The 70,631-nt window shown below is 55.0% G+C and overlaps 1 protein-coding gene across 3 annotated transcripts; it reads right to left on the bottom strand.

Moving 5' to 3' along the window:
• Nucleotides 1-14,998: 14,998 nt before the first annotated feature.
• On the bottom strand, nt 14,999-61,859 carry MST1R (macrophage stimulating 1 receptor). 3 transcript variants are annotated; one of them, XM_084634281.1, is made up of 21 exons: nt 61,731-61,859; nt 56,838-58,168; nt 40,356-40,544; nt 39,683-39,808; nt 39,160-39,330; nt 32,931-33,109; nt 31,865-32,042; nt 31,053-31,198; nt 30,067-30,222; nt 28,696-28,789; nt 27,785-28,012; nt 26,975-27,121; nt 25,572-25,728; nt 25,032-25,124; nt 24,356-24,574; nt 21,247-21,327; nt 19,397-19,578; nt 18,160-18,269; nt 17,191-17,356; nt 15,878-16,014; nt 14,999-15,484 (listed from the first exon to the last, which is right to left on the bottom strand). In XM_084634281.1, exons 2-21 carry the CDS (start codon nt 58,056-58,058, stop codon nt 15,253-15,255), a joined length of 4,212 nt encoding a protein of 1,403 aa, XP_084490407.1. In that variant the 5' UTR covers nt 58,059-58,168; nt 61,731-61,859; the 3' UTR covers nt 14,999-15,252. The 3 variants fall into 3 exon arrangements, with proteins under 3 accessions (XP_084490407.1, XP_084490406.1, XP_084490408.1); XM_084634280.1 differs by having other exon boundaries at nt 61,639-61,827; XM_084634282.1 differs by lacking the exons at nt 26,975-27,121; nt 27,785-28,012 and having other exon boundaries at nt 61,639-61,827.
• Nucleotides 61,860-70,631: the final 8,772 nt, after the last annotated feature.

The following is a 70,631-nucleotide window of genomic DNA, read 5'->3' as shown; positions in this document are numbered from 1 at the left end:
TATGAGTCAACAGTGTGCCCTTGTTGCCAAGAAGGTTAACAGCATTTTGGCATTGCCAGCAGGTCGAGGGACGTGATCATTCCCCTCTATTCGGCATTGGTGAGGCCTCATCTGGAGTACCGTGCCCAGTTTTGTGCCCCACACTATAAGAAGGATGTCGAAAAATTGGAGAGAGTCCTGCAGAAGGGAACAAAAATTATTAGGAGGCTGGAGTACATGACTTATGAGGAGAGGCTGAGGGGACTGGTATTGTTTAGTCTGCAGAAGAGAAGAATGATGGGGGATTTGATAGCTGCTTTCAACTACCTGAAAGGGGTTTCCAAAGAGGATGGCTCTAGACTGTTCTCAGTAGTAGCAGATAACAGAACAAGGAGTAATTGTCTCAAGTTGCACTGTGGGAGATTTAGGTTGGATATTAGGAAAAACTTGTTCTCTAGGAGGGTGGTGAAGCAGTGGAACGGGTTACCTAGGGAGGTGGTGGAACCTCCTTCCTTAGTGGTTTTTAAGGTCAGGCTTGACAAAGCCCTGGCTGGGATGATTTAGTTGGGGATTGGTGCTGCTTTGAGCAGGGGGTTGGACTTGATGACCTCCTGAGGTTCCTTCCAACCCTGACATTCTATGATTCTAAGCCATAACTGATTGGTTGGGGAGCTGCCCCTCTGGGGCAGCTAAGAGGGCTATTCGTCACAGCTGAGAGCCACATGTGCACCTTCTCCCCCTTGTGATACATGTGCAGTTGCTTCTAGGAGGAAGTGCTGGACGGGGCAGCCTTCAGGCAGGGCCAGCTTGGGGGGCCGTCGCTGCTGGGTGCCAACTTCCAGGGGGCACGTGTCACTGCACTGCTTTCCTTTTTTTTCCCCCCTCTGCTGACTGGCCAGCAGGAGGGCTGGATTTGGTTTGCTTGGGTGGCTCTTTGCTCGGAGAAGGGTGGGGGCACTGAAAACATTCTTCCACCTGGGCATCGAAACAGCTAGGGCCACTACTGCCATTAGCCCCTCCATAAGCTTCAGGGCTTGTTACATTAATGAGGTCGTTTGTGCTTCCTGTCCTGAGTACATTGCATTAGGCCAATGCACTGGCGAAGGGAGCCGGTTACAACCCTGTCCCTAGCAGATAAAGTATTGTTCACAGGGCTGGAGGGTTTTAGCAGCCCAGAGATCATTAAATCCCAGCAATGCAGACTGGTCAGTGGTTCCCACACGCCATCTGACTGTAGAGCTCGCCCTGCACCCCCCTCCCCACTCAACCCTCAGGCCCTTGCGGTAATGACAAACAGGGATGAGGGGTGAAGCAACCAAGTAGGGGAGTTAGCATCTTCAGCCGCACCCTGCTGTGATGTTACTGATATAAGTTGTGACCGTATAGATCATTGTTGCAACCACTGTTATATATTTGCAGCAAATATTGTACAAAAGTTGTCGTGTGAGGTGTCTATGAAAAGGTTATGATTTGCTGGTTATGATTATGCTATCTGTATTCATGTATCATTTTTGTATTTAAAGTTATAAGTATTGGCTCTATCCTGTCTGTATTTCAAACTAGTGCTATGCTTCTCGGTGACACCCAAGACAATGTGGCGTCAGCTCTGCCTAGGCTGCTTGATGGCCCATTAAGGACCATCAGCTATACAACTGACCCATTGAGAGAAGGCAGATACACCTTGTGACTCAGCAAGGCATTCAGCCGTACCCTGCTCTAACCATGGAGGTGGGCAGGTTCCCAGCGAACCAACCCTGCAGCCTGAGCTTCCTGCCTGGCTGGTAGAGCAGCTAGTGAGAGTCCTGCCACTCAGCAGCACTGGGAGAGGAACCAGACCTGGATTCCCGAGCCCCAGGAATGGGCTCTGGATTCAGGCCCAGGGAGGGAAAGGACCGGCCTGGATTCTCAGGAGGTAGGTGCCAGGCTGCTGCCCGTGCCCTGCCCCCAAAGTGCCACGCCCAGCTGTGTTGTTCCAATCCCTCTCCCCACGCCAGCAGTGACCTTGGTGCCCCTCGCTGGAGTGAGCTCTTGTGTGCAGCCAGCTCTGCCAAGCACAGCTCACTTCAGAGCCCCCACTTAGCACTAGCGAGGAGCAGCACAGGATTGCAGGCCTCCCTTTTCACACAGGGCCTGTCTGACTCCTGTGCACCAGACAGAAGAGTCCCTGCATCACATTGTTTGTCCTTATTTCCTGTCGCAACACCAGTGCTCAGAATAAAACCCGTTAGCAGGACAAAGCAGGCTCCAGGCCCCTGCATGTCTCGCCTCGCAGCCATCCTCCAAGCAAACCATCAGCGCCTCCCTTCGCTTACAAGATGATTCCAGTAGCCTCAGCTTGCTGGAAGCACCATCCGCAGGGCTCCTGTAGCATGAACAAGTTTCGCAGCCTTAGCCTAACAGCGCATTCAGAAGCCTACCTATTCCTGTGTCTGTGCACCAGATGCTCACCCTCTAGCCCTGTCTCTCCCTCATAGAATCATAGACTATTAGGGTTGGAGGAGACCTCAGGAGGTCATCTAGTCCAACCCCCTGCTCAGAGCAGGACCAACCCCAACTAAATCATCCCAGCCAGGGCTTTGTCAAGCCGGGCCTTAAAAACCTCTAAGGAAGGAGATTCCACCACCTCCCTAAGTAACCCATTCCAGTGTTTCACCACCCTCAGTTTGCTCCTCCCCCCCCCCCCCCCCGCTTAGCACTTCCCACCAATGTTCAGCACCTCGGCAGGGAACTGCCCACTGCGGATCGACCCAAGCGGCTCAGTGAGCCCTTAGGAAATGGGTGCGGCAGGGAGCAGCCAATGCAGGAGAGACAAGCAGCAGCTCAGGGGCCTGAACTACAGGAGAGCTCCTTCTGCTGGTAGCAGTGGAATAGCTCTGAGCATCTGTGTAGGGTTGGCCAGTAGGTGGTGCCATCCAATACACAAGGCCAGTATGGTAGAGTGCAGCACACAGAGACTCTAGCTCCCAGAGTGCCCTGCCCAGCCAGGCTCTGCAGGGACAGCTGTGAGCATTGACTGCTCTGCTGCAATCTGTGCCCTTCTAATACCCAAGCAGCCCATCTGCTCCCTGCCCAGTCAGGGGCTGCCTTCCCTTGCCCCTGCAGACTCGCTCACCTGCCCCTCTTTCAATGGCACAATCCAGTATTGGGGAGCCCTGCCAGCTGCTCCTGATTCCCCACCCCACTGCACTGTCACACTGGGCCCTTCCACCCCAGCTCACCCCTGCCCATGCTGATCATACCCCAGCCCACGTAGTGCTCTGGGCGCCTGCTCCAGCCTTCAGCCACACAGTGTGCCCCCTTGTAACACCACCTGTCTGGACACTTTAGAGTTTATGTAGCCAGGACCCCCAGACAGACCCCTGACCTCCCCACTCCAGCCAGATCCCCCCCTCCCCAGCTGGGCCCCTGGCCTCCCCACTCAGGCCAGAGACCCCACTGGATGGGTCCCTGGCCTCCCCACTCCGGCCAGACCCCGCACTGGCCGGGCCTCTGGCCTCCCCACTCTGGCTAGACCCTCTGTGACGTTATTGACATAAACTGTGACCATATAGATCATTGTTGCAACCACTGTTATATAATTGCAGCAAATATTGTACAAAGGTGGTCGTGTGAGGTGTCCATGAAAAGGTTATGATTTGCTGATTATGATTATGCTATCTGTATGTATGTACCATTTTTGTAGTTGAAGTTATGAATATTGGCTATGTACTTGTATCTCAATGTGTTTTGATTCTAAGTAGCCTCAATAAAGCACTTGGTCAGCTTCTTGAGAAAGAACCATTCTCAGTAAGTGCCCAGTCAAGAAACACTTAACTGACAATGAACATTGGGAGATGCCAATCCACATCTAAGCTTTCCTGGGAACATATAAACAATGGAGTCAGCCTGTAAAGAACTGAGTCAGGCATGGACATGTGACTTGCCCATGTGACTCCAGGCTCCATCTTGCTGCTGTGATTTCCACAGTAAGAACGGAGGGGTGTCCTTCCGCATGGAGAGGATATAAAAGGCCCTGGAAACCCCTCCATTTGGTCTTCAATCCTGCTTCTTGCCTCTGGAGGAACTTTGATACAAACTGAAGCTCTGAACCAAAGACTGAATGACCAATCCCAGCAGTGGATGTGCTCCAGAGACTTGATTTGAACCTGCAGTTTATTCTATCACTGTTACAAGCCTGAACTAAGAACTTTGCCCTTACTGTATGTAATTGATTCCATTTAACCAGTTCTAGCTCTCATCTATATCTTTTTCCTTTTATGAATAAACCTTTAGATTTTAGATTCTAAAGGATTGGCAACAGTGTGATTTGTGGGTAAGATCTGATTTGTATATTGACCTGGGTCTGGGGCTTGGTCCTTTGGGATCGAGAGAACCTTTTTTCTTTTACTAGGGTATTGGTTTTCATTACCATTCGTCCCCATGAGTGGCACTGGTGGTGATACTGGGAAATTGGAGTGTCCAAGGGAATTGCTTGTGTGACTTATGGTTAGCCAGTGGGGTAAACCAAAGTCCTCTCTGTCTGGTTGGTTTGGTGTGCCTTAAAGGTGGAGAAACCCCAGCCTTGAGCTGTAACTGCCCTGCTATAAGCAATTTGTTTTGAATAGGTACTCTCAGTTGTGTCCCACCAAAGGCAGCATTGTTACAGTGGTGTAGTCGTGCTTGGATCCACAGATCCAGGTCAATTAAGCTATGGATCAAAACCCCACACTATCCAAATTTGAATTTTGGTATTGAGAGTTTGGTTGGTTAAAAAGCAGTTACAATGGGTGAGCAAAGAGCATATGAGGAGGGCCTTGACAAAAAAGCCCTGGAAGATTTGTGTTCAGAAAAGGCGATAAGCTTTAAAAAGAAAGCTACAAATCAAGAACTGAGAGATCTGTAAATGGCCAGTAATCAGAAGGCAGGAGCGCAGCCCTTACCTGATATGAATTTACTGTTGTCACCGACTCACAAGTCTTGCCCACTGTTGGCCCCATGCAGTCCCTGGGGGGAACCCCTTTCAGTGTGACAGACCTTCTCAGGGGTCCACTCTCTCTCAGGGGTTAAGCCCCTCCGCCTCCTGGAACCGTACCTCTCAGAGCCTTTAACATGCCTGTCTCTCGCGGTGGGCCCCCTCAGGGAGTCCACTCCCTCTGGACCCCCAGAGCCTCCACTCCCAGAGGGAATAATGCAACTCTGATCTCTAGACCAGAGCAACTCAGTCAGCATGAAAGAGGAGGGTTTATTGAGCATCTGAATGCAGCATTGGAAACTCTCAGAGCCCTCAGGCCTGGCCTCCCTCAGCACAGTATGTCTAAATCTCTCCTGCATCCAGGTGGGCTCTGCTTGCACTCTCTCTCTCCAGTTCTGAGCCCTCCGTGCTTTCCAGCTGGGTATCTGATATCACCTCCCCCAAGTCCCGCCTCTGTCCATGGGCCTCCTCTCCTCTCTTCTGTCCCCCTCTGGCTGGAACTGACTGGTCAGGTCACCAGGATCCTCTCTTCACAGCCCATTGTCCTTGCACTGGCCAGAACCAGCTGTGACTTCCAAGCTGGACCTCCTAGTCACCAGTTGCTGGGGTATTCATTCTCCAGGCCATTGGCTGGGGTCCCAAGTCCCATTGCCAGTCCTAACAACAACTCCCTCTCCCATCACCTCGTTAAACCAGTAACACCCATGGACACTGAGTCCCACCCCTTCTGCATGCAAACCATTGAAAAAAACAAGGAAAAACCAAGGAAACCCTCACTTCGTCATAACTGTAAGTATGCTTTTAGCCAGACTCCACCTTGAATGGAATGGTACTAAGCATGATGTAATGGTACATAGCTGGTGTAAGGAAGTTATTGCCTAAGGATCTTTTGATTGGAGAAGATATTAAAGCTTTGTTCAGTCCAGGTAACCAGTCACAGGAAAGGAATGATCTTAAACCTATTATGTCTATTATGGGCAATGATTTGCCCGGGGCGGGTTTCTCCAAATGTTTGAGGGAAAGAGCTGTTTGTCTGTGAATGAAGTTTCTAAATGTCTCTCTAATGTCTCAGAAGTGAATCTGGAATTAGATCAAGCACAGGAAAAGCTCACGAAAGCTTATGCTCAAATAAATTTGTTAGTCTCTAAGGTGTCACAAGTCCTCCTTTTCTTTTTGCGAATACAGACTAACAGGGCTGCTACTCTGAAACTTGATCAGGAAAATGTTTCTCAGGAGCAGATTAAAGTGGATGGTCAGGTTAAAGCCCTAACTGAGGAAGGAAAGGGTAGATTTTTTTGATGGGTGATGGATTATTGGCAACTACAGCTTGTAAAAGTGAATCTGAAAAAGGTAACACGGATTTGCTGGAAGTAGCTCAGTGTAGTGAGAAGAGCAGCAATTTGTGTGTTGGGAATAGCAATGTGCCTGGTAAAAAAGCTGCCCCACTATCCCAGTATTTGTCTGTAACCAGCCCTGTGTGGTGGGACAAGGGAGACAAAAGCAGGGAAAAAGAAAAGGAGTACTTGTGGCACCTTAGAGACTAACCAATTTATTTGAGCATAAGCTTTCGTGAGCTACAGCTCACTTCATCGGATGCATACTGTGGAAACTGCAGAAGATATTATATACACAGAGACCATGAAACAATACCTGCTCCCACCCCACTCTCCTGCTGGTAATAGCTTATCTAAAGTGATCACTCTCCTTACGATGTGTATGATAATCAAGGTGGGCCATTTCCAGCACAAATCCAGGTTTTCTCACCCTCTGCCCCCCCCCCCCACACACACACACACAAACTCACTCTCCTGCTGGTAATAGCCCATCCAAAGTGACCACTCTCCTTACAATGTGTATGATAATCAAGGTGGGCCATTTCCAGCATAAATCCAAGTTTAACCAGAACGTCAGGTGGGGGGGGAGGTAGGAAAAAACAAGGGGAAATAGGCTACTTTGCATAATGACTTAGCCACTCCCAGTCTCTATTTAAACCTAAATTAATAGTATCCAATTTGCAAATGAATTCCAATTCAGCAGTTTCTCGCTGGAGTCTGGATTTGAAGTTTTTTTGTTTTAAGATAGGGACCTTCATGTCTGTAATTGCGTGACCAGAGAGATTGAAGTGTTCTCCAACTGGTTTATGAATGTTATAATTCTTGACATCTGATTTGTGTCCATTTATTCTTTTACGTAGAGACTGTCCAGTTTGACCAATGTACATGGCAGAGGGGCATTGCTGGCACATGATGGCATATATCACATTGGTGGATGTGCAGGTGAACGAGCCTCTGATAGTGTGGCTGATGTGATTAGGCCCTGTGATGGTGTCCCCTGAATAGATATGTGGGCACAGTTGGCAACGGGCTTTGTTGCAAGGATAGGTTCCTGGGTTAGTGGTTCTGTTGTGTGGTATGTGTTTGCTGGTGAGTATTTGCTTCAGGTTGGGGGGCTGTCTGTAGGCAAGGACTGGCCTGTCTCCCAAGATTTGAGAGAGTGTTGGGTCATCCTTCAGGATAGGTTGTAGATCCTTAATAATGCGTTGGAGGGGTTTTAGTTGGGGGCTGAAGGTGACGGCTAGTGGCGTTCTGTTATTTTCTTTGTTAGGCCTGTCCTGTAGTAGGTGACTTCTGGGAACTCTTCTGGCTCTATCAATCTGTTTCTTCACTTCCGCAGGTGGGTATTGTAGTTGTAAGAATGCTTGACAGAGATCTTGTAGGTGTTTGTCTCTGTCTGAGGGGTTGGAGCAAATGCGGTTGTATCGCAGAGCTTGGCTGTAGACGATGGATCGTGTGGTGTGGTCAGGGTGAAAGCTGGAGGCATGTAGGTAGGAATAGCGGTCAGTAGGTTTCCGGTATAGGGTGGTGTTTATGTGACCATTGTTTATTAGCACTGTAGTGTCCAGGAAGTGGATCTCTTGTGTGGACTGGACCAGGCGGAGGTTGATGGTGGGATGGAAATTGTTGAAATCATGGTGGAATTTCTCAAGGGCTTCTTTTCCATGGATCCAGATGATGAAGATGTCATCAATATAGCGCAAGTAGAGTAAGGGCGTTAGGGGACAAGAGCTGAGGAAGCGTTGTTCTAAATCAGCCATAAAAATGTTGGCATACTGTGGGGCCATGCTGGTACCCATAGCAGTGCCGCTGATCTGAAGGTATACATTGTCCCCAAATGTAAAATAGTTATGGGTAAGGACAAAGTCACAAAGTTCAGCCACCAGGTTAGCCGTGATCTTATCGGGGATAGTGTTCTCGACAGCTTGTAATCCATCTTTGTGTGGAATGTTGGTGTAGAGGGCTTCTACATCCATAGTGGCCAGGATGGTGTTATCAGGAAGATCACCAATGGATTGTAGTTTCCTCAGGAAGTCAGTGGTGTCTCGAAGGTAGCTGGGAGTGCTGGTAGCGTAGGGCCTGAGGAGGGAGTCTACATAGCCAGACAATCCTGCTGTCAGGGTGCCAATGCCTGAGATGATGGGGCGCCCAGGATTTCCAGGTTTACGGATCTTGGATAGTAGATAGAATACCCCAGGTCGGGGTTCCAGGAGTGTGTCTGTGCGGATATGATCTTGTGCTTTTTCAGGAAGTTTCTTGAGCAAATGCTGTAGTTGCTTTTGGTAACTCAGTGGGATCATAGGGTAATGGCTTGTAGAAAGTGGTGTTGGAGAGCTGCCAAGCAGCCTCTTGTTCATATTCCGACCTATTCATGATGACAACAGCACCTCCTTTGTCAGCCTTTTTGATTATGATGACACTACAGTGCTAATAAACAACGGTCACATAAACACCATCCTATACCGGAAACCTACTGACCGCTATTCCTACCTACATGCCTCCAGCTTTCACCCTGACCACACCACACGATCCATCGTCTACAGCCAAGCTCTGCGATACAACCGCATTTGCTCCAACCCCTCAGACAGAGACAAACACCTACAAGATCTCTATCAAGCATTCTTACAACTACAATACCCACCTGCGGAAGTGAAGAAACAGATTGATAGAGCCAGAAGAGTTCCCAGAAGTCACCTACTACAGGACAGGCCTAACAAAGAAAATAACAGAACGCCACTAGCCGTCACCTTCAGCCCCCAACTAAAACCCCTCCAACGCATTATTAAGGATCTACAACCTATCCTGAAGGATGACCCAACACTCTCTCAAATCTTGGGAGACAGGCCAGTCCTTGCCTACAGACAGCCCCCCAACCTGAAGCAAATACTCACCAGCAAACACATACCACACAACAGAACCACTAACCCAGGAACCTATCCTTGCAACAAAGCCCGTTGCCAACTGTGCCCACATATCTATTCAGGGGACACCATCACAGGGCCTAATAACATCAGCCACACTATCAGAGGCTTGTTCACCTGCACATCCACTAATGTGATATATGCCATCATGTGCCAGCAATGCCCCTCTGCCCTGTACATTGGTCAAACTGGACAGTCTCTACGTAAAAGAATAAATGGACACAAATCAGATGTCAAGAATTATAACATTCATAAACCAGTCGGAGAACACTTCAATCTCTCTGGTCACGCGATTACAGACATGAAGGTCCCTATCTTAAAACAAAAAAACTTCAAATCCAGACTCCAGCGAGAAACTGCTGAATTGGAATTCATTTGCAAATTGGATACTATTAATTTAGGCTTAAATAGAGACTGGGAGTGGCTAAGTCATTATGCAAAGTAGCCTATTTCCCCTTGTTTTTTCCTACCCCACCCCCCACCTGACGTTCTGGTTAAACTTGGATTTATGCTGGAAATGGCCCACCTTGATTATCATACACATTGTAAGGAGAGTGGTCAGTTTGGATGAGCTATTACCAGCAGGAGAGTGAGTTTGTGTGTGTGGTTTCTGGAAAAAAAAAAAAAAAAAAAAGGGTGTGAGAGAACCTGGATTTGTGCTGGAAATGGCCCAACTTGATTATCATACACATTGTAAGGAGAGGTTTCAGAGTAACAGCCGTGTTAGTCTGTATTCGCAAAAAGAAAAGGAGTACTTGTGGCACCTTAGAGACTAACCAATTTATTTGAGCATGAGCTTTCGTGAGCTACAGCTCACTTCATCGGATGCAAGTGAGCTGTAGCTCACAAAAGCTCATGCTCAAATAAATTGGTTAGTCTCTAAGGTGCCACAAGTACTCCTTTTCTTATTGTAAGGAGAGTGATCACTTTAGATAAGCTATTACCAGCAGGAGAGTGGGGTGGGAGGAGGTATTGTTTCATGGTCTCTGTGTATATAACGTCTTCTGCAGTTTCCACAGTATGCATCCGATGAAGTGAGCTGTAGCTCACGAAAGCTTATGCTCAAATAAATTGGTCAGTCTCTAAGGTAACACAAGTACTCCTTTTCTTTTTGCGAATACAGACTAACACGGCTGTTACTCTGAAAGGCAGGGAAAGTTTGGATAATCTCATAAGGCTGCCTAGGCTGAGGGCTTTATCTAGTCAGCCGTTTGGGAAGGCGAGGATAGTGGAAAATGAGTGTCCTATACCTTACCTGTTACCTGTGTGGAGAACTGTGAAAGTAAAGGAAATGTACCTGTGTCTGTTAGGGGTAATGACTTGCCCATGGAGGGAGTTACCCCGGCCTCCAAGCAGTTGTCTGTGAACAGCCCTGTGTGCTGGGACAAGGAAAATGAGATCCCAAGCTGTGTGTCTGTAAAAGGGGAAGGTTTCTCCAGCTCTTCTTTGTCAGTAGAGCAGACAAAAGGTGTCTTTCAGCCTGTGATGGTTGAGGGTAGTGCAGTTGTCTCAGAGTTGGTTCTGGATTCAACTAAAGCCCAGGAAGGGAATGGTCCTACCTTTGTGTCTGCTAGAAAGAATGGTACTCTAACTAGGTTGCATCCAGTTAGTGTCCTAGCAAAATAGCATAAAGGTGATTTGATTGTGTTACTTACGGACGGTGTGGAAACTTGTAGCAAGGAAAAGATTCCTGAATGTGTGTGTGGCAAAGGGAAGAAGAATGCTTCTAACCTTTTATCTAGTGAGTCTATAAGTTTGCCTGAAAGGGGTTTGTGTAAGAATCCGCCTGATGGGCCAGAGGTGATTCTGGATGTAAGTGAATCTCAGAAGCTGGTAGTGGCTCAGCAGAGCAATGCTTCTGTGGAGCAAAGTAAAGGTACATGGGTGCTTAGAAAGATTCCTGAAGAGAAAAATTTTCAGGGTAGTCTTTGTAAGCAGTGTGCTGTAGCTAAAGGGCGTGGAAGTGATTTAATCAAGGAAGTTTCAGTTCCTGATAGCCAGAAATTTTCTGCTAGGAAGGAATTCATTGACTTTGCTTTGGAAAGATCCAGTGTGGATAGCTCTGAGAAGGCTTCAGATGAAATAAAAATTGTTAGGAAATTTGGACAGCCCTATAATCAAGTGGCTGTGCTTAACCAGTTTGTTGGAAAGACAATGCTGTTGGAACAGGAAGGTCTCCATGCTAATTCTTTAAGTGAGCAGTCTGTGCTTCAGGGTGTGAAGACAGATTTGGTTACTGGTGTTTCAGAGCAGAACCATTTTATGGCTGAATGCTCAAGGATGCAGGGGAAAGCAAGCAAACTCTCACCCTTAGGTACTTTGAATTGGTTTGGTATCGCTTTAAAACAGAATCCAGTCTTTAAGTTGCTGGGGGTCACAAGCAAGCAGGCAGAAGATCATCTGTGTAGATGTTCAAAGCACAGAGGGTCTGCAATTGGTAAACACACCTAGTCAGCATGCATCCGATGAAGTGAGCTGTAGCTCATGAAAGCTTATGCTCAAATAAATTTGTTAGTCTCTAAAGGTGCCACAAGTACTCCTTTTCTTCTAGCCAGCAAAGGAATTCCTGTAAGCAGGAAGTTTCAGTTTTCAATCTTCTAGAAAAAAGGTGTGGGGGGGAGAACCCAATCCTGCTGAAGGGGAAAATGAGTGTCCAGCCTTGAAATTGGTAGCAGCTGAGAATTTAAAAGCTAGTGTTTACGTTGATGCAAATTACCTGACTGACTGGGGGAAGAAAGATTTGCTGATAGCTATTAGGAAAGAGAGCACAGCCAATCAGCCAGTTAATTCTGTTAAGCAAGAAGGATCAAGGTTTGATCCTTCAGGACAAGGAAGGGGAAAAGAACTTGATTTTGCAGAGGGAAGACACAGGGTAACCCTAAAAGGCCCAAACCCCAATTTTTATTAAGCCAAAGGCGTGGCATGACAAAAATGGACACTTGCAATGAATTTGTTATTGCTAATGGTAATTTTTGTAACTAATGTGTTGCTATTACCAAGAACTGTAAAAATGTACAATGTGCCTAATCTTTGGAAAAAACCCTTGAACATGTTAAAAGGATTACACTTTATGTTAAAAGGCCTTGTTATACTGAAGTTTCACAGTTAATACCTGTAAACAGCACTGGAACTTTTCACAGGGGAAAAGACATTCCAGACCGGATATACTGTATGAAAAGGGAAACTAAGGCACACTACCATATTGCTTTCACAGCTAAAGATTCCTATACTATGAATAACGTTAATATCTACATTGTCAAGATTCCTATACTATGAATAACGTTAATATCTACATTGTCTTGATATTAAATGGGTTCCAAACATTTGCCAGAGCTTGTACGGATAAAGTAGCTATGTACTTTAGCTCTTGGCAAAATCATACAAAACATACAGGAACCATGCTGCAAGAGCAGATCCAATCCACTATTGTTCTAACCAAGTTTTGCCTTGAGTTTGTAAAGAGATTCAGTCATGTTATTGAACAGAACTTGAATAAACCATTTCTGTTATACATGAATCCTAGCTGCAGTAAGACAGAACCAAGGATGGGGAACTCTTGGGATGCAGTCAGTGATGTTTGCATCATCCCTTCCTGCATCAATTGTGCATTGGGGGTGTGACGTTATTAACATAAACTGTGACTGTACAGATCATTGTTGCAACCACTGTTGCTCTGCCCTGGGCACAAACCCCTGCAGGTGGGGGCCCTGCTGTCCACCCTTCCCATCTGCCCCAACAGTGCCCTCTGCAGGCCTGAGCCCTGGCCATGGTGGCGAGAGGGGCCACGGGCCAGAGCCCGAGCAGCAGGCAGAGGCAGCTCAAGATAAAGCTGCCTCCCTAGACAGCATGGCCATGGGCTGCCCCTGCACCGCTCAGATTTGGCCCAGCTGGGCAGATCTGCCACCCTAGGCACTGCATGGCATTCCCAGCGCTAGGGGCTGCTAGCTGTAGGGCTCAGCACTGGAGTGTTGGCTGGGGGCAGCCCCATCGTGCCAGCTCCGAGTCGCGACTGCAGGAGAGTCTGAGAAACAATGGACCGCGTGGCACTTGCCGCTTCGCCACAGGCTCCCCCCAAGCATGGCCTGGCTCTGAGGGTGGGGCACCACTTGTGCTGCAGTGGCTGCGAGTGGAGCTGGCACTCAGGGTGGGGGGACAGTGCCTGCCCCCTTCCCTGTGGCCCCAGCTGAGGGCTCCAGAATGTGAAGATCCGGTCCCTGGCACAGGATTGGGTTGGGCCCCGGGAGAGGGGGAGGAGAATCCAATCTCTGGCACAGCACCGGGTAGGAGCCCAGGGTGGGTGTGTGCATGTGTGTGACTGGTAGCATCCTTGGGCCCTGTCTGGCCAGCCCATCTCCTGCACTGAACAGCTGGCTGCCCCTTCAATCCTTCAGGTACTGCAGGCCAGTTCTCTCTCCCTCACACCCTGGCAGGCCAATGGGGGGGGCCCTCTGGGACAGGGCAGGGGGCCAGCACCCCCCGCACTGTGCCAGGGAGGAGGCTCGGTGCTGAGGAGCAACCCTGCTGGGACAGGGGCTGCAGGGCAGAGCATGTGGCCTCACTGTCCACCCCCCTGTGCCTGTGGGAATAACACCCCCCCACAGCCAGCGCGGTCTCACACTTCTGGAGATGGGGCCCCTCCCTCCTGCCCCACAGGCCAATGCAAACCCAGAGCAGGCTGGGGCTGCCCAAGGGGCTGGGTGCCAGCAGCAGGAGGGCGATGCGTCATTGCCACGACATCACGCTGTTGCCAGGTGTGCAGGTAGAGTCTGGGCCGGCCAATTCCCTCTCTAGGGCCTGAGCCCTGCCCCCTGTGAAGCAAGCCCTAGCCCAGCGCTGTGGAAAGGTGGGTCCCGTGTAGTGGCTGGTAAGGAGTTGAGCAAGGGGTTGTCCCTGCCTGGCACTCCCTAGGGATGTTACCCCTGCCAGCTTGCCCCTGGCTCCAGGAGGAGATCAGGGGCGAGGAACCTCAAGCTCTGGGATAGTTCCCCTGCCGCAGCCCCTCTCTGGGCACCATGGGGATACCGCTGGCATTTGAGGGACATGCCCTAGAAAGGGGAGGGTGTGTGTGGTCCAACAGTGTCCTGGCACCCAGCTTTGCTCAGCATTGTGTTGCCTCTGCCCTCACACTGCCACCTCGGTGCCATTGCCACGATCTCAGGGAAAGCCCCGGGGCCAGGCCAGGCTGGACAAACTGGCCATGGACACTGAATTCCCCTCTGCTCCGGAGAGTGCCCACCAAGGCAGGGCTGGGGCAGGGGATGAGACAGCGGAAGGGACGCCCAGTCCCTGAGCCGGCAGGGCCCTGAACCCAGCTGGGTGCAGGCGGGCAGTTCCTGCCAGGGTTGTGTGTGAGAGGTCATGCCCTGTGCCCCAGGGCCCTGCCCCACACACGCCTGGCTCCTAGTGGGGGCAGAGAGCTTTCCAGCACCAGGGCGTGCCCCACTGGTGCCAGCCCCTATGGCCGCACCCCTAGCCGCTGGGCCCTCCCCTCAGCCCAGACAGCACCAGTAGCCGTGTGGGGCACCAGGCCTAGAACCAGGACAAACAATTCCCACATCCCCAGACTCAGTCACAGGATACTCCTAGGCCCTGGCTCCGTGTGGCCTGTGGGTAGCACTGGGAGGGAGGGTTGCCCGCACTTCTGCGCCCTGCTGAGGACGCAGCATGACAGCCAGGCCCAGCTGCCCCTGCGCCGGGTGGGAGCCGAATTTCCATCCACCCCTTTGGACAAGGCCCCATGGAATCAGGACAAAGAGCCAAAATTCCAAAGCTTCCCCCAAATCAAAACTTTGTGATTCAAGCCCCAGAACTGGTTGGTTTTGACGTTTCCTTTGTATTAAAATAGTCCCTGTATCTCTTCGCTACACAATAAATATCAGGTAGAAAAACAACAGTGCTCAACATCCCCGTTCCAACACCCCAGCCGGGCAGTGCCAATGGGAGCCCAGCCGGGCGCTGGCACCTCTTCCCATCGCGTCGCCACAGCCCCCTGACACGCTGCCCAGCCCAGGTCTCCCCAGCCAGCTCTGACTGTGTTCCTGGTGCCCCACGGGGCGGAGAGCGCCCCCTAACATGTGGCAGCTGCTTCACCCTCCTCCCCGCTGGAGGCCAGCTCGTCCTCGGAGTCAGGCACCGGCGGGCTGGATGGGCCGGGCTCCAGGTTGACGTAGGTGGCGCTCAGGTTGATGTAGTGCTCGCCCTTCAGGGAGGCCATGATGCACTCCACCTCCCCGATCAGGGTGAAGAAGGTGGGGCGCTCCTCGGGGCTTGGAACCCAGCAGCTCAGCATCACCGCATACCTGCCCCGACAAGAGAGCCCGTTAGAGTCGGGACAGGCCCAGGGGCAGGGAGCTCAGCCGGACACCAGCACTGGACCACCTCCTGCTCCCCCACCTGATCCCCACATGCCAAACCCTCCCAAATTACCCCATGCTGGGCCCCCTGCACCCCACATCCCCACACACCAGGGAAGGGGAGCTCAAAGGGGATGTCCTGCATGAGGAGATGAGGAGGCTCTGGGGAGCGTCGGGCCGGGCACTGCTCACTGCGGGGGCTGGCAGGCAGAAGTTTGGGAGCTGGGATATGTGGGGTTGATGTGGGGGATGCAGCAGGGAGCGGGGTTATGGGGGGAGAAGGTCCCCAAGGGGCCCTGGGCCACCCCCCCGTGAGGAGGAGGAGGGCACGACACTCACAGCGAGTCTGGGCAGTACTCGGGCTGCGGCAGGCGCCGGCCGCTCAGCAAGTAGGACGTTATGTCGTAGGGATCCACCTCAGGGTACGGTGGGGCCCCACGTGTCAGCAGCTCCCACAGGAGGACCCCGAAGGACCACTGTGCCGGAGAGAACGGGGGTCATTCTAGCAGCACCGTGCATGTGGCAGGGCCGGAAATGCTTGGCATCCTCTAGGCCAGTGGCACACAGCCACCCCACACAGTCCCCGAGAGTCTCCCACCGCACATGTCAGCACTGCCTGAGGGAACCCAGCCCGGGGGCCTGGCCTGGGCAGTGCCCGCAGCAGCAGGTGTGGGAGAATCTGCCCCATCAGGTGTCTGGTCTCCACCAGCAAGGGGACAGCTTCATCCCCGCTCCTCTCCCAGCTCTTTAACTCTGGCTACCCAACCTGCTGGAGAGCCATGTTTTGAGGCCCCACGTAGGCCCAGCATGGGCCAGCGAGGACACGGACCTGCCTGGGTCAGCAACATCAGGAGTGGTGTCTGTTGGCACTGGGCTCTGACCCTCAGGCTGCGCTCTCCCCTGCTGGGCTCTGACGCCCGGGCCACGCTCTCCCTGGGCCACACTCTCTCCTGCCGGGCTCTGACGCCTAGGAACGGGCTCTGCCTGGGCTGGGCTCTCCCCTCCCTCACACAGTGGTAGGAGACACCGAGACCCCCGTAGTGCAGCCAAGGAAGCTCAGCTGGAGGCCAAGTGCTCAGCGAGTGCTGCTTTGTGCCAGTCACGCTGGCTGGCAGGGTTCTGCTCACCTGGCACAGCACAGCCAGGGGGCAGGCTGCTGGGAAAGGGAAAGCCACATGTAACGGTCTAAACTTCCAAAGCCCCATGTGCCAAGGTGGGCATGTAACACCATGTGCGGGCCAGCCACTAACCCTGGTTCCGTCAGCCATGCGCCCGGGGTGTCTGGTGGGGGGTAGGTGGGAGGCAGGGTCCAGCCAGGGGCGGATTACCTAGGGAGGTGGTGGAATCTCCTTCCTTAGAGGTTTTTAAGGTCAGGCTTGACAAAGCCCTGGCTGGGATGATTTAGTTGGGGATGGGTCCTGCTTGAGCAGGGGGTTGGACTAGATGACCTCCTGAGGTCCCTTCCAACCCTGATATTCTATGAAGAGGAGAGCAGAGCTCTTTCCTGGAGTTGGAGCAGCTGAGAGCCAGTTAGGGCCGTTCTGCGATCACTTGCCGTAGCCACCCAGCTCCTGGGCGCCTCCCGGTGGGCGTGGCAAGGGCACAGGCAATGCACTAGCCCCCCACACAGCCAACCCCTCCCCCGCACTCACCACATCCGACTTGGTGGTGAATTTCTGGATCTGCAGGCTCTCGAGCGCCATCCACTTGACGGGCAGCTTGGCCTGGCGGTGCTGCCGGATACTGTAATACTCCTTATCAAAGACATCCCGGGCCAGGCCGAAATCCGCCACCTTCACCGTGAACGTCTGGTCCAGCCTGCAAGGCACGAACAAGGAATGCCAGCTGAGCTGGTCGCACAGCTCCAGGAGCCTGGCGCTCAGAGCCCCTTATCTCCAGTCCCAGACATCTGGGCCCAAATCCATGGGGTGGGCACTCAGGGGCCACTGGCACACAGATTGGCAGGTCTCAGAGCAGCCCCCAGGGCAACGCATCCGCCCTCCTAGCTGGCAAAGTGACTGCTCCTGGGCCACAAACCCCATTCTCCTAATAGCAGAGTTCCCTCTGAGGCAGTTTGATTGACACTCGCCCTGCTGCTGCCCAGGCTCAGCCAGCACCGAGCGGGCATGCCAGGTCCCTGTACCCACCAGTCCTGGGCTCAGCTGGCACGGCTCTGGTACCCACCAGCCCCAGGCTCAGCTGGCACCAAGGGGGCAGTGCCAGGTCCCTGTACCCACCAGTCCTGGGCTCAGCTGGCACAGAGGTAGCAGTGCCAGGCTCTGGTACCCACCAGTCCCAGGCTCAGCTGGCACCAAGGGGGCAGTGCCAGGCCCCTGTACCCACCGGCCCAAGGCTCAGCCAGCACAGAGGGTGCAGTGCCAGGCCCCATAACCCTCTATCCCCAGCAGCCAGCCCCGGGCTCGCCAGCTGCACTCAAAGGAAAGGGTGCCGTGCCTTGGGCTCCCGAGGCCAGTGTGCCTGGGCAGAGCATCCTGTTGGAAAGCGTCTTGCGGTGAAGAGGATATTGAGGAGTGTGCTTGGGAGTGCTCCAGGCTAGCAAGGCAGCTCCAGCACCTCCCAGCCGGGCACGCAGGCCCCGGACACCCGCCCGCCACACTCACATGCAATTCCTGGCGGCCAGGTCCCTGTGCACAAACTTCATGTGGGCCAGATAGTCCATGCCCTGCGCCACCTGCAGCCCGAAACCGATCAGGTCCTTCACCGTCGGGTTCTGGGGAGACAAGAGCAGGGAGACGTACAGCCCATCCCTCGTGCCTGGGCACAGCTCAGCCCTTACCTGGCACTGCCACGGCTGGAGCCCTGCGACCACCAGCTCCCTCAGTCCCTCTGCATCTGGAGCCGGGAGACCAGGGCAGAGCGCTGGGCAGGGCAGCACCCACTGCGACCCAGTCGCAGCTCAGAGCGTCTCCACGGCAACCCCTACAGGACACAGGCATGGGGCACAGGAGCGTGGCCCTCTGCTGAGCCTGCCCCTGGCCATGGCTGGGGGCTGCTTGGGCAGAGATGAGTAGGGGGCGCAGGAAGGGAATAGCTGGGGGCTGCAGGGCAGTGTGGAGGGGCAGTGGCAGAGCCCAGGGCTGGGCAATGGCAGAGCTGAGGGGGAGGGAAATAGCCGAGGGTGGGGAGACTGGAGTATGGTGTGGATAGGCAGCAGTAGAGCTACAGGGGAATAGCTGGGGGGTTGGAGGGCAGCACAAAGGAGCAGTGGCAGAGCTAGGGGAGGAGAATGCAGGGCACCCTCTGCTAGCCAGGTGAGCCCCTTGCCTTCCCAGCGCGAAATGGCCCTGCCGGCCAGAGAGCCTGGGGAGAACAGCGTGAGGACACGGGCAGGGCTCAACCCTGGTGCCCTCAGGACTCACTGCCCCAGCTCCCGGCCTCCGCAGGGCCGGGGAGACTTGGTGGCTGGCTGGCAGGAGGGGCAGCTGGGCTCTCCTGGGCATCCATTAGCCCCCATCTCACCTTCCTGCCCATTTGACAGGCAGCACAACCCCCCGCCCCAGACCCAGGCACCCCCTATCCCACTTGGGCCCTAGGATCCGGAACGCCCCCTGCCCCTGCAGCAGCTTCAGCCCAGCTGACATGTCTGGCAGCTCCTGAAAACCCAATGGCCATGGTGCTGTCTGGCCCCATCTGCTGGCCCCTGCCTGCTGCGGCCAGGGTAGGGCGCCTGGGCCAGTGCAGAGAGCACAGGCTGGCTAGGCAGGGAGCTGCATGGGGTCTGGCTCTGGGAGCGGGGGTTACCCCTTCTCCTCTAGGCTGCGGGCAGGGAGCCCCAAGCCAGGGTGACCCTGCCTTTGCCCAGCCCCTGAGCAGGGAGGGCGGCTAGCCTGCGCTTACCCGTTTGTTGGAGCGGATGAAGTGCCGGAGGTCTCCGTGCTGCATGTAGGGCAGCACAACCAGGGGCAATCCCTGGCACGGCAGGCAGACACCCACCAGCGACAGGATGTGGGGGTGATGGAAGCTCTTCATGAGAATCCCCTCCTTCAGGAATTCCTCCACCTCCTCCACATCGGTGATCCCTGGGACGGAGCACAGCCATGGAACTGGGGCGCTAACCAGCCCAGGAGCCACAGTGCAGGGATGGGCCCCAGGGGATGGGGCAACCTGGGCTGTCAGAGCCCAGTGAGGAGCAGCAGAGGTGGAGAGCAGTGGCTACATCACAGAGGGGTTAAGCCCAGTGATGAGCTGCCAAAATCTTAACAACCAGTTCCCTCCTCACCCCACGAGGGGGTCATGGCCCGCGCCCGCCCCCCAGGACCCCTGCCCCATCCAACCCTCCGCGTTTCTTGACAGCCCCCCTTGGGACCCCTGCCCCATCCACCCCCCCTCCTCTGTCCCCTGACTGCCCCCGAAACCAGGCAGGAGGGTCTCGTGGGCCACCGTAGTGGGCGCCCACCGCGCCTCATCCCGCCCCTAAGAGCCAGAGGGACCTGCCTGGGGGCAAGGTGGGGAGTCCCGGTGGTGCTTACCTGGGCGGCTCCCAGGAAGCATCCGGCAGGTCCCTCTGGCTCCTAGGGGCAGGGTAGCAAAACTGGGGGGGGGGGGAGTGGCTGCTCCCCCCAATGATCACATCAAAAGTGGCGCCTTAGGCACCAACTCCCTGGGTGCTCCAGGGCTGGAGCACCCACGGGGAAAATTTGGTGGGTGCAGAGCACCCACTGGCAGCTCCCCGCCCCGTGCCTGGCCCCAGCTCACCTCCGCTCCGCCTCCGCCCCTGAATGTGCCGCCCTGCTCTGCTTCTCCGCCCACCCCCACCCCCGGCTTCCCACGAATCAGCTGTTCATACGGGAAGCCTGGGTGGCCTGAGAAGCAGGCGGTGGCTTCGCACTCAGGCCCAGGGAGGCGGAGGCGAGCTGGGGCGGGGAGCGATTCCCCTGCGCCTCCCCCACTCCCCCCCAGGTTACCTGCTGCTGCACGGGTGGCCCTCCTTGTGCCCCCCCCCATCCCAGCTCACCTCCGCCACCCTGGGCCTGAGGGCAAAGCTGCCGCCTGCTTCTCGGCCCTCCCAGGCTTCCCGCGCAAACAGCTGATTGGTGGGAAGTGGGGGGGGGGCGGAGAAGCAGAGCGGGGCAGAGCGTAACTCAGGGGCGGAAGCGGAGCGGAGGTGAGCTGGGGCCTGGCGTGGGGTGGGGCAGGGAGCTGCCAGTAGCACCCTCCAAATTTTCCCTGTGGGTGCTCCAGCCCCGGAGCACCCACAGTGTCGGCGCCTAAGGTGCCACTTTTGGCCAGTTGTTAAATTTAGGAGCCCTTTTAGAACTGGTTGTCCGTCGTGGGACAACCGGTTCTAAAAGGGCTTCTAAATTTAACAACCGGTTCCAGCGAAGCGGTGCAAACCGGCTCCAGCTCACCACTGGTTATGCCCACTCCATGAGACACCACATCCAGCCACCAGCCAGGCACAGCAGGGGCTGGGCACACACACGCTTCCTGGCCCCTGGCACTGGCAGCTGCACAGAACGAAGGCCTGAAGACACCCAAGAGTCAGGCATAGCCCAGATAGGTGGGGTGCCCGTTCCATTCACCTCCTGCTCCTTGGCCAACAGCCTGGCACGAGTGAAGGGCCAGCGCAGGAAGCAGGCAGGGCTCAGAGGCACCCTAAAGGGGATGGGGATTAGGGACCCCCTAGAGCATGGCAGAAGCAACCCCCGCAGGAGAGCAGGCCAGGAGCCAGAGGGAAGGGCACTCACGGTTCAGGGATTTCACAGCACAGTGGATCTCCCTCTCTGCCAGATCTCTGTACATGCCATGGTACACGCTCCCGAAATGCCCTGGCCGGGAAAACACAGGCACCCTGAACAGAGCCGCCATGCAGCAAGGAATGCCCCGAGCTTCCCTTTGCTCCAGACCCCAGCCGACATGCTGCAGGCAGGGCAAACACCTAGAGTCCAAGGAGATGGGCTGGAAGATGGTAGAGGGGCTGCAGGAGAGTCAATGCTGCAGGGCCCGGATGGGCACCAGATACAGCAGGGGGGCTGGGACCGCGTTACTGCTGAGAGGCACCCATAGATACTGGATACAGTCAAGGGGACATGGCCATGTTGGTGCTGCAAGGCCCAGACTGACACCAGATACAGCCAAGGGGACGGAGTCGTATTGGTGCCACAGTGCCCAGATGGGTACCAAATACAGCCAATGGGATGGGCCCATGTTGGCGCCACAGGGCCCGGACGGGCACCAGGTACGGCTAAGGGGATGGGGTCATGTTGGTGTCGCAGGGCCTAGATGGACGCTAGATATGGCCAAGTGGATGGGCCATTTTGGCACTGCAGGGCCCAGACAGGCACCAGATACAGCCTGACCTATTGTGGGGCTTCCAGGCCGGCCCGACAGGCTCCCCTGCAGGGCTATTCTGCGCTGGGCCAGGAACCTCATCAGGTTCAGAGAGGCGACCTAGCTGGGCAACAGCCACAGGCATGCACCTGGCACTAAGGGGAATGGGCTGAGCTTGATGCTGCCAAACTGCAGTGCTGCTCAGCCCGAACCCTGGGCAGGGACCGGCCCCTCCGACCAGGGGAGCAGCAGGGGCCAGGCAGCGAGGCTGCGGCAGGTATGGACTCCCCACCCGTGCCCAACCCCGCATGCCATGCCATGGATGAATGCCATCTGTGCTGGATCAGCATCACATGGGGGCTCTCATTAGTACTGAGCTTCTCTGGGGTGGGACCTTGACACAGAGGGAATGCCAGGCAGGCCCAGTCCAACCCAGCTATGGCTCAGTGCTCACTGTGCCAGGCTATACGTGCCACACAGGCCCAGCCAGAGCCATCTATGGCTCAGCGCTCACTGTGCCATGCTGCTGGTGCCATGCAGGCCCAACCCAACCCAGCTAAGGCTCAGCACTCACTGTGCCGGTCTGCATGTGCCACGCGGGCCCAGCCCAGCACTCACTGTGCCACGCTGCATGTGCTACATGGGCCCAGCCCAACCCAGCTACGGCTCAGCACTCCTTGTGCCAGTCAGTGCATGCCACACAGGTCCAGCCCGACTCAGCTACGGCTTGGCACTCACTGTGCCAGGCTGCGGGTGCCACGCAGGCCCGACACAGCCGCAATTCATAGATTCATAGATACTAAGGTTGGAAGGGACCATTATGATCATCTAGTCTGACCTCCTGCACAACGCAGGCCACCGAATCTCACCCACCCACTCCTGAAAAACCTCACCTATGTCTGAGCTATTGAAGTCCTCAAATCGTGGTTTAAAGACTTCAAGGAGCAGAGAATCCTCCAGCAAGTGACCTGTGCCCGATGCTACAGAGGAAGGCGAAAAACCTCCAGGGCCTCTTCCAATCTGCCCTGGAGAAAAATTCCTTCCCGACCCCAAATATGGTGATCAGCTAAACCCTGAGCACAGGGGCAAGATTCACCAGCCAGATACTACAGAAAATTCTTTCCTGGGTAACTCAGATCCCACCCCATCTAACATCCCATCACAGGCCATTAGGCCTATTTACCATGAATATTTAAAGATCAATTAGTTACCAAAATCATGTTATCCCATCATACCATCTCCTCCATAAACTTATCGAGTTTAATCTTGAAGCCAGATAGATCTTTTGCTCCCACTGCTTCTCTTGGAAGGCTATTCCAAAACTTCACTCCTGGTTAGAAACCTTCGTCTAATTTCAAATCTAAACTTCCTGGTGGCCAGTTTATATCCATTTGTTCTTGTGTCCACATTGGTACTGAGCTTAAACAATTCCTCTCCCTCTCCGGTATTTATCCCTCTGATATATTTATAGAGAGCAATCATATCTCCCCTCAACCTTCTTTTAGTTAGGCTAAACAAGCCCAAGCTCCTTGAGTCTCCTTTCATAAGACAAGTTTTCCATTCCTCAGATCATCCTAGTAGACCTTCTCTGTACCTGTTCCAGTTTGAATTCATCCTTTTTAAACATGGGAGACCAGAACTGCACACACTATTCCAGGTGAGGTCTCACCAGTGCCTTGTATAACGGTACTAAAACCTCCTTATCCCTACTGGAAATAACTCTCTTGATGCATCCCAAGACCGCATTAGCTTTTTTCACAGCCATATCACATTGCCGGCTCATAGTCATCCTATGATCAACCAAGGTCCTTCTCCTCCACCATTACTTCTAATTGATGCGTTCCCAGCTTATAACTAAAATTCTTGTTATTAATCCCTAAATGCATGACCTTACACTTCTCACTATTAAATTTCATCCTATTACTATTACTCCAGTTTACAAGGTCATCCAGATCCTCCTGTATGATATCTTGGTCCTTCTCTAAATTGGCAATACCTCCCAGCTTTGTATCATCCGCAAACTTTATTAGCACACTCCCACTTTTTGTGCCAAGGTCAATAATAAAAAGATTAAATAAGATTGGTCCCCAAACCAATCCTTGACGAACTCCACTGGTAACCTCCCTCCAGCCTGACAGTTCACCTTTCAGTAGGACCCGTTGTAGTCTCCCCTTTAACCAATTCCTTATCCACCTTTCAATGTTCATATTGATCACCATCTTTTCCAATTTAACTAATAATTCCCCAGGTGGCACGGTATCAAATGCCTTACTGAAATCTAGGTAAATTAGATCCACTGCGTTTCCTTTGTCTAAAAAATCTGTTACTTTCTCAAAGAAGGAGATCAGGTTGGTTTGGCATGATCTACCTTTTGTAAAACCATGTTGTATTTTGTCCCATTTACCATTGACTTCAATGTCCTTAACTACTTTCTCCTTCAAAATTTTTTCCAAGACCTTGCATATTACAGAGCTCACTGTACCACGCTTCGGGTGCCAGGTGGGCCCAGCCCGGCCCAACACTCACCTTTGCCAATGACCCGGTCCCGGTGTGTTAGCAGCCGCTCCTCTGGGATCAGGACATCCTTCACCTCCTCCAGCAGCTCGGGACGGAGGTTTTCGATGCAGCAGGATGGCATCCTCACGAGCGGCATGGCAGAGCCGTCACTACTGCCCGTGTAGGAGGCATCTCGGAAGCGCCTGCTGGCAAAGCCACTGCTGGGAGTGGCGGCTGGGGGAAGCACCGCTAGGAACCAGACAGAGAGAGGAAAGTCACAGTGAGACCCTGGCAAAACCCTTCTTCTCTGCCAGATCAGCCTGCGTGCCCTGCCACCTGCTCCCCTCTGGGGGAGAGGGATGAACTGCTCCTCGGAAAATCCCCAGGGTCTTCCAATCAATGCCCACCAGCCCCGCGCGGGCCCCCAGGCATTGCAGAGCTGGGAGCTTATGGGCGGGGGTCCCACGGCCGGCAAGGGCCAGCGGGCAGGAGCTGCACATAGCCATGGCCAAGACCCGCCCACTGGGGAGGAACAGAAGGGAGCAGACTGATGTGCTGGGGCAGCTCTAACACGGGCAGGGCTGCCCTTAGCTGGGCCCTCAACCGGCCGGGGTTGAGGGGGTCTGCTGCAAAGACGGTGACTCAACCCTGGCCCCACAGGCTGCAGGCACAGTGAGCAGTGCCCCCCGGCATGCCATTTCTTTACCCTGCACATCCCGGTAGTCCATGGAGGAGGGTAGCAGGGCGAATCTGGGGGTATTCCCATTGGGATTCACCAGCATCTCCAAATTCTCGGTCCCTGCAGACATGGAAAAGAAAGCCGTTCAGAGCCTCAAGAGCCAACGCTGACCTCATGGCCTGGCCCACTTCTGCTGGGCACCAGCTATCCCACCGGCATCACTCAGACCCCTGCCCCACTGAGAATACGGGAGGCCCAGGCCCACTCGGTGCCAGCACCCTAAGGACTGGCACAGAATCAGTAACAATGTGGGGCGGGGGGCAGTTTCTTGGTGCCTAGATAGCAGGGTGATGGGCACATTGCCCATAATGCCAGAAGACACCTCCTCCATGGTCGTGGGGCACAGTCCCATTCACCCAGGAAAGGCATATGCCACCCAGCTGGGGGCCCAGAACAGGAGTGGACGTTGCCAGAGCAGAGGGCGTGTGACACAACGGTCAGTGCCTGTGGGAATGGGGCCATGGCAGGCTCAGGGGTGCGATGCCCTGTGTGAGGGAGGGGAATTACCCATCTTCCTCCTGCGTCTGCATTTCAGCACCAGGAATGCCAGGAGGCAGCCGAACATGAAGGTGGTGATGGTGCCCAAGAGGATGCCAGTCAGGGGGTCCGGGGAGATGGTGGCCACCACCCAGCCCAGGTCCTGACAGGCACCATTCACACAGATCTGGGGAAGAAGAGGGCAGGCAGTCAGTGTCCCGGCAGCCAGCAGGCAGAGAATGGATCTCTAAGCCATCTGCAGGATTGGGGGGACTTGCCCATACCCCCTGCGCTGACCACCACCCCAGCTCTTATCTAGTACTTTCACCCAGCAATCTCAGTGTGCTCTGCCAAGGTCAGTGCCATTAGCCCTGTTTTGCAGATGGGGAAACCGAGGCACGGGGCATGGCCATGACTTGTCCAGGTCTCCTGAGTCCCAGCCCAGTACTCTATGCACCATGCCACTCTGCCTCCCTGAAGCACTGGCGCTTCTGCCCAGGTTCTCCAGAGGGCTGGGGCTGGCATGAAGGGAGCTCCTCTCCACACAGGTCTCCTGGGTACCAAGGGATGCAGCACCCAGGGCTGGTGGGAGAACAGAGGGCCCCGGAGCAGGCAGCGCATGTGGCACATGACCAGCCCTGACCCACGCTCCCCTGGCAGGGCAGGCACTGTCGCCTGATGGACCAGGGGACATTTCCCATCCCTGGGCCCAGGGAGCTACACCCCTCTGTTACAGGGCTGCTCCGAGCATGCATGTCAGGTACCCCAGCCCCTGCGCTCTGCCCCCTCTCAGCCCTGCCCAGCAGCACCCCTGCAAAGCCTGGCACTTACTCATCTTGGCAGTGAGCACTGGGTGGGGCAGGTAGGGCAGGACATGGGCATCAGAGATGCCACCCCAGCACATGCCATGGCGCAGAGATGCCAGGGGAAAGAGACTGACAGGGTCACCACATGGGCTCAGCTGGCAGGAATAACGGCTCCAGCGGGGACCCCCCGGCCACCCCTTTGCACCCAGAGCAGACAACAAGCAGCTGGCACAGCCTGTAGCTGCATGCTGGGCTGGACGCTGCTTCCCGTGCCCTCCTCACTGCGTGCCAGGCAGCAGAACCAGGAGTGAAGCCCAGCAGCTGGCTGGCAGAGGGGCAGCCGGTCTCCACAGGCCTGGTGCCCTCCAGAGACCGGGGAAGCCTTCCCAGGCAGCTGCACTCAGGGCATGTTCAGCCCTGAGCACTGTCCAAAGGAGAAGGGCAGAGAGGGGGGGTGGCAGGCTGCAGGCCAGAGGCCACAGGGCAGAGGGCCAGTCTAGGCAGTGCTGCCATAGCCGAGAGCCAGGCCAGATCTCCCTGGGCTCTGCACCAGCAGGGGGAAGGGAGGCAAAGCCACTGGGAGCCCAGCTTAGGGCGGGCGCTGCCCTCCCCCAAGCTTGGCTCTACCTGCACAGGGGCTCCATCCAGGGGGAGGCTCAGGTTCCTGGGGATCCGGCAGGTCACCTCGTTCTTCAGCACACTGGGATGGCAGTCCCGGCCCGCCACCGTCACAGTGATTCTCATGCAGCCCACCAACACGTCCAGCCCGATTTGCTGCGCACACAGCCACCGTCACGGGGATCCCCCGACCCTAGCTAGAGAACTCCCCATCCTGAACCGCCCCACCTCCGCCAGGATCCCCCTGGCCTGAGCTGCCCCACCTCCCCTGGGAACTCCCCAGCCTCTCCCTGGAACCCCTCCCGCCACCTGAGCCGCCCCCCAGCCCCCAGGTTGCCTTCCTGGCCTGAGCTGACCTGCCTCCTCCGGGAACCACACCGCCTGAGCCCCCCCGCCTTTCCCAGAAACCCCCAGGCCCACCCCTCCCGAGGGCATCCCACCATCCCAACCTCAGTTCCAGCTGCCAAGCCTCTCCCCTGGGCTACCATTCGTGGGCTCTCGCCCTAACCAGTGTCCCTGTCCTTCAGGGCCAGGCATTCGTCCCCCTGCAGGTCCTCAGTCCACTGGCCATGGCCCCAGGCCCTCCCGCACCAGCCATTGCCCGGCCCCAGGCCCTCCTGCACTGGCCATCCCTCCATGACCTGGGCCCTCCCCTATCCCATCCCCACCAGCCATCATCCCATGCCCTGGGCCCTCATCTCTCTGCCCCCAGTTCTCTCTGGCATTGTTCTGGCCCCCAGACCACCAATGCAGGGCTGGCCTGGCTCCCTCAGTCCCACCCCTGCCTGGGTTCCCCGCCTCTCCCAGCCCCCTCCGTACATGGATCTCAATCTCGTGGTCACCAGACTTGAGGTGGTAAGTGTCGTCATCGTGCTCGAAGGGCAGGATCTGGGGCGGGGGGTAGTAATGCACGCGGAAGGCCCTGCGTCCGGGGGAGCCGTCCAGCAGCACAGTCAGGTTGCCCTGGGCGCTCTCCACCCTGTTAGCGAAGGGGTAGGCTGGGCTCTGGCACACCAGCTGCTCGGGGGAGCGTGGCCCCATGCACACCTGAGGGGACAGGGCATGTTGGAAGGAGCGTGCCCGGGAGCAGAGCTCACAGTGGCGAGGGGACCCGGTGCTCCTCGGACATGGCCCGGACCTGGCTCCCAGGCACCACGTCAGGCCCAGGCCCGCGCCGCCCTTCGCTCTGCCGGCTGCACGCTACGGATCCAGCCCAGGCCTCTCGCCATCCCCTCAACCCCGCTACATGCTCACTACGTCTGCAGGGAGCCCGGGGCTGCCGCACCAAGTTAACGCGCCCACTTGGACAACTGGAGACCAGAGCCACCAGTGACATGAGTGTGTGAGCTCTCAGTCACCTCCTGGTGAATGCACAACCCCTGTCACTGGCACAGCCTGGGCCCAAGAGTGGGACAGCAGGGCCTGCGGGCCGGCACTGAGCAAAGCCCAGGGCTGGGCTAGCAGGGGCTGCGGGTCAGGATTGAGGGACACCAGCAGAGCTGGGGAGGAGCCCAGGGCTGAGCTAGCAGGGCTTGTGGGGTGGGACTGGGGGGCACTGGCAGACTGGGTGGAATCTCCTACAGCGCCTGCCTGCACCAGGCCCGACCAGCATTTCAAGTCCGTTTTTCTCTCCCCCTTCAGCACATCATGCCCAGCTCCCTGACTGTGATTCCCCAGCCTCAGCCGGCCCTGGCCCACGATGCTGGCCCTGCCCCACCCCTCACACTCACCTTGGCCTCCGTCGCCACGCTGGCATCCACAAACTGGATTCTGGGGTAATACACGGAGTCCAGGCTGGTGCCGTGGATGGTGAGGGTCGAACCCCTACAGAAGGTCATAGGTCACTGCCACATGGAGCGTGAAGCACAGCCCTGAGCCTGGGACCCTGGGGCCGGGGGAGACCCGGCCAAGGCACACTGGGGGCCTACCAGCTAGGGGGAGTCCCTGGCTAGGGCACGTTGGGAACCCCGGGGCCAGCAGAGCCCTGGACGGGATGCGCTGGGGACCCCGGGTCCGAGCCAACCTCCAGTGTTGGGCACGCTGGGGATCATGGGGCTGGGGGAACCCCGTACGGGATGTGCTGGGCACCCATAGGCCGGGGGAACCCCATACGGGATGCGCTGGGGACCCAGGGGCCGGGGGAATCCCAACTGGGGTACACTGGCTAGACACGCTGCCTGGAGCCTCTGGAGCCCACAAGGGGAGCTGTGCCCCCTGTTCCTAACCCCCCATGCTGTGAACTCCCACATGTCATGGGCTTGCAGGAGGAGGCTGAGGCTGCCCCATCCCCAGCCTGGAGGGGAGATGGCTTGGCTCTCAGAAGGGGGCCCCCAGCCTGGTGAAATGGGCCAGGCTGCTGGGCACAGAGTGCTAGGCTCTTCACCGTTCCCTGCAGGGAGGAGGCCATGCAAGCTGGGGGTGGGGGAGGGAGGCTGTGATCCGGGGAGGTTGGAGAGAAGAGTTGGCGGGGGAGGGTGACGTTATTGACATGAACTGTGACCATATAGATCATTGTTGCAACCACTGTTATATATTTGCAGCAAATATTGTACAAGTTTGTTGAGTGAGGTGTCTATGAAAAGGTTATGATTTGCTGGTTATGATTATGCTATCTGTATGCATGTATCATTTTTGTATTTAAAGTTATAAGTATTGACTCTATACTGTCTGTATTTCAAACTTGTGCTATGCTTCTGGGTGACAGAAGTCCTCTCTGTTTGGCTGGTTTGGCATGCCTTAATAGTAAAGAACTCCAGCTTTGGGCTATAACTGCCCTGCTCTAAGCAATTTGTCCTGAACTGATACTCAGTTGTGTCCCGCCAGAGATCGCATCGTTACGGGGGACTGTGACCTGGGGGGTTAGAGGTGAAGGGCTGTGATCAGAGGGGCTGTGATCTGGAGGGGTTGGAGTGGGGCTGTGATTGGGAATGGTTGGAGTGGGGATGATGTGACCTGTGGGGTTGGAGTGGCTGTGATCGGGAGAAGGGGGGTTGGAGGGAGAGGAGGAGGGGGGCTGTGACCAGGGGGTTGGAGTAGCTGTGACTGGAGGGATGGAATGGGGAACTGTGACCAGGGAAGGGCAGGGGGGTCAGGGGACTCACTCATAGGCGCAGGTGGGGGAGATGTCATGGAGGATGGGGTCTGGGCGGTACTGGAATGGCTCCGGGGCAGGGAACTGCTGCCCATCTATCCACACGTCCACGGGGACAGAGTGCAGGTTGCTGGCTGCAGGGCTGATGCAGCGGATCTCGGTGGGGCTGGGGACAGAGGACAGCACAACATGGAGACAAACAGACCCCTGGCTGGGCTGCAGGCTGCCCCGCAACCCACCCTGGCCCAACCCCACTCCCTGCAGTGACCCGCCTGGACCAGCACAGCCAACACCCCCACACTGGCCATCCCGTGGCTGGAAGCGGGCCCGGCCCCATCCGTGCCCCAACAGGCCTTGGCAGTCCTGGGCAGGAGCTCCCCCGTGAGGGCTCTGCCCCCCAGATGGACCCCGGGCACTGCAGACAGATGTGTGCTCTAACACACTGCAGAGGGTCCGTGGCACCAGACACCATCCAAAGGACCCCACATGGGTGTTTATGTATAAACATGACCTCCATGGAGCACACACACCCATACGAAACTGGCAGCACCTGGCCACACTAACCCAGCTGCTCAGCCACGCTGACCCGGCCACGCCACACCCAGCCACGCCCAGACACGCTGGCCCAGCCAGAGCGACCCAGCCACACCCGGTGACAATGACCCAGCCACACCAATCCAGCTGCATCCAGCCATGCCGACGCAGCCACACCCGGACATGCCGACCTGGCCGCACCGGCCTGGCCACATTCGGCCATGCCAACCCAGCCCGTTCAGCCACACCTGGCCATGCTGACCCATGCCAACCAGAGCAACACCAGCTGAGTCCAATTCAGGCAAAGTAGCCCCCAGGCCATTCTGACCTAACCCTTCCCAGCTGGGCCGCCCACCGTCTGGCTGTCGAACACAAAGGCTTTAGCTCCGCTGACCTAGAGCCAATGGCCCAAGCCCAGCCCCCCAAGCCAATGCAGCACTGAGAGCTCCATGCTTGCTGTACCTCTGCTGCCCCGCCACGGGGCACTCCACCCCAGCGAGCGTCACTCTCCAGCTGCTGCCCACGGTCAGGTTTCGGCCCCGGATGGAGAGCTGGGTCCCGCCGGCCAGCGGGCCATATGCAGGGTGGATGGCAGTGATGTTCGGCACCTGTGGAGCCACAGAGGGCACGGGGTCTTTACCAAGGGAAGCGGGGGGCAGGGCATCCCCAGAGGAGAACCTCTCCAGCATGCAGCCCGCCAGCCAGACACCTCCCTGCCGGACACAAAGCACGGCCCAGGGAGAGGGCGAGCTCCTGGGGAGGGTCCTGCCTCTCTGACACAAAATGGGATGCCAGGGCAGGGCAGCCCATGGCTGCCGCAGTGGAGCTGTCTCCATTGCACATGCTGGGGCTGTCCAGCGGCTGCCATAGGAGCTCCATCAGGGAGGAAGCTGGCCGCAGGCTCAGCCTGGCCTCCAGAGAGGGAGCGGTGGTGATGAGATGCTGCAATGCCTGGCACCACTGATGCCCCCCCCAGTGCCCAGGGGTGCGCTGTGTACACTGGGGGGGGGGGGGGAAGGTCCCAGCTGGGCACCTGGCCCTGCTTACAGAGGAGCCGGGCCCGACACATGATAAGAATGAGCCGCTGGCTGGAGAGCAGGCGGGGCACTCTGCCAACCCTGCTCTGGGGGCTGCCGTCCCCAGGGTCCCAGCTGGCACTGACGGGCAGCTTTCCCAGGCAGGCTCCATTGCTGACCCCTGGTTCCGGCTGCTGGGGCCAGCTCTCCTCTGGGGCTGTCCCTGCAGCTGGGTGGCGGGCAGGGGAAAGGACATACCACGAAGACGAAGCCACTGAGGGATGAGGAGCCACTGACATAGAAGGGCGGGTCCCTCGTCTGCTCCTCGATGGTGAGCTGAACCGTGACGGGCACCGCCACCGCCTGGGTGCTGTTCAGCTCCAGCTCACATACCAGCACGTCCACAGCGGCCTTGGTGCGGGGCAGCACGGGGGGCCTGCGGGACACAGCAGGGAGCACTGAGACACGGGGGCAGGCTCAACCCCCCACCCCAGCCAGAGAGGACAACAGCAGGGCCCAGGTGCCTCTGTTTCTCCTTCCGCACACCTCTCGTCTTCTATCCCCACCCGCAGAGCAGGGGCATCAGCTGGGGAGCCGCGGCTCCGAGAGGGAAAGTCACTGGACTCTGTCACCAAAACCACCCTGGCAATCGGTGAACACCTCTCGTACAAACCCCAGTGGGTGCCACCAGCTGCCCGTGCTCTAGGTCTGATGGCAAACCAGCTGGTGCCCCTCATTCCCAACCCACAGCCCCTCCTGCCCATAATACTCCAGCCCCCTGCTAAAAGGCCCAGTTGCTTGGGGCAGTGGCTGCATGACATGGGGCAGAACTCGCTGGGGTGGCAGCACTGGTGACTCGGGCCGTAGGGAAAGGCCAGTGGCTGCGTGCCTGGAGGAGCTGAGCCCAGCCTGCACTGCCAGCCCATTTCCACTCAAGAAAGCTGCCAGCTTCTGGCACCAGTACATGGAGGGGCCTCACCTGGGGAGATGTTGTGGCTCAAATGCAGACAGAGCAGGGGCCGGGTCATACTACAGAGAGAGGTCCACCGGGGGTGGCGGGCAAGGGGGAGAGGCAGCTGACCCAAGAACCACCCCATTCTGCCTTCCCCCTGCTACCTAAACTGGGGGAGGTAGGGGGTGTGTGCCCCAAGCACCCCGTATGCTGAATAGGGAAGGTGCCTCTTCCCCCTCCCCACCCATGTTCTGAGCTGCAGCTGGCCAGGAAGGAAGGCCCCATCCCCAGGCAAACCAGCAGGAGACACCTCTATCCCCAGGTCAGTGGCAGCCCCAACAGCAGACCCAGAGCCCCTCCGCCGCCCCCTACCTCCTGTCCAGGCTCTTCTCAGGCAGCACAGTGCAGGTCCTCTGCCCCACCGTCACCCAGTAGGTGCTGCTGGCCACGGGGGACCCAACGGCGGTGGCGAAGTGCGGGCGCGACTGGAAGCCCATCCCGCAGAGTGTCACCCGGGTGCGGCCATGCAAGGGGGCACTTCGGGGGTAGAACTGAGGGGAAACAAGACAGTGTCACATCCCCAGCCCACCCCAGTCCCCCCGACATCCCGGCTCTTCGCCCTTGGATCCCCAACAGCAGCACAGGGCTCTCCCACCCAGCCCATGGGCAGCAGGTGGGCAGCCCAGGTGGGGAAGGGAGGGTGCAGGCCAGAGGCTGGCCCTGTGACAAAGCCTCTTGGTGAGCCCTGGGCCATGGCAGGAGGCACATCCAATGGCAGGCTGAGGGGACCCCAGAGCACTGACAGGGCATGACTCCTTCGTGGGGGCGGGGGGCAGCAGTGGATGGCACTGGCTGCCGTGCCCACCCTCCCCCTTGTCCAAACCCAAGTGACGTCCCTGCGGCCACTGCAGCCAGTGCTGACGTGATGGACCCAGCGTGGCTCACACCCCCGGGACCAAACCAGCAGCCTCCAGAGCCCCAGGCAGGAGCTGCAACAGCGCAAGCTGAAGAGCTCCCCAGCACCGAGGGGACTTGTGATGGCCCCCATGCAGTGGGCTGTCCCTAGGGGGCCTCTAACAGCTCCCTGTCCCGCAGGCCGCCCTGAGGGGGCCCGTGACTGCTCCCCGACCGGCAGCACAACCCAAGGGGACCCATGACAGCTCTCTGCCCAGCTGGACACCCCAAGGAAACTCATGTCAGCTCCCCACCCAGCAGGACGCCCTGAGGGGGCCCATGGTAGCTCCCCGGCAGGCAGCAGTCCTCTGGAAGGGCAATGCTGGGAAAACAACCTCTTCCAGTACTGAGGTTTATAACTTCTTCTAATGCAACTTAGCAGCTGGGCATGAGGAGGAGATGTCTGCGAGTGCTGCACGGATTCCGGCCAAGTGAGGAGGGCTTTAAACTAGGTTCACTGGGGGAAGGAGACCAAAGCCCTGAGGTAAGTGGGGAAGTGGGATACCGGGAGGAAGCACGAGCAGAAGCGTGCAAGAGGGGAGGGCTCCTGCCTCATACGGAGAAAGAGGGACGATCAGCGAGTTATCTCAAGTGCCTATACACAAATGCAAGAAGCCTGGGAAACAAGCAGGGAGAACTGGAAGTCCTGGCACAGTCAAGCAATTATGATGTGATTGGAATAACCGAGGCTTGGTGGGATAACTCACATGACTGGAGTACTGTCATGGATGGATATAAACTGTTCAGGAAGGACAGGCAGGGCAGAGAAGGAGGGGGGAGTTGCATCGTACGTAAGAGAGCAGTATGGCTGCTCAGAGCTCCGGTATGAAACTGCAGAAAAACCTGAGAGTCTCTGGATTAAGCTTAGAAGTTTAGAAGAGTGAGCAACAAGGGTGATGTCGTGGTGGAAGTCTGCTATAGACCACCAGACCAGGGGGATGAGGTGGACGAGGCTTTCTTCCGGCAGCTAACGGAAGTTACTAGATCGCAGGCTCTGGTTCCTATGGGAGACTTCAATCTCCCTGATATCTGCTGGGAGAGCAATACAGCGGTGCACAGACAATCCAGGAAGTTTTTGGAAAGTGTAGGGGACAATTTCCTGGTGCAAGTGCTGGAGGAACCAACTAGGGGCATTGCTCTTCTTGACTGGCTGCTCACAAACAGGGAAGAATTAGTAGGGGAAGCAAAAGTGGATGGGAATCTGGGAGGCAGTGACCATGAGATGGTCGAGTTCAGGATCCTGACACAGGGAAGAAAGGAGAGCAGCAGAATATGGACCCTGGACTTCAGAAAAGCAGACTTTGACTCCCTCAGGGAACTGACACGCAGGATCCCCTGGGAGAATGACATGAGGGGGAAAGGAGTCCAGGAGAGCTGGCTGTATTTTAAAGAATCCTTATTGAGGTTACAGGGACAAATCATCCCGATGTGTAGAAAGAATAGTAAATATGGCAGGCGACCAGCTTGGCTTAACAGTGAAATCCTTGCTGATCTTAAGCACAAAAAAGAAGCTTACAAGAAGTGGAAGATTGGACAAATGACCAGAGAAGAGTGTAAAAATATTGCTCAGACATGCAGGGGTGAAATCAGGAAGGCCAAATCACACCTGGAATTTCAGCTAGCAAGAGATGTTAAGAGTAACAAGAAGGGTTTATTCAGGTATGTTAGCAACAAGAAGTCAGTCAAGGAAAGTGTGGGCCCCTTACTGAATGAGGGAGGCATCTAGTGACAGAGGATGTGGAAAAAGCTAATGTACTCCATGCTTTTTTTGCCTCTGTCTTCACGAACAAGGTCAGCTCCCAGACTACTGCACTGGGCATGAGGAGGTGACCAGCCCTCTGTGGAGAAAGAAGTGGTTCGGGACTATTTAGAAAAGCTGGACGAGCACAAGTCCATGGGGCCGGATGCGCTGCATCCAAGAGTGCTAAAGGAGATGGCGGATGTGATTGCAGAGCCATTGGCCATTATCTTTGAAAACTCATGGCGATCGAGGGACATCCCAGATGACTGAAAAAAGGCTAATATAGTGCCCATCTTTAGAAAAGAGAAGAAGGAGGATCCAGGGAACTAAAGGCCAGTCAGCCTCACCTCAGTCCCTGGAAAAATCATGGAGCAGGTCCTCAAGGAATCAATTCTGAAGCACTTAGAGGAGAGGAAAGTGATCAGGAACAGTCAGCATGGATTCACCAAGGGAAAGTCATGCCTGACTAATCTAATTGCCTTCTATGACGAGATAACTGGCTCTGTGGATGAGGGGAAAGCAGTGGACGAGTTGTTCCTTGATTTTAGCAAAGCTTTTGACATGGTCTCCCACATTATTCTCGCCAGTAAGTTAAAGAAGTATGGGCTGGATGAATGGACTATAAGGTGGATAGGAAGTTGGCTAGATTGTCGGGCTCAACGGGTAGTGATCAATGGCGCCATGTCTAGATGGCAGCCGGTATAAAGTGGAGTGCCCCAAGGGTCGGTCCTGGGGCCGGTTTTGTTCAATATCTTCATAAATGATCTGAAGGATGGTGTGGATTGCACCCTCAGCAAGTTTGCAGATGACACTAAACTGGGAGGAGGGGTAGAAACTCTGGAGGGTAGGGATAGGATACAGAGGGACCTAGACGAATTAGAGGATTGGGCCAAAAGAAATCTGATGAGATTCAACAAGGACAAGTGCAGAGTCCTGCACTTAGGACGGAAGAATCCCATGCACTGCTACAGACTAGGGATCGAATGGCTAGGCAGCACTTATGCAGAAAAGGACCTAGGGATTACAGTGGACGAGAAGCTGGATATGAGTCAACAGTGTGCCCTTGTTGCCAAGAAGGCCAAAGGCATTTTGGGATGTAGAAGTAGGGGCATTGCCAGCAGATCAAGGGACGTGATTGTTCCCCTCTATTCAACATTGGTGAGGCCTCATCTGGAGTACTGTGTCCAGTTTTGGGCCCCACACTACAACAAGGATGTGGAAAAATTGGAAAAGGTCCAGCAGAGGGCAACAAAAATGATTAGGGGACTGGAACACATGACTTATGAGGAGAGGCTGAGGGAACTGGGGTTGTTTAGTCTGCAGAAGAGAAGAATGAGGGGGGATTTGATAGCTGCTTTCAACTACCTGAAAGGGGGTTCCAAAGGGGATGGATCTAGACTGTTGTCAGTGATAGCAGATGACAGAACGAGGAGTAATGGTCTCAAGTTGCAGTGGGGGAGGTTTAGATTGCATATTAGGAAAAACTTTTTCCCTAGGAGGGTGGTGAAACACTGGAATGGGTTACCTAGGGAGGTGGTGGAATCTCCTTCCTTAGAAGTTTTTAAGGTCAGGCTTGACAAAGCCCTGGCTGGGATGATTAAATTGGGGATTGGTCCTGCTTTGAGCAGGGGGTTGGACTAGATGACCTCCTGAGGTCCCTTCCAACCCTGATATTCTATGACCAGCCATCCAGGGGCTCAGATGAGGGGGAAAGGAGGCATTTCCCCATGTTAACAGAGAGATGTTTTTAAACCACTTGCTGCCATCCCATGGGTCACTCTGCTGGTGAGTTTGAGGCCTTTCCCTCCCTGCGTCTCTCTGCTCTGTTTTGACTGTGAGCTGATCAGGACAGCTATATGTTACCCTGGGTGTGTACAGTGCCAAGCACAATGGAGCCCTTATCCTCACATTCTGCAGCAATACTGAGCCCTCGGTGTAACCAGCCCTTGCTGGGGAGCTGGCCTTTGGCAAGGTTTGAGGGGAAGCTGAACTAACAAGGCTATGGCGATTGGAAAAACAATTCTGACGTATTAGCAGCTGCTTCTGAGCGTGCTTACCAGCTCCTCTGCCCTGTCTGAGTCTCTGCAGGAGGGAGGTGGTGGGAGAGGAAGTTTGTTGTTGCAGAGGACCACGTGTGGCCTCGCCTAGCAGTGGGGACCCCGGAAAACTGCCTGGAGATGGGGGACCCTAGCGAACAGTGACCTGGTGACCAGGAAGCCAAGCCCAGCTTGGCAGTCAGCCAGTTCTGGGCAGTGGGAGGACAAAGGGCTGAGGAGAGAGGACCCCGGTGACCTGACCCAGCAGTTTAGGCCAGTGGGCAACAAAGGATGGAAGATAGGAGCCCCAGGCACCTGTTTACCTGGGAGGGAAGACAAAGGACAGGGGAGCAGCTGTTGTGAGAGATGATATAGGATGATCGGCTGGAAGGAGGGGGCTTCTGGACTGGGGAGAGAGAGCAACCAGAGCCCACCTGGATGCAGGAGAGACCTAGATGTACGGTGCTGAGGGTTGCTAGGCCTGAGGGCCTAGAGAGTTTCCTGTGCTGTGTTCAGATGCTCAATAAACCCTCCTGTTTTACGCTGGCTGAGAGTCACTCCAGTCTAGAGATCAGGTTGCATCATTCCCTCTGGGGGTCCAGAGCAAGTGGACTCCCTGAGGGGGCCCATGGCAAGAGTAGGCCCCCTCTTGCCTACTCAGAGAGGTGCGGTCAGAGAGGTGCGGTTCTGGGGGGCCTATGGCTTACCCCCCGAGAGAGAGCAGACCCCTGAGAAGGGCTGTTGCACTGAAGGCGGTTCCTTCCAGGGACTGTATGGAGCTGAGAAAGAGCACACGTCCTGAGAGTCTGTGACATAGGTCAGTTACCTTAGACCCGAATGAGAGGGCACATGAGAAATGGCAATAAAATATCGCCTGATCTAGGGAAGGGAGGACGGGGGCATCTGTTCTCCCTGTCTCATAGCACAAGGGCAGAGGACAAACAATGACATTAAAAAATGGGACATTCAAACCAATAAAAGGCAATACTTCTACACACCACATGTGGGCAGACTGTGGAACTCACTGCCACCAGAAGCTGCAGAGGCCAGGAACTCGACACAATGCAAAAAGGGATTGGATGTGGGCACGGACAACGAGAATAGCCAGAGCTGTCATAGGGGGAGGGATAGCTCAGAGGTTTGAGCGTTGGCCTGCTAAACCCAGGGTTGTGAGTTCAATCCTTGAGGGGGCCATTTAGGGATCTGGGGCAAAAATTGGGGATTGGTCCTGCTTTGAGCAGGGGGTTGGACTAGATGACCTCCTGAGGTCCCTTCCAACCCTGAGATTCTATGATTCTATGATTCTATGAATTAATAACAAATCTGGCAGGATATTGAACCTTCTGCCTCAGAGCTTAAACCAACCTATTAGAGACCAAGAGGAGACCTGCCTGTGGAGGGCTGACACGTCTGAAACCTCAGTGCTGGCCCCTGGGAGGCTGGGCTGGACGGATCTCCACTCTGACCCAGTCTGGCAATGCCCATTTTCCTCTGATAGGCGACAAACCCTGCCCTTTCCCCCCAGCCTGGCACAAAGCCAGTCCCAGCCAAGAGCAGCTTGTCCCCTGCCAGCCCCTCTGGGGGCAGGGAAATGCCCAGGTTACTGCAGAGCTAGGAAAGTGGATCGGGGGTGAGCACAAAGGAAAGGCTGGATCAGCGCAGCAGCCAGGAGATACCACTCCCTCCAAGGCAGGGTCGGCAGCAGGTGGGTTTTGGGTCCGGGGCCCTAGGGGCTGCATGTAGCACGGGGACGTATCAAGCTGCACCGGAAAAAACGAAGTGCAAAGCGAGGGCCCCAGGCAGGGCAGGAGCCAGCACAGCGTCCAAGGAGGAACAGGAAGGACAGAGCAGGGGGTGTTCAAGGGCCTACATCAGTGAGGACAGGAGGGCAGCTCTTCTCAGTCCATAGTGCCGCGCAGTCCTTCTGCCGAGTGCACGTGCCCCCGCACCAGCCGCACTGCATGAGGCGCTCCGCCCGCAGGCAGCGCTGGCATGTCAGAAAGTGGCGGCAGCCCGGGCCAGTGAGGGAAACTTGAGACACCTTCAGGAGAAAGGGAGAACGTCAGTGCACAGGGCTGAGGCTCGCGGAGATCTCGGGGCAGCCACAAAGCACCCACGAACGGGGACCCCACACACCCCTCAGCACCAGGAGGGCAGGACACAGCCTTCCTGCAGTTGGCATGCCCTTGGGCACAGCCATTGCTGCCTCCCAGCCACAGGTGAGGGGCAGCAATGAACCCTGTGGCCCACCCAGCACATCTCCCCAAGACAGACCAGCTGGTGGCCCAGGGCTCCGATCCCATTTGGGGCCAGGGCAGAGAGTGGCTTCCCGACCCAGGCAAAGGGGGAGACCCCAGCCCAGCGAGGTTGGGGTAAACACTCGCCTGTCTCACCTTGTTTCCAGTGGCGAAGAACAGAGAGTCCTCCAGCCGACCAACCTCCCGCAGCACCGGCAGCTCCTTGCCCAGGGAGAAATTAGCCAAGGTGACAGTGTAGGAGCTGGATCGCTGAAGCACCACCTGAGGGGGGACAGTGACCGCATTCAGAGAGCTAGCAACTCCAGGGAAAGCCGGGGGCATGGCCCAGCCGACCCCCGCAGGAGGAGAGCAGCACTGCCCTTGGTGGGGACCGTGCCCCGGCCCTCTGCAATCCCAGGGAAGTGGGGGTCTACGGTGTCCGCACAGTCCTCCAGTGCTGCCCAGGCCCAGCCAGTGGCCTAACCACACGGCTGGATGGAGGCAGCTGCCTCCTCCAGGCCCAGCCAGTGGCACGGATAGGCTACAGTAGTGGCAGCAATAGCACCAGGGCAAGGAATGGAGGTGCTTTGGATTGGGCACAGTCCAGTCAGCCTCACGGGTCATTGTAACTGGCAGTCAGCCACAGAGCCCCAAGTCCAGGCACGATTCACCCCATTTCATCCGGCCCATGTCAGTTCCACAGGATGGACGCCCTGTGTGGGCTTTGGAAACCGTTGGAGCAACCCAGGGCACGTCGCCCCCTGCTGGAGGGGCTGGCATTGCAGCCCCCCTGGGAATGGAGACGGCACAGCTGCGGAGCCAAGTCTACCTGCATGATGCGCCCCTCCGCCGTGCCCAGGTGGGCGACCGTCACATTGCCCTGGGCCTCCACGAAGATGGAGGTGAGCAGAACTCCGACCATGTGCCCATTGAACAGATCCACCTTGTAGGGGGCCGTGGTGACCAGGGTGGGCTTGTTCCAGCAACTGGTATCCACCACCGGAGACGAGAGGTTCACCTGGGACATCACACAGTATTAGCTCCCTGCAGCACCTCCCCCGCCCCCCCGTCTTCCTCCCCCCACGGCTGCCCGGTGTCACACATGGACCTGCCAGTGCTCCCACTGCATCTGGGGCCGCTGCCCCCGTCCTGCCACTCGCTGCTCCCTCTGCCAGCCACCCATGAGGAGGGAGCAGCTGGGGGGAAAGGGGACAAAGCGGACAGGGAACCCACTGCTGGCCCCAGCCTCTTCCAGCTACCCCCTGCCCGGCTTCCTCCCACCACCACCAGTAGTCAGCTCCAGATTCCCACCCATACACCCCAACCCCCAGGTACCACCCAGCCCCCCAGTACCATCTATACACCCCCAACCCCCCAGCACACACCCATACACCCCCTGAACCCCAGTACCACCCAGCCCCCCGGCACCCACCCATACACACCAATCCCCCAACATCCTAGTACCACCCATATACCCCCAACTCCCCAGTACCACTCAACCCCTCCATACACTCCCGTGCACCCCCTGCACCACCCAGTCCTCCAGTACCCATCTATACATCCCCCAACTCCACAGCACCCATCCATACACCCCCCCCCAACCTCCATCCTCACCCCTATACATCCCACCTTCCACTACGGGGTGCATTGCCCAGGAGCTGAAGTTGATACAATCGACAAATACAAAATGAACTAAGTAACTGATTGGCCCAGAACATCCCCCATGGAGCTACACAGAACTTGGCACCTGCGGGTGTGGGTAGCCTTTGGACTTGGCACTGGCTGGGCGAAGAGCAGGGGATTCCCCTGATCTCCAGCCTCCATTTCTGCAGAAGCCTGGGCCAGCTGGGGATCACCAGCAGCTAGGGAGACCTGGCCACAGGTCCAGCTGTTAAGCTGAGGACAAGAGATCCTGCAAGGGAACAGATACTGTTGGCAGCTGCAGGGGAAGCAGCAGCTGCTGGGCATTTGGATGAACGTTGTGGCGGCGGCTGCTGGGCAATTTTAGAGCCGTTTCCCCTGCAGGGAAGTCTCTCTTGGGATAACAGGCAAACTCCCTGCCTTGATCCCAGAGTTTCCCAGCCCGGGAAACTTGTGACACACACACTGCTGGATGGAGACCTCCTGCCCTGGGCCCTGCAGCCAGCGAACCGAACCTGAGCTGCCAGCACCAAGGGCTCCCAAAGGAAGCTGATGATCAGGGCGTAGGACGGACAGGGAGGAGTAGGACAAATGTCCTCAACGTTCTGGGTCACATAGCAGCGCCCTCGGAAACCCGTCTCCATCGCCTGGCCCAGAGCCACATCCATGGGCCTGGCACGGATGGCCCCACAGGGAGGCTCCATGGGATCTGATGCAGGCCATCCCTGGGGGTGAGGCCACTACTGCTAGGGCCCTGCTAGCTAGTCATCCCAGGGGCAGGAGGGACCGCTGGCTCCAGCACTACCTCAGCAGGTAGGTCAGAACACACCGGTGAAGATTACAATCGGAGCAGGGTGGCACATTAAGCCTGTGACGGGACATTCAGGACCGGGGTCATAGGAAGCAAAGCCCCCTCTGGTTACAGCCAGAGGTCCCGGAGATGAGGACGCAGTGCTTCTGTCCTGCCTCGCGTTGGCTGTGTACCATTTGCTATCCCGCTGTAGAGTCCTCGGACAGCTCCTAACTTTAGGCCTGTTTGCCTCTCGCTTGCGTGACTCAGCTGTCTTGCCCTGGAGTCATAACAACCACCCCTTCCTCCATGCGCATTAGCACTCGACCCGGCGGGAGCAGGCAGCCCAATTTCCCTGCCTTTGGGACTCGCACAGCTCCAGGCAGCTGCTGCAGAAGAGGAGGGCAACCGACTGTAAGCAGAGCGTGAGCTCATGCCAGGCGCTTTTGGGAAATGGACGAGACATCTGGCAAGAGCTCAGACTCAGTGTCCTCCCACTCCCGAAGCAGGGGCTTGAGGCAAAGGGCTTGGCCTGACCCTGCAATGCACAATAGTGGAAGGAAGGAGACGAAGCTGGACCGAAAGGCCACAGCAGCCTCTGTGTCTGTGGAGGGAGGATTTTCCGTCACACTCCCAGGAAACGTGGTGGGTTCCCATTCCCTCCAGGGCAGAACTCCCAGGAGATGAAACCGGGGAAGGGCAAGGAATCCAGCTGAGATCAGAGCTCGGTACACAGCCTCAGGCAGGGCTACTCTTAAAAATCCGATTGTCCCAGCGACGGCACTTGGCTGGGAAAACGTCACCCCAAGCACTGTAGTTTTGCTGGCCTAACCCCCAGTGCAGACACAACTAGGCCAACAGAATTCTCCCTTTACCTAGTTACCACCTCTCGGAGAGCTGGATTCACTCCAGCCATGGGAAAACCCCTTAGCTGGCATAGGAAGTGTCTAGGCTGCAGCTCTACCGGGGCACAGCCGCAGCACTGTAGCTGTGCGGCTGCAGACACATTCCGGCCCACCCCTCTCCTCTACCCAGTCACGGGGCAAAGGGCTGCCCTGCTGCGCCCTATCCCAGACAGCCTCCACCTCACCTCATCACCCCCCTCCACGCCCCAGCCACCCGCGGCATTTCACAGCCTCCAGCGGCTGAAGTTCACCGCCTCTGATTCTTCCGGCACGGGGAGCTTCCCCTGCACATCTGCACCTGCCTAGACAAAATCTAGCTGTGCTGTGTGTCTGCCAGTAGCAGAGTCCCACTGGGGGGAGCAGTAAGAGCACGGCTGCAGGAGGGGCTCCCAACAGGACTCTAGTCGCCAGCACTTCCCATCTTCGCAGCGCAGCACACAACAAACCATGGCACAGGAACACCAGGGAGGTTACACAGCCCGGCCCTCAGACATTAGGAAACAGGACATTAAAGGGCGCCCGTGGACCTTGAATTCGGCCCCTGGAGTGATTGCATTACGGTGCAGTCTTTAATTACAGGACCACCGTCGGGCTTCCCCACGGGTGAGCATATCACGGCTGTGCCCTAACGCACGTACACAAGGGGCCAAAGGCTTTCAGATGGGTCACCAGCAGGGTTGGGACTGTGAGACGCACTGCACAGACCTCTGCCCCTGGAGCTACCCACATCAGTAGTACGTTGTCATCCTCTCCCGGGTCAGGAAGATGAGACGCACGCTTTGCTGGGGGCTCCCAGTTAGCTGCTGGTGGTAGAGGAATGGTGAGATGCAGGGATCTCTCCTTCCATTCCTGGGCTCGGAAGGGAGCCCAGACATTTCTGACATTTTTCCCAAGCTGTCCCATCCGCTCCAACCTGTCCCAGTCCTGTCTCTTCCCCACCCCGGCTCCTTGCCTACCCAGGCTGTCTCCAGTCCTCAGGCTTCTCATCCCAGTCCCTGTCTCCTTGTCCAGCCAGTCCCAGTCCCTCCTCCAGCTATTTGTCCAATCTGTCTCTCTCCTATCCCCAGGGCTGGTGCCCTAGATCCCTTCCCAGGCTCCTCAGCTAACCTGTCTCCAATGAATCCCCTCGCCAGCCCCATGGCCCAGTCTCTTGGCCTAGCCAGTCCCAGTTCTCCTCTTGTACCTAGCTCCTTGTCAGATCTGTCTCTATCCCACCCTCCATTCTCCTTGTCCAACCAGCCGAATCCTCCAGACCCTCATGTGACCTGAATGCTTCCCTCAGTGGCTCTCAGTACTCATCTCCTTGCCCAAGCAGTCTCAGTCTCCCCACCCCAGCTCTCAGCCCCAGTCTCCCCCACACGCATTCCAGGCCCAGTCTCCCCACGCTAGTCTCATACTCCTGGTCCCAGGTTACTCCTTCCCCTACTTCCCAGGACTGGCTCTTGCCTCTCTGCATTCATCTCAGCTTCCTGCTCCCCAGGACCTGGTTGCCGGCACGGGGGCTCTGAGAGCGCCCGAGAGCCCAACTCCTGCCCTCGATCCCTGTGCCCGGCTGGGGCCAGGAACAGCTCTGCCCACCCCCTGTAGCCTGGGCTGGAGCATCAGATGCTCAGTAGGAAGGTGGCTGCGCGGACTGGGAGCTCTGGGGCGATGGAGCATGCTCAGTGAGGGAGAATCTCTGGCCACCACTGCGGAAGTCTTCACTGAGCATGTGTGAACTGTAATGTTAAAACTCTTTGAACTTAGCCAAGTGTGGGAGGATTTTCCCGGGGACAACAAAAGGCACCTCCCTGACACAGGCGACCCTGTGTCACATCCCTGCTCCAAAGCATGGGGCCACTAGATCTGGCCATGCAAAAGGTCGCATGCAAAACCTCAACCTGACCACATAGAAACAGGGGCTGCTCCAGCTACAAGCAAACTAGCCAGCTGCCTAGGATTTCTGGGAGACACACCGCGGACCCATCTACTGGGGGAGGGAGGAAGGAGGTGAGCTGCAGAGCACTAACAGCCCCGTGGAGACCCTGATGTGTTAATACACAATTCACAACCCCCACAAACTGCTCCATGGTGGAGTGCAGACAAGCCCTATGGGGGATGGGGCAGGAAGACCCCTGGCACAATGGCCATAGACAGCAAGGGGAGAGGCCTGGTCCCTCCAGTGGGAGGAGAGGGGAGGCCCTGGAGAGTGCAGTTTCTCCCGTGGGAGGAGAAGGGGGGAGATCCTGGCCGCCCTCTTTAAATGCCACTCCGCCGCCCCTGGGCAACACAGCATGTATTTCCCCAGCCTCGTTCTTGGAAACAGCTTGATCATTTTGGCTGGAAATTCCCAACAAAATTCAGGCTGCGGAAGACACAGGGCATGGAAAATTAAGCCCAAACGGTTAAAATTTGGCAAAGTTATAAGTAACTGACAATGGGGTCTTATAATAGGAAATGCTGGGTAGCCTTCCCAATAGGCCAGACTGCCAGCCCCGGCTCTGAGCACTGGGGTCGCAGAACAACGTCCCTCCCCTGCTGCCAGCCCTGGCTCTGAGCACTGGTTGCAGAGCCACGTCCATCCCATGCTGCCTGCCCCCAGACCAGCTCCCAAGCATGACAAGGATCAGTCCCAGGAACGCACATGGAGACCACAGCAACCCTCCAGATCAGCCACACCACACAACCCCTGGGGCTGCACCATACCAGCTTCCATGGAGACACCGCCCAGCCCTAAGCTAAAGACCAACCAAGACGACCCGTCTCGAGCTGCTCGGCGTGTGGGACCGACAGCACCACACAGCTCCTGACCCGGCAGCTCCACAGCTTAGATCAGGACCCTGTGTTTTTAAATCTGGCGCAGTCAGCTGTGGGGTGACTTAGGCCTCACCTTTCTTCTCTGGCAAGCCTGAGGAATGTACACAAACCCCCCGGCAGTGTCCCACACCCACACGGAAGCCTCTCCACTGCCTGGGGCCCTGGAAGCGAATCCATGATGGGGCTTGGCCTGGAATCCAGGAGACTGGCTTGCGCGCACGCACACACGCGCACACACACACGCACACGCGTGCACCCTTCCCAAGCCCAAGGTCACCTGACACCACTGAACATTTCCTCCTGGGGCTCCAAGGAGAACAAAGCCATTCTCACTGCCATAGCCCCATGGCTCTGAAACAGCCTCCCGACACTTAGCACCTGTGCAAGCCGGAGCGCTATGGATAGACTGATCTCCCCGAGCTGCCCCAGCACCACGCCAGACATGGGTATCAGCTCCGGGTGAGGGAGAAGAGCAGCACACTGCCTAGGGAGGAACCTGGAGAGGGTTAGGAATTCTGCAGGGGAGAGAAAGGGTGCCAAGAAGCGCCTGGCACCAGGGAACAGGAAAGGGGGAGCTGGCCTGGATCCTGCCAAAGCAGAGTGTCCGCTGTATGCGCGCACATGAAATCAGAACTGGCCTATGTTGTCTCACTGTCAGCATGCAGGTGTCACCCCAGGAGAACCACAGTACTGGACATAGTCAGAGGCGATGCTGGGGCAGCCTCCTCTGGGGGGCACTCATTCCCCAGAACCTGACTCCTTGCGAAAATTTCCCCCCCAGGTGGGTCAGAAATAAGCCACGCCCTGGCTCTGCAGCCGGGAAGCATCGTGCCAGCTGCTCACCACCAGCCCTGGCGTGTAGTCGAGCGAAGCATGCTAGAAACAGCAGCGTCGTCACAGCAGTGTGAGCATTGGGCCGGGCACCCCAGTACGATCTCATCCAAGACCCTAAGTACATACTCGAAAGGGTGGCCTGTCCCACTGTCCATGCTGCAGCAACTACACTGCTGTTTTTAGCCCACTAGCGCAATCAGAGCCAGCATGGGTCTGTCTCCTGGGATTGGAAATCTCACCTCCAGCCCCAGCATAGAGACACCCTCAGTGTGAGAATTAATCAGGTTTCAGCGGATGGTACATTCTGTTTCTGTCAGACTGCCAGGAAACCCAGATGGGCTGAAACCCCATTGAATTGGGCCCTGGACTTGTACAAGGCACTTGCTGCCCAGTGCACTCAGACGACAACATGCCGCCCTCCAGAGAAGATCCCAAGGTTTCAAAGGGTTGGGCTCAGCTGCATTTGTGTCACACAAGTTCCACTGTCTAGCTCCATCGCAGCAGCCCCAGGGGTGGTCTCCCCATACAGCAGTGCCATGGGATGGCTAGTGAGAGTTGTCCTGGCCACAGAATGCTGAATGCACATGGCATGGTCCCGGGCTGAGCTCCAAGTCAAGACCCCTGCATCATTGCAGTCAGGGGATCTGTTCCATGCTCTCGGCCCTTCCCCATCAGCAGCTCCGGGCGCCCCAGATCTGCAGCACAGAGATGGGATTGCTGCGACATGCTACCCAGTGAGGGTAGCAGCTACCGAGGAAGGAGAACATAGCCACAAGGCACCTTCACCCTGGGGGCCTGCACTCAGCCACTCTCACAAGGAGGGGCCTGCAGGTTCCACGCCACACGCTACTCCCAGCTCCAAAGTCAGGGTCAGTCAGTACCCGGGCATGGGGGCAGCAGGACACAGCCTGCAAACTGACCTCTGCACCATCTCTGAGACAGAGCTGGGAAGGGCCAGAGGCAACAGGGGTAAAGAGGTTGCAACGCTGGCAGACCACAGGGTGGAGCATCCCAGACCCAACACGAAATCCACACCTGCCAACACAACCCAAAACGTGGAAGCTTTTTACTGCCAATGAACAGAACTGAAAATAGCCTCCCAGCCCACCAAGGCGAGCCCAGAGACTTCCCATCCCCAGGCCTCACCCCAGTGCGGTGTGGCTTAGGGCATGTTTAATGCTCTGGGGTCACATCCACAGGGACCAGCGCTGGGCAGCTCTCTCAGCTCTCCTATTAAATATTAACATTAACCAGCCCCTGGGGAGTTGTTCCTTCCATTGCTTAGGAGCAGCTGGGCTAGGAATGGAGCATGGGACACGCCCACCCAACCTGGAACTCTAGGCAGGGAATGTAAGCAAGCTGCAGCCAGTTAGCTGAATGCTAGCACAGGCCAGATCCCTAACCACAGCTCCAGGAGAGCACTGATGTGGGTTGTCTGAGACACGCCCGCAGGGCTGGGGCACAGCAGGGTGAAACTCAGGGCTCGCCCTCCCTGGCTGTATCTCCCTAGAAAAGCTGGCACTAATTCCCCTCGTATTTCTGTACCTACAAACACAATCTCCAGGGTGCTCCGCTCCCCTCCCCAACCCTCCTTGCAGCCCCAATTCCCCTGCTGCCTGAAACCCCGCAGACAGAAGATCTCTGAGGCCCTGATTGCAGAATGTGATTATGCTGCACCCAGCAGCGATATGGCCTTGCGGCGGGCAGAACATGGGGGTATTTGAGCTCTCTGAGGATCCAGAGGAGTGGGTCAGATTACAGGGCAATTAGCAGCCGCAAGCGGAACCCTAAATCAGAAGCACCTCTCGCACCTGTGTGCGCTCAGCCTACAGCTAGGAGAGCCCCAGACCTGGCACTGTTGTCCCTGACTTAACAAGGCCAATGCACCAAACACAAGGTTACAAATCCCCTGTGATTAACTGTGCCAAGTGTCGCCCGGTGCACCTGCTGAGAGGCCTGCGGTAGGAACATCCAGATGGGGCAGTTCCCAGGTGCAGCGGTGAGAGCTAATCAGAGACAGCAAACATGCAGCAGGCTACACACCCTGTCTGCGTCTGCACGGGGCGAGTTGCAGGCAACCGGCCTCTCTCCATGCCTGCTCTGTCCCTGCTCCCTGGAGCTCAGCACTGGCTCAATCCTGGGTTTTCATATCCCGCAGCTCACTCTCCGAGTGGCTTAGGACACTGCCACCAGTCTGCAAGGATGGTGCTGATGCCCCCAGTGCTGCAGCAACAGAGCATGGTGATGTCAGGCAGTACCGCCAAGAAGTGCAAGTGCAGTCAGGCCAGAGAGGCATTACATGGGTAGGGAGCCACCATTTGCACTGCCCCCTCCCCGTCCTAGCCACTGTGGCAGTGCTGAGGCCCCTGGCCACACGCCAGCACTTGTTACCTTCCCCCATGGTACAGCCTCCTTGGGCATGTCTGGCAGAGCCCTAGCCATTCTTGTTCATCCTGCACTGGACAGGAGACAGCTTCTCTCTCTGAGCCACAGGCCCAGACACTTCCCTGCACCCCCACTAGGGAATCGATTTTCCCCTCAGGCCATAGCAAAGGCTGAACCGAAGATCCCAGCTGGGAGTGTGAAGATCCAGACCAAGCCAGAAATGCAGCGAGGGGCCAGCTGGGAACTGACCCTGATGGAGTCGCTGGGGAGAATTGAGTGTCCTACTCTGGGGAGCTTGCTTTTCCCCTTACTCTGGGCTTGCCTTGATCGCCAGCCCCTCCATGCAGCCCAGCTCTCTACCAAGCCTTTGGGAGGCCAGGTTCTGCCCCGCCCCCCGGCAGCTGGACGATTCACTGCCTCTCTTCAGTCATCTGCTTGTTTCCTAACAGGGAGAGAGAGGAGATTTAGGGATCAGGACGATGACAAGCTAATGGCGTGAGCCACCTGCCTCCTGCACTCAGCTCTGCTGGCACTGCTCAGTCCTGACCTGCAGCCCCACTGCTGCCCCAGCCAAGGTCAGAGATGGGATAATGCTGATGGTGCCCTGCCCACTCCTCGACCTGGGACAGGGCTTGGGTTCGGTTTGAGACACAGGCAGCCCACTGAAGCATGGCTGGATCTGAGAGAGTGCTGGGGCTCCAAAGATCAACCCAAGGGCTGGAGTCACTATTCCATCTGAGGTGGCACTCCCAAGAGAGAAGGAGTAGGAGAGCTGGGTGTAGGTCTGAGATTTGACCAACGTACATGGCAGAGGGGCATTGCTGGCACATGATGGCATATATCACATTGGTAGATGTGCAGGTGAACGAGCCTCTGATGGTGTGGCTGATGTGATTAGGCCCTATGATGGTGTTTCCTGAATAGATATGTGGACACAATTGGCAACGGGCTTTGTTGCAAGGATAGGTTCCTGGTTTAGTGGTTCTGTTGTGTATATGCCATCATGTGCCAGCAATGCCCCTCTGCCATGTACATTGGTCAAACTGAACAGTCTCTACGTAAAAGAATAAATGGACACAAATCAGACGTCAAGAATTATAACATTCAAAAACCAGTTGGAGAACACTTCAATCTCTCTGGTCACTCAATTATAGACCTAAAAGTGGCAATACTTCAACAAAAAAAATTTCAGAAACAGACTCCAACGAGAGACTGCTGAATTGGAATTAATTTGCAAACTGGACACAATTAACTTAGGCTTGAATAGAAACTGGGAGTGAATGGGTCATTACACAAAGTAAAACTATATCCCCATGTTTGTCCCCCCCCATCCCCCCCACTGTTCCTCAGACCTTCTTGTCAACTGCTGGAAATGGCCCACCTTGATTATCACTACAAAAGGTCCCACCCACTCCCCCACCCCGCTCTCCTCCTGGTAACAGCTCACCTTAAGTGATCACTCTGGTTACAGTGTGAATGGTAACACCCATTGTTTTATGTTTTCTATGTATATAAATCTCCCCACTGTATTTTCCACTGAATGCATCCGATGAAGTGAGCTGTAGCTCACGAAAGCTTATGCTCAAATAAATTTGTTAGCTCTAAGGTGCCACAAGTACTCCTTTTCTTTTTACAGAAAATCTTAAGTTACAATTTGGGCATGAGAGATAAAATATAAAGAGTTGAGCAGGGAGGAGAAAACATAGGTGCCAGTGCATGATTGGTTAAATGTTGTTACCTAGAAGTACTGAGTTAAAGGAGGTAGCTAGTTTTACCTATATAATGTAACAAAAAACAATGCTCTTTGGGAACCATCTCCAGACAGGAATTTAACATCAAATTTTATCTCTCATGCACAAATGCAAGAAGCCTGGGAAACGAGCAGGGAGAAATGGAAGTCCTGGCACAGTCAAGCAATTATGATGTGATTGGAATAACCGAGGCTTGGTGGGATAACTCACATGACTGTCATGGATGGATGGATATAAACTGTTCAGGAAGGACAGGCAGGGCAGAAAAGGTGGGGGAGTTGCACTGTATGTAAGAGAGCAGTATGACTGCTCAGAGCTCCGGTATGAAACTGCAGAAAAACCTCTGGATTAAGTTTAGAAGCGTGAGCAACAAGGGTGATGTCATGGTGGGAGTCTGCTCTAGACCACCAGACCAGGGGGATGAGGTGGAAGAGGCTTTCTTCCGGCAAATAACAGAAATTACTAGGTCACGGGCCCTGGTTCTCATGGTTCTTCAATCACCCTGATATCTGCTGGGAGAGCAATACAGCAGTGCACAGAAAATCCAGGAAGTTTTTGGAAAGTGTAGGGGACAATTTCCTGGTGCAAGTGCTGGAGGAACCAACTAGGGGCGGAGCTCTTCTTGACCTGCTGCTCACAAACTGGGAAGAATTAGTAGGGGAAGCAAAAGTGGAGGAAGAAGAGCAGCAGAATACTTACCCTGGACTCCAGACTTTGACTCCCTCGGGGAACTGATGGGCAGGATCCCCTGGGAGAATAACATGAGGGGGAAAGGAGTCCAGGAGAGCTGGCTGTATTTTAAAGAATCCTTACTGAGGTTGCAGGAACAAACCATCCTGATGTGTAGAAAGAATAGTAAATATGGCAGGCGACCAGCTTGGCTTAACAGTGAAATCCTTGCTAATTAAACACAAAAAAGAAGCTTACAAGAAGTGGAAGATTGGACAAATGACCAGGGAGGAGTATAAAAATATTGCTCAGGCATGCATGAGTGAAATCAGGAAGGCCAAATCACACTTGGAGTTGCAACTAGCAAGGAACGTTAAGAGTAACAAGAAGGGTTTCTACAGGTATATTAGAAACAAGAAGAAGGTCAAGGAAAGTGTGGGCCCCTTACTGAATGTGGGAGGCAACCTAGCGACAGAGGATGTGGAAAAAGCTAATGTACTCACTGTTCTTACTGCACTGGGCAGCACAGCATAGGGAGGAGGTGACCAGCTCTCTGTGGAGTAAGAAGAGGTTCAGGACTATTTAGAAGAGCTGAATAAGCATAAGTCCATGGGGCCGGATGCGCTGCATCCAATGGTGCTAAAGGAGTTGGCGGATGTGATTTCAGAGCCATTGGCCATTATCTTTGAAAACTCATGGCAATCAAGGGACATCCCAGATGACTGGAAAAAGGCTAATGTAGTGCCCATCTTTAAAAAAGATCCGGTAAGGAGGATCCAGGGAACTAAAGGCCAGTCAGACTCACCTCAGTCCCTGGAAAAATCATGGAGCAGGTCCTCAAGGAATCAATTTTGAAGCACTTAGAGGAGAGGAAAGTGATCAGGAACAGTCAGCATGGATTCACCAAGGGAAAGTCATGCCTGACTAACCTAATTGCCTTCTATGAGGAGATAACTGGCTCTGTGGATGAGGGGATAACAGTGGACGTGTTATTCCTTGACTTTAGCAAAGCTTTTGATATGGTCTCCCACAGTATTCTTGCCAGCAAGTTAAAGTAGTATGGGCTGGATGAATGGACTATAAGGAGGATAGAAAGCTGTCGAGATCGTCGGGCTCAACAGGTAGTGATCAATGGCTTCCATGTCTAGTTGGCAGCGGGTATCGAGCGGAGTGCCCCAAGGGTCGGTTCTGGGGTCGGTTTTGTTCAATATCTTAATGAATGATCTGGAGGATGGTGTGGATTGCGCCCTCAGCAAGTTTGCAGATGACACTAAACTGGGAGGAGTGGTAGAAATGCTGGAGGGCAGGGATAGGATACAGAGGGACCTGGACAAATTAGAGGATTGGGCCAAAAGAAATCTGATGAAGTTCAACAAGGACAAGTGCAGAGTCCTGCACTTAGGACAGAAGAATCCCATGCACTACTACAGACCAGGGACCTAGTGGCTAGGCATCAATTCTGCAGAAAAGGACCTAGGGGTTACAGTGGACGAGAAGCTGGATATGAATCAACAGTGTGCCCTTGTTGCCAAGAAGGCTAATGGCATTTTGGGCTGTATAAGTAGGAGCATTGCCAGCAGATCAAGGGACGTGATCGTTCCCCTTTATTTGGCATTGGTGAGGCCTCATCTGGAGAACGGTGTCCAGTTCTGGGCCCCACACTACAAGAAGGATGTAGAAAAACTGAAAAGAGTCCAGTGGAGGGCAACAAAAAGGGTTAGGGGGCTGGAGCGCATGATTTATGAGGAGAGACTGAGGAAACTGGGATTACTTAGTCTGCAAAAGAGAAGAATGAGGGGGGATTTGATAGCTGTTTTCAACTACCTGAAAGGGGGTTCCAAAGAGGATGGATCTAGATTGTTCTCAGCGGTAGCAGATGACAGAACAAGAAGTAATGGTCTCATGTTGCAGTGGGGAAGGTTTAGGTTGGATATTAGGAAAAACTTGTTCTCTAGGAAGGTGGTGAAGCAGTGGAATGGGTTACCTAGGGAGGTAGTGGAATCTCCTGCCTTAGAGGTTTTCAAGGTCAGGCTTGACAAAGCCCTGGCTGGGATGATTTAGTTGGGGATTGGTCCTACTTTGAGCAGGGGGTTGGACTAGATGACCTCCTGAGGTCCCTTCCAACCCTGATATTCTATGATTCTATGATCAAGCTGCTACAACTCTGACCCATCTGCACGACCGTGACTTGCAGAGGCGTCGCCGGAACCTCCAGATGAGAGGATCCTGACTGGCCATCGGGTGAATTATGTCTGTATAGTGGGAGTGTTGAGCATAAGAGATTTGCTTGGTATATGTATTCTCTGTGTGTTGCTAAGAAATAGATGTTCAGAGCACAGTTGTATAAGGCTCTCTCACTGAGAAAAAGTCCTGCAGACCCATAGGGCCCTGAGCACCAAGGGAAAGGGCAGGTACTTAAATTGACCAAGTTTCTTCCTGAGCCCCGTGGGTAAGAATAGGTGCCTTACACCCTGAGCCCTCGGAAGGGAAAGGATGGGGGTACCTAAATTGATTGGATATAGGCGAGGTGCCCTGGATTTTTGGCGGGTAACATGGGAGACAGCACCGGGAGCACCCCCTACAGCGCTGTGCTAGGAACAAGCCCTTACCTTGAGCCCAGGGTATACCACCCCCACCAGGGCTCTGCTGGGTTTGAGCAGGGATGCAGACATAGAGGAGAGACATCACGGCCCACCTTAGCCACAGGATGGGGCTGTTCCCACAGACCCCTGGACATGCAGGTCTTTGGCCAGGCTGCCAGTGCACAGGGGACACAGGTGAGCCCGTTTGACCAGAGCCCAGGTGCCCAGGCTGACTCCTCGTTCGAATAACACAGTGCAGATGGGCACCAGCCTCCTCTTTACAGCAGGTGCTGTCCTCTGAGGCAGCACCATCTAGATCCAAGGGCAGCACGGTGGGGGGAGGGGGAAAGCAAAGCTGCTGGAATAGGAAGGAAGGTCCCATCACAGGTCAAGGACAGAACTGGCCACCTGCATGCCCTGGGGCAGCATGTTCCCAAGGAACTCCTGTAACACCCTTTGGCTGGCTTCCCCACTGCAGGCGGAGAACTCACCCTCTCCAGCCTGACAGAGCAAGCCTAGAGCCAGGCCATGCTGTGCCCACTCCTCCAGCCCAGGCCTGAGTCTCTCCCACCATGTCCCATCCTATTATTTAAGAGTGGATTGGGCTGGGCTTGAATGAGAGATAAACCCAGCCTCTGCGGTGCCCCGCCCCCCACAGCCCCTACTCCTAGGCACAGCGTCTGGCTTCAAATGGTAACTAAGTCCACATTCAGAAGTGACAGCCGCTACTTCCCTAGCACTGCCTCAAGGGCTTGACACACGCTCAGGACACAGCCGAGTTCCCACCAGATGGAAGGACAAAACTGGGATCCAGAAACAGAGCTGCTACCAAGGCCGCACCCTTTACTCTTCCTAACCACCAGGAATGCATGGGCTGCCTGTGAGACGGAGTGAGGGGCTTTCCTAGGTGGATTGCTCATCACCCCTTCCTGCCACTGTAGAAATCTGCCCGCAGCCAGAGATCATGTAGCGACAGAGAGGGGGAATGAGTCAGGATTATTACACAATCCGGCAAAGCAGGCAGTCGTCGGATTCCAGAGGCAGCAACATCCCTTCAGCTGCCAACACGCTGTTTGTTTTGCTTGTGCAAACTAAGTCGGCTTCCTGCACAGGCCGCGCTATCAGTTTCCAACTGGCCTATGGGCCCATTTCACACCAGAAACCTCCCACGCTTCCAAACCCACTCTCTGCAAGGTGCCAGGCTCTCCTGCCGTTTGCCAGCATGGCACAGCCCAGTGTTAAACTGCAAGTTGCCCTGGAACCAAGACCCTGCCCCCCCCCCACCGCCCCAAGGTGAGCTTGCTCCTCATCTCGCGGGACGCTGCCGAGGAACGTATCCACACGGAGGGGCTGGCCACCTTGGGTGAGCGCTGCCCAGGCTCTGAGCCACGGGGACACCACAGAAGTCAGGTTGCAAACACCTCCTTTCAACACTCTGCAAACAAAACAGGCAGTGTGTTCCCAATTCCTGGGGGCCCCAAGGAAGGGGGCACCAACTTGTTCTGCTCCAGGAAGAACACAAGGCTGAGAGAAAAGGGGAAAAGCAAACAGCCACACAATGCAAGGAACGGGAAGGACAGCAAACAGCAGCCGATTAGTAAAAATAGGAGAAGGCCAAATCAGACCAGACTTTCACCTTATGCAGAGATTGCTAGCCACAGGTTATCACTGTTATTACTCATGCCTATTGCGGCAGGGCCTAAGGGCGACCACACGGTGCCAGGCACTGTAAGACACCCCATAGCTATGGCAGTGTGAGGCCGGCCAGGAGCGCGGTACCATCCACTAACACAGCTGGGTGGCACAGAATTAGCTTTGCCCACAGCAGTGCTTGCTGCCCAGAGAAATTTTTGTGGATGGTCATTTTCTACAGTCCTGAGATCACAGGTTTGGAGTCAAGCAGAAGCTCAAAGTGCCAGTGAGTAGCAAAAAGTTGGCATAGCCCTTTTTTCCCCTCTCTGCCTCCCTTGCTGCCAATAACCATGTCTGTCTGTATCCCACCACTCAGAAAACACGGGCTCAAGTGCAGATCACAGGGTTGAGAGTCAGGAAGGCCCAAGTTCTCACGCTGGGTCTGACATGGTTTTTCTGCAGGACTATGGACCAGCCCCGTCCCCTCCCTCTGCCTCACTTTCCCCATCTGGCAAACGCAGGGGAAGCAAATGTTTCCTTGGGACTTTGTGAGGCTCCATTCATATTTGCACAGCACTTTAAGCAGAGGAAGTGCTATTTGCTAAGCCCATGGGCCACACCCTCTTGAAGGAACGGAAGCAGAAGACAGAGCAGGGCACTTGGATCAACTCATGTGCTGCTAAGAAGTAATGAGGCTGCTGATAAATGTGTGTCATCGGGGCTTATATATAATTCATGGGGTAGAAAAGCAATTAAACCAAACCGCACTGGCTGGGGGGAGGGGCAGCGGGAAGAGAAGCTTTTAGAGTTTGGGGGACAGAAAACAAGGCCGCTATAACTGATCATGAACTACAGCCCCACTAGTCCCACCCTCAAGGTGACATGCGACTCAACTAGCTCTGCTCGGAGCAAGGTCAGCAATATGTAAACTGCAAAGAGCCTGGAGCTGCAGCTCGGGCAGCGACCCCCAGCCCTAACCATACAAGCACAGATCCTCACCCACCAGGGTACTCCACAAGGATGGGGCTCCCCTCAGATGGATCTCAGCTACTGCAGCTGCTAAAGGTCATCTCAACACCCCCCAAACCAGGAAGCACAAAGGCCCAGCTAGCACAGGTAAGGGTGAGGAACAGGATGACGTTAAACAAACTTTGAGCCTCAATAGCTGAGGTTCAATGTGGAATGAGAGGACTGGGGGCAGCTGGGCCACGGTTTCCTTTTATCCCAACCAACTGGCCCACCCCAGAGAAACCGCTATGGACAGAAAGCGCTGCATGCCCCCTGCTCCCCTGGCAAGGGGGAAGCTGGTGTGTACAGGGGACTCACGTTGTGGGGGCAGTACTCAACGGCCTGGAAGAAGCTAAGCCCTCGCAGCAGCTCACGCTGGGCAACACCACAGCACTTGGACATCCCATCTTCAATGGCCTGGTTGATCTGGTGCACAGGGAAGGCGCACACCGCCGAGTACCAGCGCGGCACGGAACTCTCCGCCTCACTCTCAGCGAACGCACCAAACAGGACCAGGTCGGTGTTGTTGACGCTGATTTCCTGGGCCAGCTTTGGGCCCGGTCTGGCCACATAGGCTGCCTGAAGCACGTTGAAAGCCACATCGCGCTTGTGCTCCCCGTCCAAGCTCTGCCTCCGCCTGCGCTTGGACTCGAAGCGGCAATCCAGGACCAGCTCGCGGTACTGATGCATGTCATGCTCCTCGGCACTCAGCCGCGCCAACCGCGTGTGGTACGATCCAGACACGGGGCTCTCCTTTTGGACAGTCAGGAAGTACACAAAGTCCTGGGCACTGAAGGAATACACGTAGTCAATGGGGTAGGAGTCCTGGAACTCTGACAGCACGTTGAGGGAATGGGAAACATGGAAGAACCCATCCAAGGTAGCCTTCGGTCTCCGGATAGACACAGATTCTGGGCTGTACCTCGCAGCTATACTGCTATTGATGGTAGAGGCAATGTAGAAGTAAGAAACATGGCTGGTTTCAGTCACCAGGACCCTCGTCCCCAGGGGGCTGGCCACGCAGTCTGGGCACTCAGCAGGACTGTTGTCCGCTGAATACAAACAGTAGGTGGCACTAACCACCACCAGGCTGTCTTGGATTTCCAATTCGTGCAGGAAACACCGGCCATGCTGGGAAGTGCCACAGCTGTATAGCCACGGCTCAGATGGGTCCAGCACCAGAACCACGTTATCTGTGTCTTCAGGCTTCCGGACGGCTCCCAGCTCCTGGCACTGGGCACAGATCTCGCACTGAGCACTGCCCACGGGGCCGGTCACGATGATGGATGAGTTTGCTAGTGCTTGGGTCACCACATAGATCTTGTTCCGCACCGCCACAAAGAGGGCGGCTGCTCCGCTCGGATCCTTGTAGGTGACAATGTTCTGGATGGGGCCATCCGCGGTGAAGCTGGGCAGCTCGTACTTGACGGTGAAGTCCCTGGTAGCATTATAGGGAATCCGTGGGCACTGCCAAGTGCTGAAAGAAACTCCAGTGAGCATGAACCCCAAGGAGAGGCAAACCAGGAATGAAAGCCCCATGCTAGGGGAGGAAACGCCGCTCCAGGATCCTTGACTCCAAAGGTCACCTGAGCTCCTCAGCTCTGAGCAGGTCTGGGATCCATCGAGTGTGAGCTACCATCCTACTACAGCTGAAATACCAGCAGGAAAGAGCATGTTAGTCTCAGCATTGAAGAGATGCCACATCCCACTCGAGTACTCACCGGGAGCACACCACCTCCCCATCCCCCAGGGCAGGCACCGGGTCTCCCCCCAGAGTGCAGAGGGGATCAGGCCCCCCATGGCTGGATCTCTCCAGCATGTCCACAGCACCTCCCAGCTGGACAGACCCAGAAAAGCGCTGGTCCATCTCATTCACTGGAGGAAAGAAGTGGATTTGTATTGATGGGTCTTGAAGCATACTGCCCTGATGCTGCACTGCCGTGTCAGCCAGTCGCTTGCACAGTCAAGCATCTGGTAACCTCAGTGAGGGCTCACCCAAACCAGGCAAGCCAATTCACCCTGCATGCATTGCCCTGGATACACACGGGGGCTGAGGCACATCGGATGTTGAACAGAACGAAGAAGCCTGGCTTGGTTTTAACCAGCTATGACATTTGGATCCCTAAAGACTGGAGGCTGCATGGCTCTGGGGCCCACTCCAGTTGGGATCTGCAAGTAGACAACACTTCTTTCCCCAGAATCCCCTCACCTCTCATGGGCAGCCCAAGCTGTTTGGAAGAGGTAGCACCGGGCAGCCCCTCCTCCATCTGGCCTCCACACTGCCATGAGATGGAGACAGGAAGGGCTGGGGAGAGGGGAGATCCCTCTCCCTCACTCAGGCACCTGCTACAGAGCCAGGGACCGAGCATCAAAGGTGAGCCTGGCTACCATCTCAGCCTACATCTAGCTAGGATGGGAACATGGGCGGCGAGTCCTATGGGCCTGTGGTGCCTGGGCACCAGGAATATTCCTGGCCCAGGGCCCGGCTCCAGCAATGCCTGAGGCTGGGTCTCTCCCTTGGCCCCACCTTCCGCCCCGGGCACCCCCGTGCCATGTGTCCCCTGGGCCGTTTAAAACAGCCCGGGGCCTCCACTCACCACCGGCAGCACAGCGGAGCTGAGCAGATTCTTGCCTGCTCGCTCCACGTGGCTGCCGACACCTTCCTGCAGCCCCTGGGTGGGGTGGGTCTGTGTCCTGCCCCAAGTGCTCCTGCGGGGGCAGTGCCTGGGGGTAGCAGCACATGGAGACGCCCACCTGCCCTGCCTAGGAGTCCCAGATAAGCACTGCACACACACCCCTCCCAGAGCCTGCACCCCCTCCTTTAGCCCTCAAACTCCCTCCCAGAGCCTGTATCCCCACCCCCAGCTCAGAGCCAGCATTCAAACTCTGTCCCAGAGCCTGCACCCCTCACCTCCTCCTGCACACCCACCCCCTGCCCTAGCCTGGAGCCTGCACCCAGCACCCAAAGTCCGTCCCAGAGCCTGCACCCCTCCCCCTTCCTACACACCCTCTCCTGCCACCAAACTCCCTCCCAGAGCCTGCACCCCAGCCCTCCGCACTCCCTCCCAGAGCCTGCAACCAAACTCCTTCCCAGAGCCTGCACCCCTCACCCCCTCCTGCACCCAGCACCCAAACTCCATCCCAGAGCCTGCACCCCAGACCCTCTCCCCCACCCAAACTCCCTTCCAGAGCCCAACCTCTCACCCGTCCTGCACCCCAATCCCCTGCCTCAGCCCAGGGCCTGCACCCCAGACCTCCTCCCTGCACCCAAACTGCCTCCCAGAGCCTTAGGCAGGTGGGGGGCAGAGTTGGGGGGGGCAGGTTCTGGGCACCACCAAAATTGCTACAAACCTGCCACCCCTGGATGGGAATGAAGGGCCTTATTGACAGCCCGCCTCCACTGTTCCCAAAACCATCTGGGTAGGAGCCTTTGTCAGGAAGGTTGAAAGGAGCACTGAAGCTCAGAACAGGGCCCCAGTCAGGCTGTCTGCTAACAAGGGAGGCCTCGGGACTGCACTCACTTCCCTACAGAGCAAAAATTGCAACGGATCAAGAGGCAAAACTCCTGGCCCCAAATCATCTCCATGCATAGCGAGCCCAAGTCTGTTCCAGCTTTATAGAACACCTGCCTCGCTGGATCTGCCCATCTCTGGAAATGAGTTCCACTGGATTTCAGACGCTGGGTCCCTGGAGTAAGCGAAGTTGACAAGGTTTGGTTTCTGTTTGGTTTATTATTATACACGGCTAAAGCCTCAGGGGTACATTTTCCTAACCTTCATAAGCGCATGTGGAGGTGCCCTCAAGCGCAGGAAGTGCATCCACAACTGGCTGGTTATGTTGCTAAACTGCCACTGTTGAGTGGGCACTTAGGCCTTGTCTACATGGGAAAGTTTTACCAGTTAAACCACTATAGTTATATCAGTATAATCCCCCCTCCCCCCACATCCACCCTCTGCCATGCACAAGCTTTATTCCACTATAAGAGACCATTTTTCTGGGTTAGTTTAAACTTCTTCCCAAGCAACATCCGCTAAACCAAACAAGCCACCTTTCTCCTGGCGAGTATCCCCATGGAGCATGGCAGCACCTCTCGATTAGTTTAATTACACACTTCAGCTTACAAATAAGGAAATTTTGCCTTTTAAACAAGGTGGCTTTAGAGTGGGGAACTTCCTCCTCTCATTCTGTCTAGGGCTGCTAGCTGCAGACACGCACACCCTGATCACTGCAGTGATTCCGGAAACTTGCCCGCACTGTCTCACACCTCCTCTGCTCCAACACAACATGCCAGAAGAAGGCAGAGGGGGAGAGAATATGGATAAGGAGAGCCAGCCACTCCCTCTACCCCACACCCACCCACCAGCTGGGCATGCTGGGGGGGGGGGGAGAGATGAAAGTGGGGAAAGACACCTAGAAGCCAGGAGAACAGTGGGGTTTCCACCAAGACAGGAAGCATGGTAGGTGGAGATGCCCTCTGCATGCCACAAAAACCACGGGACAGGAACGGTTATGACTGACAAGGGCAGATTTGAAGCAGTGACCTGGTGGTGGCAGGTCCTGCTGTGCCTCATGCCTAGTGCTGCAGGTGATGGGCCCTGTGCCCCACTCCCTATCAGATCAGATGCCCGGGTGGTTCTCCCATGCCCGGTGGCACTCTGTCCTGAGCACCCCCGTTGAGTCTCATTAATACGCTCCCAATGGTTAGAAACTGGCCCTAGGAAACTGTGCCAGGCACAGGCAGAGATCTGTCCCTGGGACCAGCATACAGGCACCCACTGAGAGACAACCCAATGGTGTCAGAGCGTCTGCCTGCCCCTGCCCTTCCTCCCTGGGCAGGGATCCCAACGGCCGGCCTGGGACCCTCTCTGCACCACCCCCGGGGATCTGCCCTGGGAACAGGGAAACCTGGCATCAGTGAGTATAAAATCGGTATTCACCCCCCACAACCCCCATCTCAGAGACACCCCCTGCCCGGTCCTGCTGCCCCAGACACCCCCACCCCAGAGACACCCCTTCCCTGTATCCTCCCTCCCGCCTCAGACGCACCCCCTGCCTGGCTCCTGCTGCCCCAGACGCCCCCGCCTCCCCGGAGACCCCACTCTCCCAAGCCGGAACCCACCGCAGACGCCGGCCGCTGAGCTGAGCCGAGCCGAGCCGGGCCGGGCCGGGCCGGGCCACCCCGTGTGTGCTCGACCTGGGCGCTCCGCTCACCTGGCCGGGCACCTCCGGGGCGGGGCGAGCTGAGCCGTGGGAAGGACGCGCCAGCTCCCGCCCTGGGGCCGGCACGACGGGCGGGCTCCTGCCAGCGGGTCCGCCCGCAGTCTGGTTGGAGCCCCTCGGCAGCGCGGGGTGTGACGTGCGCGAGAGCCCGGGAGCTGTGAGTGCCTGGCTAGCCGGGCTGTCATCCCCGGACAGACACACACGTTTCCACACACGTCGGACAGACACACACCAGACACACATACACAAGCACACCCAGGACACACACACACACAGGAGTAATGGTCTCAAGTTGCAGTGGGGGCGGTTTAGGTTGGATATCAGGAAACACTATTTCACTAGGAGGTTGGTGAAGCACTGGAATGCGTTATCTAGGGAGGTGGTGGAATCTCCTTCCTTAGAAGTTTTTAAGGTCAGGCTTGACAAAGCCCTGGCTGGGATGATTTAACTGGGAATTGGTCCTGCTTTGAGCAGGGGGTTGGACTAGATGACCTTCTGGGGTCCCTTCCAACCCTGATATTCTATGATTCTATGATCCCAGACACACATACACATTCACACACACCCCGGACAGACACACACACCGGATGCACAGACACATACTGGACAGACACAAACATTCACACACACCCCAGACAAACACACGTACCCCCTGAACACAAACACACCCCAGATACACACACACACACACACACAAACCCGAGACGGGGACACACACACACTCTGGACACACACACACACACACTCCAGACAAACAGACACACACACACCAGACAGACAGACATACACCCCGGACGGATGGACACACATACCTGACAGACACACACATACACCCCCTTCCCCCCCCACCAGACAGACAGACAGACAGACACATACACACTGACTGGCCAGACACACACACACGCACTGAACAGACAGACATACACCCCGGACACACACGGACAGACAGGCATACACCATGAACACAAAAATACATTGCACACACACACACACACACCTACACACACACCCTGTACAAGTACACACACTCCCATACATACACCCTGTATAAACACACATGCACACTTTGCAGACAAACACATCCTGTACTGACACACACATACACCCGTACACTCGCACACACGTACACTCACACCCGATACAGACACACATACATTCACATCCCAATACAGACAGACACACACAGGTACACTCATACACACACACCCCATACAGATACACATATGTACACTCATACACACACACCATACACACACCCTATACAGATACACATACATGTACATTCACACACACACATATACTCACAGCTTGTGCAAAAAGAAAAGGAGGACTTGTGGCACCTTAGAGACTAACCAATTTATTTGAGCATGAGCTTTCGTGAGCTACAGCTCACTTCATCGGATGCATACGTGCAAACCCAGACATGCACACCCATGCACTGACACACACATACCCTGTATATACACACACCTTCATACACTCACACCCCGTACAGACATATACAGACCCGTACACTGTCTCACACACTCCCATACGCTCACACCCCATACACACACACAACCCCGTACACTCACTCAAACAGTCACACACACTCTTGTACACTCATACATGCATACATACATAGATACACACACCCCTGTACACTCACACATAGATACACACACTCACTCAAACATGGACACGCACACACATGTACACTCACATGTGCAAACACACAGAGATAGGCACATGCACCCTGTACACTCACATGTGCATACACTCAGAAATACACACATACAGATACATGCACTCTGTGCACTCACGTGCATACACACGGAGATACACACTCATCCCTGTACACTCACACATGCATACACATGCAGATACACATAATTGTGTGCATGCACACACACACACACATATATACCTGTACATGTACACACAGTACATGTAAACACAGTCAGTAAACACCCAGAGCCGCCTGTAGCGCCGCAAGGCCTGGGCTAATAATGGAGGCCCGTGGGGCCTGCTTTCATTGTGCGATCAGCGTGGGAAAGTGGCTCATGGCTGTGACATGCTCCAAGCAGGTGTACCATGGAATGGGGATGTGGAAAGGTGCGAACAGGAGACAGATTCAATTAGTCCAAACAAAGAGGCTGTTGATGAGTCAGGGACTCTGTTCAAATCAGGTCTGATAAACCAGAGATGTGGGGGCCTGAAAATTAACGGCCCACAATTGGGGTGTAGGAAATGAGGCCTAATTGGCTATCAATTGGCCTAATTGGTCCTGGTGATGTCAAGGAACTATGACGTGATCGGAATAACAGAGACTTGGTGGGATAACTCACATGACTGGAGTACTGTCATGGATGGTTATAAACTGTTCAGGAAGGACAGGCAGGGCAGAAAAGGTGGGGGAGTAGCACTGTATGTAAGGGAGCAGTATGACTGCTCAGAGCTCCGGTACGAAACTGCAGAAAAACCTGAGTGTCTCTGGATTAAGTTTAGAAGTGTGTGCAACAAGAGTGATGTAGTGGTGGGAGTCTGCTATAGACCACCGGACCAGGTGGATGAGGTGGATGAGGCTTTCTTCCGGCAGCTCACGGAAGCTACTAGATCGCATGCCCTGATTCTCATGGGTGACTTTAATTTTCCTGATATCTGCTGGGAGAGCAATACAGCGGTGCATAGACAATCCAGGAAGTTTTTGGAAAGCATAGGGGACAATTTCCTGGCGCAAGTGCTAGAGGAGCCAACTAGGGGGGGCGCTTTTCTTGACCTGCTGCTCACAATAGAATTAGTGGGGGAAGCAAAAGTGGATGGGAATCTGGGAGGCAGTGACCATGAGTTGGTTGAGTTCAGGATCCTGACGCAGGGAAGAAAGGTAAGCAGCAGGATAAGGACCCTGGACTTCAGGAAAGCAGACTTCAACTCCCTCAGGGAACGGATGGCCAGGATCCCCTGGGGGACTAACTTGAAGGGGAAAGGAGTCCAGGAGAGCTGGCTGTATTTCAAGGAATCCCTGTTGAGGTTACAGGGACAAACCATCCCGATGAGTCGAAAGAATAGTAAATATGGCAGGCGACCAGCTTGGCTTAATGGTGAAATCCTAGCGGATCTTAAACATAAAAAAGAAGCTTACAAGAAGTGGAAGGTTGCACATATGACCAGGGAAGAGTATAAAAATATTGCTCGGGCATGTAGGAATGTTATCAGGAGGGTCAAATCGCACCTGGAGCTGCAGCTAGCCAGAGATGTCAAGAGTAACAAGAAGGGTTTCTTCAGGTATGTTGGCAACAAGAAGAAAGCCAAGGAATGTGTGGGTCCCTTACTGAATGAGGGAGGCAACCTAGTGACAGAGGATGTGGAAAAAGCTAATGTACTCAATGCTTTTTTTGCCTCTGTTTTCACTAACAAGGTCAGCTCCCAGACTGCTGCGCTGGGCATCACAAAATGCGGAAGAGATGGCCAGCCCTCTGTGGAGATAGAGGCGGTTAGGGACTATTTAGAAAAGCTGGACGTGCACAAGTCCATGGGGCCGGACGAGTTGCATCCGAGAGTGCTGAAGGAATTGGCGGCTGTGATTGCAGAGCCACTGGCCATTATCTTTGAAAACTCGTGGCGAACCGGGGAAGTCCCGGATGACTGGAAAAAGGCTAATGTAGTGCCAATCTTTAAAAAAGGGAAGAAGGAAGATCCTGGGAACTACAGGCCAGTCAGCCTCACCTCAGTCCCTGGAAAAATCATGGAGCAGGTCCTCAAAGAATCAATCCTGAAGCACTTGCATGAGAGGAAAGTGATCAGGAACAGCCAGCATGGATTCACCAAGGGAAGGTCATGCCTGACTAATCTAATCGCCTTTTATGATGAGATTACTGGTTCTGTGGATGAAGGGAAAGCAGTGGATGTATTGTTTCTTGACTTTAGCAAAGCTTTTGACACGGTCTCCCATAGTATTCTTGTCAGCAAGTTAAGGAAGTATGGGCTGGATGAATGCACTATAAGGTGGGTAGAAAGCTGGCTAGATTGTCGGGCTCAACGGGTAGTGATCAATGGCTCCATGTCTAGTTGGCAGCCGGTATCAAGTGGAGTGCCCCAAGGGTCGGTCCTGGGGCCGGTTTTATTCAATATCTTCATAAATGATCTGGAGGATGGTGTGGATTGCACTCTCAGCAAATTTGCGGATGATACTAAACTGGGAGGAGTGGTAGATATGCTGGAGGGGACGGATAGGATACAGAAGGACCTAGACCAATTGGAAGATTGGGCCAAAAGGAATCTGATGAGGTTCAATAAGGATAAGTGCAGGGTCCTGCACTTAGGACGGAAGAACCCAATGCACAGCTACAGACTAGGGACCGAATGGCTAGGCAGCAGTTCTGCGGAAAAGGACCTAGGGGTTACAGTGGACGAGAAGCTGGATATGAGTCAGCAGTGTGCCCTTGTTGCCAAGAAGGCCAATGGCATTTTGGGATGTATAAGTAGGGGCATAGCGAGCAGATCGAGGGACGAGATCGTTCCCCTCTATTCGACAAAGGTGAGGCCTCATCTGGAGTACTGTGTCCAGTTTTGGGCCCCACACTTCAAGAAGGATGTGGATAAATTGGAGAGAGTCCAGCGAAGGGCAACAAAAATGATTAGGGGACTGGAACACATGAGTTATGAGGAGAGGCTGAGGGAGCTGGGATTGTTTAGCCTGCAGAAGAGAAGAATGAGGGGGGATTTGATAGCTGCTTTCAACTACCTGAAAGGGGGTTCCAAAGAGGATGGCTCTAGACTGTTCTCAATGGTAGCAGATGACAGAACGAGGAGTAATGGTCTCAAGTTGCAGTGGGGGAGGTTTAGATTGGATATTAGGAAAAACTTTTTCACTAAGAGGGTGGTGAAACACTGGAATGCGTTACCTAGGGAGGTGGTAGAATCTCCTTCCTTAGAGGTTTTTAAGGTCAGGCTTGACAAAGCCCTGGCTGGGATGATTTAACTGGGAATTGGTCCTGCTTTGAGCAGGGGGTTGGACTAGATGACCTTCTGGGGTCCCTTCCAACCCTGATATTCTATGATTCTATGATTCTATGATCACAATGATGAGGGGCTGGGCGACCCCACCCCTCCGTTTTTGGGGGTTCTTAAAAAAAAAGACTTTTGCAGGAAATGAACAACTGCTGGCTGGGAGATAGGCAAAGCGAAGAGGGAAAGCACCTCCAGCCTGGTTCCCGCCCCCACCATCTCTAGAGAACCCAGGATCTGCAGGGACACAACTGGGCTTCCATCAGCCTGATAGATGTCCTGAGAAGGCCAGGCCAGAGCAAGGGGATCCCACCAGCTCTGGCTAACTCATGAGCAGCACCTGGGATGTGAGACTTTGTCATACACCCCCCACTCGTGCATCCTGCTACAGGGTAAGAGGGAAGGTGCTCTCATGGACTGATAAATGGTTAAAAGATAGGAAATAAAGGGTAGGTATAAATGGTCAGTTTTCAGAATGGAGAGAGGTAAATAGTGGTGTCCCCCAGGGCTCTGTTCTGGAACCAGTCCTGTCATAACCATACCGCTAAGAGTAGCCTAGAATTCCCCCTTACCTGTAAGGGGTTAAGAAGCTCAAATAACCTGGTTGGCGCCTGACCAAAAGGACCAATGGGGAAAGAAGATGCTTTCAAATCTGGGGGGAAGGCTTTGTTTGTGCTCTTTGTTTGTGTGTTCTCTTGGGAAGCAGAGAAGCACCAGGTCAGAAAACTCCTTCACCTATAAACCGTCCTAAAGTGAGTCTCAATATTGCAAAAAGAGTAAGTAAATAAGGCAGGGTGCGTTAGATTAACTTTTGTTTTCAACTTGTGAATTTTCCCTGTGCTAAGAGGGAGGTTTATCCCTGTTTTTTGTAACTTTAAAGTTTTGCCTAGAGGGGAATCCTCTGTTTTGAATCTGATTACCCTATAAAGTTACCTTTCATCCTGATTTTTCAGAGGTGCTTCTTTTACTTTTTTTTTTCTTTAAAAGAAAAGTTCTGTTTTTTAAGAATCTGGCTTACCTATTTGATTGGTATACTATTCTCAAGCCTTCCCAGGAAGGGGGTGTAGGGTTTGGGGGGATATTTTGGGGGAATAGGAATTCCAAGTGGTCCTTTCCCTGATTCCTTGTCTAAATCACTTGGTGGTGGCAGCGTACCGTCCAAGGACAAAGGATTAACCTAAGCTGGTAGAAATAAGCTTAGGGGGCTTTCATGCGGGTCCCCACATCTGTACCCTAGCATTCAGAGTGGGTAGGGAACCCTGACATGGTGGTAGCGGTGGGATCATTTTGAACCAAAAGCACAGTAGGATTTTAAAAGGACAATTTTTTTTTCCTTTTGGCTGCTTGGAAAGCAGGGAGGGCTTTTTTGTGTTTTTTTTTAAGGATTTTTTTTAAGCTTTGGAGCACCTGGAGTTTTTTTTCTCTGCCTGAGGGCAGGGTAGTTAACTCCTGCAGGGGAATTCATGGGTGTTTTATTTTTTTTCTTTCTAACTCTCGGGTATAGCTAGAGTTAAGCACAAGAAAGCAGAAAAATGACTACCAGTGAAGCAGCTAATAAACTAGACCTGGCTAGACTGGAAGTACAAGAGAAAGAAAATGAACATCAGAGACGGATGGAATTAAGACAACTAGAAATAAATGCATAGGAGATTGCCCACAACAGAACGATGGAGGCAGAAGAAGCTGCCCACAAGAGAGCCCTGGAGTTAAAAGAAAGAGAGAAGAAGCATGAAGTGGAGTTAAAGTTGGCAAGGGCTACACAAAATATACCAGACAACCCTAGCAATCCTTCTCCAGGTACCGCTTCCCATCCCAGAAAGTTCCTCACCTACAAGGCAGGCGATGATACAGAGGCCTTCTTAGAAAATTTCGAAAGGGCCTGCCTTGGGTACAGCATCCCTACAGACCAGTACATGGTAGAGCTGAGGCCACAACTCAGTGGACCCTTAGCAGAAGTGGCGACTGAAATGCCTAAGGAACACATGAACAGTTATAAACTTTTTAAAAAACAGGCCAGAATCAGAATGGGGCTAACACGCGAGCATGCCTGTCAGCGGTTCAAAGCCCTAAAGTGGAAACCGGACGTGGCATTTTACCGACACGCCTACCACATTGTGAAACATTGGGATGCCTGGATATAAGGAGCAAGCGTTAAATCTCTGGAAGATCTGTCTCTCCTCATGCAAATGGAGCAGTTCTTAGACGGTGTTCCTGAAGAAATAGAAAGGTACATCCTAGATGGGAAGCCCAAAATGGTAATCGAGGCAGCGGAGATTGGAACCAAATGGGTGGAGGTGGCAGAAAAGAAAAAAACTAGTAGCAGTTGGAGCGACTATCAGAAGGGGAAACCCGAGATGACACCCTATCACCGGGGGCAGCCCAAGGCCCCACCTACATCCCAAGTTAAAACCCAAACACCTTATCGTTCCACCACACCTTTCTCCAGCAACCCACCTCGCCCCAGTGACCAGTCAGCAAGGCGATGTTTTAAATGTAATGAGCTGGGGCATGTGAAGGCCAACTGCCCCAAGAACCCCAACAGATTACAGTTCATTGCACCAGAATCACACCAAAGGTCCTCAGGCCCAGATGCCTCCCAGGTACCTCAGAGAGAAGGGAAACTGTGAGTGTGGGTGGGAAGAAGGTTACAGTGTGGAGGGACACTGGAGCACAGGTGTCAGCTATCCACCAATCCTTAGTGGACCCCTGTCATAAATATAAAGGGAAGGGTAAGCACCTTTCTGTATACAGAACTATAAAATCCCTCCTGGCCAGAGGCAAAACCCCTTCACCTATAAAGTGTTAAGAAGCTAAGATAACCTCGCTGGCACCTGACCAAAATGACCAATGAGGAGACAAGATACTTTCAAAGCTGGAGGGGGGGAACAAAGGGTCTGTCTGTCTGTGTGATGCTTTTGCCAGGAACAGATCAGGAATGCTCTTCAGAACTCCTGTAAAAAGTTAGTAAGTAATCTAGCTAGGAATGCATTAGATTTTCTTTTGTTTAATGGCTGATAAAATAGGTTGTGCTGGATGGAATGTATATTCCTGTTTTTGTGTCTTTGTAACTTACGGTTTTGCCTAGAGGGATTCCCTATGTTTTGAATCTGATTACCCTGTAAGGTATTTACCATCCTGATTTTACAGAGGTGATTCTTTTACTTTTTCTTTAATTAAAATTCTTCTTTTAAGAACCTGATTGCTTTTTCATTGTTCTTAAGATCCAAGGGTTTGGATCTGTGTTCACCTGTACAAATTGGTGAGGATTCTTATCAAGCCTTCCCCACAAAAGGGAGTGTAGGGCTTGGGGGGATATTTGGGGGGGAAGACGTCTCCAAGTGGGCTCTTTCCCTGTTCTTTGTTTAACACGCTTGGTGGTGGCAGCATAGGGTTCAAGGACATGGCAAAGTTTGTACCTTGAGGAAGTTTTTAACCTAAGCTGGTAAGAATAAGCTTAGGGGGTCTTTCATGCAGGTCCCCACATCTGTACCCTAGAGTTCAGAGTGGGGAAGGAACCTTGACAACCCCAAACTCATCAACCCAGAGGCCCAAGTGATGATTCAACCCTTCATGTCAAAATTTTTAAACTTGCTTACAGCCAAGTTGCCTGTCCAGTACAAGGGCTGGTCAGGAATGTGGACTTTTGCAGTCTATGATAATTATCCCATTCCCATGCTGCTGGGGGAAGACTTGGCCAACCATGCGAAGCTAGCCAAGAGGGTGGGAATGGTCACCCACAGCCAGGCTAAGCAAGCTTTCACACCTATCCCTGTTCCTGAGCCTTCCACCAGGGCCCCGTCGATATTACTAGAGACCCCGATGGTGATGGAACCGGATCCCCTACCAACGACGGCAACAGCCATAGTGGATCCAGTCCCAGAGACCCAGCCAGAGCCAGTCCCAGAT

This window comes from Lepidochelys olivacea (assembly GCF_965140295.1).
Source record: "Lepidochelys olivacea isolate rLepOli2 genome assembly, chromosome: 7".
NCBI lineage: Eukaryota > Metazoa > Chordata > Testudines > Cheloniidae > Lepidochelys > Lepidochelys olivacea.
Note: the sequence above shows the minus strand (reverse complement) of the source record. Positions and strands in the feature narration are given on the sequence as shown.

Bases quoted from the DNA above. Each gene is read 5' to 3' on its own strand.
- MST1R (XM_084634281.1), bottom strand. From the start codon at position 58,058: ATGGGGCTTTCATTCCTGGTTTGCCTCTCCTTGGGGTTCATGCTCACT. The intron at 21,328-24,355 runs GTGAGTGTTGGG...TTTCCCGGCCAG, and splicing joins GGACCGGGTCATTGGCAAAG to GGCATTTCGGGAGCGTGTAC. The intron at 17,357-18,159 runs GTGAGTGTGGCG...CGTGCCTTGCAG, and splicing joins CTGGCCGCCAGGAATTGCAT to GCTGGACCAGACGTTCACGG.